The sequence below is a fragment of the Mustela erminea genome, chromosome 14 (genome assembly GCF_009829155.1).
Source record: "Mustela erminea isolate mMusErm1 chromosome 14, mMusErm1.Pri, whole genome shotgun sequence".
Classification (NCBI taxonomy): domain Eukaryota; kingdom Metazoa; phylum Chordata; class Mammalia; order Carnivora; family Mustelidae; genus Mustela; species Mustela erminea.
This window is the reverse complement of record NC_045627.1, coordinates 47,726,806-47,798,894: the sequence shown is the minus strand read 5'-3', so window position 1 is coordinate 47,798,894 and position 72,089 is coordinate 47,726,806. Positions and strand designations below refer to the sequence as shown.

At 40.3% G+C, this 72,089-nt stretch overlaps 1 long non-coding RNA gene across 1 annotated transcript; it reads right to left on the bottom strand.

The window, feature by feature from the left end:
- Positions 1 to 29,969: 29,969 nt before the first annotated feature.
- Positions 29,970 to 37,817, bottom strand: LOC116573348. Its single transcript, XR_004278722.1, has 3 exons — positions 37,758 to 37,817; positions 30,414 to 30,418; positions 29,970 to 29,980 (listed from the first exon to the last, which is right to left on the bottom strand). It is a non-coding gene; the product is annotated as an uncharacterized LOC116573348 (long non-coding RNA).
- Between the last annotated feature and the right edge of the window lie 34,272 nt (positions 37,818 to 72,089).

Here is a 72,089-nt window from a genome sequence, read left to right as displayed (position 1 = left end):
TGTTGTTGAGAGGTTCTCATCACTGGGAAGTTCATTAAAGAATTGGTCTATCCCTTCTTCCCATTGACATTGATTTGGAACACACAGGGACAAAGTAAGTAGAGACCATGCCCTGGAGGGATTTCCATGGATGCCTGAGTTTTCCAAAGTATACAGTGAGTGGATTTCAGACCCTGTTTCCTGGCCTTAGTCTGCCCTGTGCACTGGAGACTACATTCAGAGGGCTTACTTGGGGTGGGGTGGGGGGGCTCTGGGCCAAGGAGGACCCATCTTGCATTACATTATATTATAGAAAGTATTATAGAGGATGAGGGGAGTAGAGATATGTGCTTTTCTTACTGCGATATTTGTGGCTTCAGAATGAAATGGACCCCATGGGACATGCAGGACAGGCTCCCTTGCATATCTCTATCAGGCCAGACTCCCTCCTCCCTGGCTGTCAGCTTCCCCACTCCAGTTTTGTGTCTCTGGGACTGCACTGTAGTCTTGAGGCCAGGCAAGAACAGAGCATCCCTGTCTTCCTTTGGTTTCTTATATGACCCAAATACCATTGAGGAGTTTGAGATACCTAGGTTTGAATACCATCTCTATAAGTAACTGTGTAAACCTTGACCATCACTGAACTTCTCCAGATTTGTGTGTATTTCTCTGTAAACTTGGTTACTGTGAGGATTCCAAGAAATTGAGTTACCTGATGTATGCAAGCCACCGGGCGCCAGGCCCAGCACACAGAACTTCTCTCTAGGACTATGCTATGCTTGACCTTCAATGGATAGGCTACTGCCAAAGCACCTGGCCTATCCTGAGAATGTCTCCAGTTTCCCACTAAAAAACCATCAACCTGAGGAGATGAATCATCTACATCCTGTTGACTTGATGACGTGCCATCCAGGGCCAACCTGGCTGTTTCTTTCATGTAATGCCAGACTCCCTTCTCTCCTTCTTTTCAGACTGGTGTTTGATGCTTGCTGCCTGGGGAGAATAGAGTTGTTAAAACCAGTGACGTTTTTGCCAGCCTGGGCTTGTGACTTAGGGGTCAGGAACCTATAGATCCTATTTTTGTATATAAGACTAGGTGGGGCTGGAAGTTAATGGGACAAGAATCCAGTCATCTCTCTTTCAAAACTGCCCCCCCACACTGTGCTATCACACATACATGGGGCCACCTGAGTATTGGGTGGGGGTGGGGGGAGCTGGCTTTTCCCTGTTGTCTGAGATCAGAACAAGCCTGTCACCTATGGTGACATTCAGGGCTGGCAATTACCCAACACAATGCCCATCCACACTCAAATTTAATATAGAAATCAGGTGTGTTGTGAAAGGGCCTGAATTTTCTCACCCGTCTAAGGTTCCTTGCACAAAAGAACTGTCCATCATATATTTTGCTGAATACAACACTTAGCCCAGCTGTGCAATAATCCTAGACAGCACAACAATGGGCTCAATCAAGGCTCAGAATTTCTCCTCCCAGCTCCTCAGACCTGCTCTGGCATCCCTCTTTCTGGGAGAAAGAATGAGTCCATTGTTGGGGTTTTCTCTGATGCTTATCATTGGCTGATGGGAGGTATCCGCTAATGCTTGTGACCCACGAGGTGATGTTCCGTGACCTTGCAGCCCAGTTTTCTTGGCAGGGAGGTCAATAGGCTCTCACATTCTCCACTTTTGTTCTCCCTTCTGGCAACTGAAGCAGGAAAGCAGTTCCTTTGGAAAATCTGGAAATGTCTGCTTAAATTGCCAACTTGTGAGACTTTGAGGTACATTAAGTCTTTCCTCTGGTCTCAGAGCTGAGTACACTGGGGGTTGGCTCCACAGGTATGAATTGGAAATCTGAACTTAAGTACTCCACTTAGACAAATGGCCCACAGAGGAGGGCTTGCTTTGTAGTCAGATACAAGTAAATTAAGGAAGCACTGAGCTGATAGACATCTTTGACCTTCCTCACTGGTGGTAGGGGAGTCACAGAAGTGCTTAAAAGAGGTTTCACCATGGATCTGGGTGGGCAATGTTTGGTCTATTGTCAAAATGCTGCACTTCCTGCAAGAGTTATCACAACTTTGGTAGTTTATCTGCAAGGAAGCTGGGCCCACTGTGGAACTGGAGGAGGAAGATCCTGGGGTTTGGAGGACAGAGCTTCAGGGAAGTTCTGCAGAGTAGGATGACCAGTTGCTCACTGTACGGACATTCATTGTGGCATGGGGACTCTGATCTAGCTGTGGAAGCATCCAAGTCAGGTGGTGTGCCTGGTGCCTATAGAATGCCAGTCAGGAGATAAAGTGAGGCAGAGTCCAGCTCGGTGAGGTAAAGGGGGTGCCAATATCCTAGTCAAGTGTTGTGGTCCAAGACATGAGAGCTGTTGATCTAAGCTGGTGAGCTGGACAAGAGATCCAGTAGACTGAGCCCTCAGAGGTAGAGTAGCCCCGGGACACGGGACTCACAGAACCAAGCCCTCCCACCCCACTCCCACCCACAGTGCCTGTGAATTCTAGCTTCCAGAGGAGCTGATGTCTTGGGCAACATTTGCCTAAAAGGCTCTGTGAGACCTGGTGCTAGGCAGATTCTGGTGAAAGCAAGAGCTGTTTCTTTCATCTAGAAGAAAAAATATAAAAGACCAGTTGCGTTTTCCTTGAGAATAATCTCATGCTGTCATGAGTGAATGTAATACTAGCATTTTGTATGCGTTGCTGGCCCCTGGAACTGGGTTTGCAGCACAGACTAATAGTCTTTAGAAGCACATGTTGTTTCTTACCACTGATGTTCCCATTCACAATTCAGCCACATTCTCTAGTCCTGCTTAATTCTACTTCCTGTGCCAGCTCTGTATTAAACGTGTCTCTTCTTCTCCCCCATTTTACCTTTTCTATCTACTCTCTGTTCTATTTCTGCATAAGAAACACCTTCAAAATTTAGTGACTTAACATGACAACAATTTTTTGATTTGCTATTGGATATCGTCTGTCTGGACTTTAGAGAGGACATAGGCGGCCGGCATTGTCTCTGCTCTGTTATGTCTGGAGCCCCAGCTGGAAAGACTTACTGGGTTTGGGATGATTTGAATGGCTGGGGTTGGATTTATCTGGAACCTTCTTTACTCATATGTCTGCTGCCTGGGCTGGAATGGAAGGAAGGCTAGACTCCACTTGCGCTCATCTGGAGAAACCCACAGGAGGCCCATCTAGCATGGCAGCTCAGGACTGACTCCGGGACCAGGTGTTTGAACGTGGCCATGATGACCTAGCCTTGGAAGTCACGTAGCATTCTTTCTGCCATACTCTATTGGTCAAAGTGGCAACAAGCTTGCCAACTTCAAGGGAAATGAAAGGGTATTTTAGTGGTTTCAAACCACTGTGCTCTCTGGACTTTGTATTTGCTTAGTTGTTGCTGCCTCTAACACTTCACCTGCTTTCTGTCTTCTCCATTCAGAAGGCTGCCTCCCTATTCAGGCCACACATACACTCTCATACTCTCATTTGTCTGAATCTATGTGTTCCTTTTTTTTTTTTTTTTTTTTTTTTACAGTTCTTGCTGCATGGTTGTAGAGATGCAGAGATGGGGTTATTCTTGATCTGTCCCTCAGGAAAACCTGTCATTTGGCTGAGTTTGCAGCAGTGACACCAGAAAGATCATTCACAAGGAGGCATTATTCATGGTGTTTCTATGACACTTTTGGTTTCTTCCATTCTCCCTGTAGTTTTATCAAAGGTCACCCTTTTATAGGAGATAGAGACTACAGAATAAATCATTAAGTCTTAAGTATCTCAACTGTCCATGCTTTCCAGTAGCTATTCTCCATGCAAATCTACACAACTGAGATTTCTCTCATGTATGGCAACATATATATAGATACATATATATATGTGTGTGTGTGTATGCATACACATATGCATATATGATTATTTAAAATGTGTTGGTCTGGTCTCCTAGACTATATTTAAAATCTCTAGGGGTGGGAGAGCATATGTGTTAGGTTTGGACCCATCCCATCAATCCAAGGGTCAGCAAAGCAATCTGCTTAAAACTTAATAGAATTGATTAGAAAGGTCTTGCTCAAGTTTATTTTGGGGTGATTCAGATTTTTGCTTGCTTAATTGCCTTAAAAAAGTAAGTATACAACCCAGGTACAAATGAATGATAGCTAAAAGAATCCCAAAGTCTGTGTTCAAAAGGACATTCACATATCAGAGCAATGTGGCCTTATGATTTGTGGCTATATTTTGGAACAGCATCTTAGTCTTCTCTGCTGTTGAGGGGCAAGTAAAACATACTGGACGTGGGGTCAGAAGATGAGGGTTGAATCCCAACTCTGCTGCTAAATAGCACTATGACCTTGATAAATCATATCCTTGTTCTAAAACTTAGTCGTTTTAGCTATAAATAGAAGTGATAGCACATGTTATTTAGAATTAGGATTAAATAGTACCTTTTTTATGATGAGGATTAAATGAAATAATTTTTGGGAAAGTGTTTGTAAAATGTACTTATAAAGTTTGTGATTGTTCATTAATAGGCTAGGTCAGGGTTCTTAAGTCAAAGAGCCAGATGGGTGATTTAAATGACTGAGAAAGCAGGGCCTGAAAATAGGACAATTGGTACAAGTGTTGTGTCTGAAGAGGGATGCTTCTTTCCATCTTCAGCTGATTGTGGCCCAATTCAGGCCTGGGTGGCCACATTTAATTTTCTCAGAGAATCCAGAGCTGCAAAATTTTTTGTGCACATTTCTGATTTTTAATTGTTTGTGGTTAACTTTGGACACACACTAAACAAATAGCCTGGAATAAACAAAATACTTCTGCAACTTATCTTTGTCCTATATGCTGCTGATTTAATATTTGGTTCAGAAGGAAAGCTGAAGGCATAAAGATGGCACAACCATTTCTCTCTGTTCTGCTCTTCTCAGAATAGCTATAAGCCTTAGAAATGAGAGACAACCAAAACAGAAGTCTGAACTGAGGAAGATGGGATTGTTAGGGACACTGGGACAGAAGGAACAACATAGAGGACACATTAGCATTCTCCACCCACTGGCAGGAAGGGACACAGGCCAGGTGTCCCCGATCACCAACCTAACTACAGAAAGTATGACTTCAGTAGGTTCATTCCTCTCCTGAACTGGATAGAAGGTCCTGCTTGTAAGAGCAGTGGAGCTAAGAGGACTCCAATGGGATCTTTCTTGAGCAGCCAAGGGAAGGACTTTCCCTCCCTGTATTAGATCTGAAATTCCTTTTCCTCACCTTGGGACATCAGGTGAGCAGGCAGCATCTATAAATTGGGGTCAAGGGAAGTCCTGCCACAGCAAATGGTCTGGTCCAGAAAGTACTTTCCATCCCCGCTAGCTCTGAGATTTCCCTTCCTAACTTAGAACGATGGGGTGACCAGGAGATTTTGGCAGTAGATTCCTGCAAAAACAAACAGCTGACCCAAGAAGTCTCTGTGTCCTGCACCCCAGAGAATCATTTCCCCCAAAAGAGACTTGAAGCAGATAGTGGCTCAGGTACAGGGCATCCTGACAGAACAAGGATTTGGTCCAGGAAGCACTCTTTGTTCCCCCACCTGGGGGCATCAGGTAGCCCATTTGGAGAAGTTCCTTCTCCCTCAGGCAGCATTAGCAGGGAACAATGGAAATCTCAGCAGCATTGGGTAAGTATAATTTTTGTAAGATGCTACCACAGGGGAAATGGAGTAAAGGCGGAATATATTAGTATTATTTCTTATCAGCACAAACAAATCTATAATTATCTCAAATTAAAACAAACAAACAAACAAACAAAAAAAACCAAACCCTTGATGCTGGGTTGCAAGATGTCAAGCTGATCTCATTCGTTTTCCCACATTTCCAGGAGAACAGTCAGGCCTAGAATCAAACTTAGGTCTAGAAACTTAGAAAAGGCCATCAAATAAGAATGTTATCAGTTGCCTTTGAGGTGAGCTCCAACAGTGCCCTGTGATAAGGCTCAGGTTTTACAGGGAGTTAAATAATTTTTCCTGTGCTGCTGAAGATTGGAAAGGTTTTTTTTTCTCTTTTGATTTCTCACAAGTCAATTCGGTTATTCCTCCTTCAGAGCTCATGAGATGGGACTCTATTTCCGAAAAGCAAATTGTGTATTATCTGTCATTTCGAGATATCTTAGTTTGGACAAATTTTAAGAGTGAGTCCCCTTTCTATTTGAATTCTAGGATCAACTCAGTGGGGGAGGAGGAGTCACAAAGAAACTATTTCCTACAAAATTCTCATTAAAAAGGCTTTTCTATCATCTGTACCTATTGAACACAGTAGTAGGATTTCAGTTTGGAGACCTCTGTAGCTCAGTAGAGGCAAGAATTGAAAGCAATTCATGATTCATCTAAGCGACTGGATTGAGGCAGACCCAATCATTTGTGGTACCTACATGCTTTATTTCACCTACACATTATAGCAAATGCTACTCTATTAGCTCTCATACTTAAAAAAAAAAAAAAAAAAGTGCATGTCGTTCCATCTCTTGTCACAACTTCTCCCATAAAATAAACCTTTCTGAGGGTGTGAGCTGTGATGGGCGGGATGCATGAGTGTGGATAGTAACAGAAAACACCAACTTGTCTTTACATCATTTTATTTATTAGACTGACCCTATTTGGATCTGTTAAAAGCTTCAGGAAATTTTCAGTCCTGAACACCTACTATGTGTTTAAGTGTTGTGCTGGGTTTTTAAGGGGCCTGGAGACCAAGTCCCAGATTCTCAGGTGAAGTGATTTACAGACTGCAAAATGTTCTCAGCAGCAGCATCTCATCTGGTGCTCACAAAAAAAGTCTGTCGGGTAGAAATTATTACCTGCTGTCATTTTGTGGGAGAGGAAGAGGAATCTTGGTTAGGTTAAAAGCGTGCCCCATATTAAGGCTGTTGTCAAGCATAAAGCTTGATCTGTGCTTCTGATTCCAACCTGAAGCTAAGACTAGGTCAGATCTTTCTTATTACAGACTCCTGTGGAAGTGTGACTTTCACTCATAGCAATCGTGGGGTATGCAATTACATGTTTATTTACTTGATTAATTTTGATATCCTCAAATGGTAGATTGGAGTCCCTATCTGATTTGATTCATTTATCCCATAGTTCCAAGCAGTGCTTGCATTAAGCTATACTTAAAAAAAAAAAAAAATCCTGTTGTGGTATATTGATCGTACTTGATGCTCTCTTGTCCCCCTTTTCTGCGAGTTGTTTTCTCCCCTGTTGTCCTATATTTTTCTATATTTTATAAGTTTTGGGATTTTTTTTTCCCAACTGGCCAGAAGTTGTTTTTATGACTTATTTTTTATTTAAAACTTAGTTTCTTTACCAATGGCAAGATTGAAACAGTATTTGATTCTTCCATATTGTGACATGTTTTAGTATGTGTTTGCATTCTTTCTTTTTCCCAAGAGTATTCTTATTTTAAGATAGCCTTAGCTTTTAGATCCATGTTATGATACCATATATAATGTTCTTACACCATCTTTAGTGCAAGAATGCAGTCCCGGGGAAGCAGCATTGAGAAAGAACTGGAATGAGGCAGGGAAGGAGGGAGAGCAAATGTAAGGGAATGTGTGGCTGAGCTGCTCTCAGTTCATGTCACGTGGACTACTTTTTCTTTTCTTTTTTTTTTTTTTAATATTTTATTTATTTATTTGACAGAGAGAGATCACAAGTAGGCAGAGAGGCAGGCAGAGAGAGAGAGAGAGGAGGAAGCAGGCTCCCTGCTGAGCAGAGAGCCTGATGCGGGACTCGATCCCAGGACCCTGAGATCATGACCTGAGCCGAAGGCAGCGGCTTAACCCACTGAGCCACCCAGGCGTCCCTGGACTACTTTTTCTTATAAGACCTTTTCCCAGTAGCTGGAAGAAAAATCCTGCATTTCTAAACAATCCATTCGGAAGAAAGGGGGAGAAGGGTATCTTTTGACTCATATCCTATTAGTCAAAGTTTAAGTCAGCATCAATGCTGTCCTATTTGGGCTGTGTGTTTGTGGGTGCTGGCTGGGAGAAGACTGAAGCTGGTCAAATTTGAATTTGTTTCTAAATATTGACATAATTACAAAATATCATACAAACTAGAAATGAAGCCTTTAGAAGATATGAAATAAAAATGTTAAATATTTCCCAGACTTATTTTATGTAGCACCCCAAATTTTGCTAGAACCTGTGTGTGTGTGTGTGTGTGTGTGTGTGTGTGTGAGTTTATTAACTTATTAGAGAGGGAGAGCACTAGGGAGGAGGGAGAAAGAGAAGTGGACTCACTGATAAGCCCAACGTGGGGCTCAACCTCAGGACCCCGAGATCATGACCCAAGCCAAAGGCACACACTTAACCAACTGAGCCACCCAAGTGCCTTCAGTCTTCTCCATCATTTCTTTTATGTTGCATCTTAAATATAATTGAATTTTGGGGTGCCTGGGTGGCTCAGTGGGTTAAAGCCTCTGCCTTCGGCTCAGGTCATGATCCCAGGGTCCTGGGATTGAGCCCCACATTGAGCTCTCTGCTCAGCAGGGAGCCTACTTCCCCCTCTCTTTCTGCCTGCCTCTCTGCCTACTATGATCTCTGTCTGTCAAATAAATAAAATCTTTTAAAAAAATAAATATAATTGAATTTTTACGCAGTTTTGGAGGTTATAGGATTCTGGGTGCTTCTTTTTCAGGAAAGCTCTATGGGGTGCTATGTTTTCTGAGCCCTAGCAAGAGTAAGATTTTTCAGCTGGATTTATACATAAATAACATGGTGACTGGGTATAACATTTTGAGCAACCATGGGCGTGTTATCAAAATTCTAGTGTATTCTATTTCCAGCCATGACAATGGTATTGGATTTTACCTCTCACTGAAAATAACTATAAACCTAGACGAAATATATGAAGCCCTGGGCAACAGGCAGTGTAGGGTGCTGGTCTTTGAGAGAAATGGAACAGGGTGAGCCCCCTGATTGCTCTGGCTTTTTGTCTGGAGTCACTTACCTGATGTAAAGAAGAGCAGGTGGTCCCAAGTGGAGGTGCTGTCTCTCTAAGCTGAGAATTTAAAGATGAAGTCCAAGATGCTGAGGCTATTGTAATTTTCAGAGTGAGATAGCTGATGAGAAGCAATTGTATGGAAATGGGGAGAGGAAGCTCCTCTGTCATCTACATGAGGATACAGCATGGGCCTGTGGCCAGAGACTGAGTTGCACGTGTCCAGGAATGGCCCTTATAAGGCCTCATACAAATTTCCCCCAGTAGGTCAAGAGCTGAATGGTGATATCCGAGCACAGGACAGGAGATAGTGGAGTTCCAGAGTAGAGCGAGAAAATGTCTCTAGGTACCTTAGGCTTACAGCGGAAAACCCAGAAATACTAGGTCTTGGGAGTGAGGACTACGTATCCTAGGATTAAGGATAAAATCTTGATGGTTAAGAGCTAGCTCTTACTTAATAAAGCATAAGATCATGACTAACTTGAAGGTAAAACTGAAGAGAATCTCCCAAATACAGACAACATCAAACAAGCTAGCAAATGCTCCAGTGCCATAAGGAAGGAAGAGAATGGGTCAAAATGGTACTTGAAGAAATAAAGGCTGGAAAATTGCAAAATCTGGTGAAATACTCAATTTACAGATTCAACAAGTTTAGGCATGGTACAGTGAACACCAAGCTCAAGTCTAAACATGAATTCTGAGGGAATACGAGAGTCTATAAGCCTTGTAAACATAATTCCCTTTGGTTCACCCTTTTACCTCCTCCTCCAGCTGAACTGGGTCCTTGACATTTATTCCTATACAGTTGAATACAGGCTTTGCCAGCAATATTTTTTTTTTTTTTTTTTTTTTTTTTTTTTTTGCTTTTCCTTCATGCCTCATCCCGAGCAAAAATTCTCTTCTAGCTTATGTCACTCTTGTCCCATGATATCCTCCTCCATCTTCACCACTCCCACCGCCCTCCTCTTCCCTCACTTGAGATCTAGTCCAAGGTAAGCAATTATATGAAGAGCTTCTGGGAAAGTGCTCTTTGCAGCAGTAATTATAAGTGATACAACATTAAACCCTCAATGAAGGTGGGTTTTCTATGCAAATCCTACCAAAAAGCAAGTGATACCTTATCCCCTTTTTGAAGGCCTATAATGCACACTTGAATATTGAAAGTTTTGAGAAGTCTTGAAAAGTAACCTGTGATTTTTTCAGCGAGTGTTTTCTAAACTTGTTTCATTTTTAAAAAAAGGATTCCGCTATTCACTTCACATAAGACCTAGAGTGTGAATGTGACGGAAATTGTTTTGGAAGATGCTGAACTGGAAGGGGTCTCTCTTCCTGAAGTGCAGTTTATTCCTTTCTGTCTCTCTCTCTTTCCATCTCTCTTCCTCTCTCACTCTGTCTTTCTCCTCTCTCTGAGGACTTTATCTAATTTGCCTAATATATTTGTGATTCAGACCCATCATGAAGCCTGGGGTATTGCATTCCTATTTTCCCAAAGCTGGTAAAAATCACATCCCTACCACAAAATAGTCCTGACAAACTGGTTTTGAATGAACTCTGATCCCCCCAAAATTTTGATGGGAGAAGTAGAAAATTAAGGAAAAATATTCCATGTTGGAATCTAGAAATTTTGCTAGTGATGAAGAAACATTTAGTTACAATATAATTTCTCAGTCTAGCATTTTCTCTTCAAAGAACATATTGCTGAGGGAAGTGGTGTGGAGCTCAACATGGACAACTCTGATTTCTTCCTTAATGTCACCGATGTTTTTACATGCAAAGTGGAGAAAAGGAGGGCAGGCAGGAGGTTTTTGGTACCTGCTTAGCTTGTTTAGGTCTTAGTGACTAAACAGCCTTTTGTCAGATAGGATTTTCATCTCTGGATGCAGATGTTCAAAGGGCTTGGTTGTAACTAGTGTTTATTTAATATGAACATCGGGCCCTGATTCCTTCACCTGTCCGGGAGCATCTGTGTTATTCTGCCTTTCAAAATGGATTTAGCTCACCAACTATTTTATCACCTGCTTGCCTCTTGGGCCAAAGTGAGAAAAAGACAAAATGCTTTAGTGTATGTGTGAATTTGTTCCCTCTAATAAGAATGGGGACAGAATCCAGCCACCCCAGCCCCTTTTATCACTTTATTCACAGCTCTTCTGCCAGCTGTTAAAGGCACCTTTACAAGTACAACAAGAAGATTGTTATCCTTGGGTTTTATTCACTTCATGAATAAAAATGCCTCTGATTCACTCTGCAAGGTGGAAAGTGGGCTTGAACTTGTAAGACCGAGATGAAGTTTAGCCACCGCCTGTGTCATTTGCTAGAGTGGTTCATTTCACCTTGGGCTTTATGTCCCCAGTACAGCCCTTATTGCTCAGATACAGGACTCTGTACGAGGACTTCTCGTTCTCCAATTACTCCAAAGTGGCCGGTTTCCGCCTGGGATCTGGCCACTTCACCCGCCTCTTATCATAGCACCAATTACAGAGACTCAAACCAGTTTCTGTTTGGGGCCAGTTATTCTGGGAATGGCTTTTCCGGGTTGATGCTCTCAGTGTTTGAACACAGCTAAATAAACAGCCTTGTTTCATTTGGGAGCTCTCAACCAAAGAGTTTTCTTCCCTTACTCTCTAGTTCTTTCTTACTCATTTACTGTGCACCGGCTCCTTTTTATTCAGGATTTTCCTGTTCTTGTTGTTATTTATCTTTTCCCCTACATATTATTGTCATTTGGAGTTGCCTTAAATTCACCTTGTGAGGATCTGTTTACAACCAAACATGCCTCCTCCCTCTTTTCTGGATCTATATAGTCTTGCACGTCCATCAGGTCTCAGCTAAAACATTTCTTCAACAAAGCCTCCCTGCATAAGCCTAGGTTTTAATCTCTCACTGGTTCCATCTCCCCAGATTCCAGGACTCTGTAGCTATAGGAGTCAGCTGATTCTCCTCTTCCCACGAAACCTCACATACATACTCGAAGACCCTGCCATTGTTATGGCACTAGAAATGTTTTATCAAATCAGTATCATTTTAAAGGCAGAATTAAACTTGCAAGAAAGAATGGATAATTGGTGTATGCTGGAAATGAAAAGGTTTCCGGGAAACAGACTGGTAAGGGTGATTGCTTTGGGTAGTATAGACATTTTTACAAATCCGTGAGCATGGAATGCTTTTTCATATATTTGTATATTCTTTATTTTCTTTCATAAGTGTTCTGTAGTTTACAGAGTACAGATCTTTTACCTCTTTAGTTAGGTTTATTCCTAGGTATCTTACTGTTTTTGAGGCAATTGCAAATCCTTTGGTGGTAGGAGATGGCCTACCCAGCAAACCAGGGCTGTTTTTTGTTGTTGTTTGGTTTCTTTATTTTTTCTTTAAAAAAATTTTTTTTAAATTTATTTGACAGACAGAGATCACAAGTAGACAGAGAGGCAGGCAGAGAGAGAGAGAGAGAGAGAGGGAACAGGCTCCCTGTTGAGCAGAGAGCCCGATGCGGGACTCGATCCCAGGACCCTGAGATCATGACCAGAGCCAGAGGCAGCGGCTTAACCCACTGAGCCACCTAGGCACCCTTTATTTTTCCTTTAAATTTTAGTTAACATACAGGGCCATATTGATTTCAGTAGAAATCAGTGATTCATCACTTGTATACCATACCTAGTGCTCATCACAAGTATCCCCTTTAATGGCCATTACGCATTTAACCCACCTCCCTCCAGCAGCCCTCAGTTTGTTCTCTGTGGTTAAGAGTCTCTTGTGGTTTGTTTGTTTCCCTCTTTCCCTTTCCCCTCTTTCTCATATGGTCATATGTTTTGTTTCTTCAATTCCACATATGAGTGAAATCATATGGGATTTGTCTTTCTCTGATTGGCTTATTTCGCTTAGCATAATACATCTAGTTCCACCTACATTGTTGCAAATGACAAGATTTCATTCTTCTTGATGGCTGAGTGATACTCCATTGTGTATATACACCATATCTTCTTTATCCTTTCATCAGTCAATGGACATTTGGGCTTTCTCAATAATTTGACTATTGATAATGCTGCTGTAAATGTCAGGGTACATGTACCCCTTTGAATCTTCATTATTATATCCTTTGGGTAAATACCTAGTACTTCAATTGCTGGGTCATAGGGTAGCTCTATTTTTAGTTTCTTGAAGAACCTCCAAACTTTCCCTTAGAGTGGCTGGACCAGTTTGCATTCTCAGCAACAAAGCAAGAGGGTTCCCCTTTCTCCACATCTTTGCCAATACCTAGTGTTTCTTGTGTGGTTAAGTTTAGCCATTCTGACATGTGTGAGTTGGTATCTCATCATGGTTTTGACTTGTATTTCCCTGATGACGAGTGATGTTGAGCATCTTTTCATGTGTCTGTTAGCCATCTGGATGTCTTTGGAAATGTGTCTATTCATATCCTCCGTATATTTCTTAAATGAGTCATTTGTTTTTCTGGGTGTTGAGTTGGGTAAACTCTTTCTAGATTTGGGATACTAACTCTTTATCAGATATGTCTTTTTCAAATATCTTCTCCTATTCTGTAGGCTGCTTTTGAGTTTTGTTGATTGTTTCCTTCACTGTGCAGAACCTTTTTATTTTGAGGAAGTCCCAATAGTTCATTTTTGCTTTTGTTTCCCTTGCTTTCAGGGATGTGTTTTGTAAGAAGTTGCTATGGCCAATGTCAAAGAGGTTGATGCCTGCATTCTCCTCTAGGATTTTAGTGGGTTCCTGTCTCACATTTAGGTCTTTCACCTATTTTGAATTTATTTTTGTGTATGTTAGAAAGTGGTCCAGTTTCATTCTCCTGCATGGCACTTTTTAGTTTTCCCAACATAATTTTTTGAAGAGACTATCTTTTTTTATACTGGACATTCTTTCCTGCTTTGTCAAAGATTAGTTGACCATGTAGTTGTGGGTTCATTTCTGGATTTTCTGTTCTGGTTCATTGATCTGTGTCTGTTTTTGTGCCATTATTTTGTTTTTATTATTTGTGCTCTCAGTTTTTCCCCATTGAGGATGATATTAGCTGTGTGTCTTTTATATATGGCCTTTATGATGTTGAGGTATGTTCCATCTATCCCTAATTTGTTGAGGGTTTTTATCAAGAAAGATGCTGTATTTTGCCAGATGGTTTTTCTGCATCCATTGACAGGATCAAAAGGTACATGTCCTTTCTTTTATTAATGTGTTATATCACATTGATTTGTGAATATTGAACTACCCCTGTAGCCCAGGAATAAATCCCACTTGTTTGTGGTAGGTTAATTTCTTTAATGTACTGTTGAATTAAATTTGCTTTTATTTATTGAAAAATTTTCATCCATGTTCATCAGGGATATTGGTGTATAATTCTCCTTTTTAGCTAAGTCTTTGTCTGGTTTTGAAATCAAGGTAATGCGGGCTTTCTAAATTGAGTTTGGAAGTTTTCCTTCCATTTTTGTTTTTTGGAACAGATTGAGAAGAACAAGTATTAACTCTTCTTTAAATGTCTGGTAGAATTCCCTTGGGACTCCATCTGGCCCAGGACTTTTGTTTGGGGAGGTTTTAGATTATTGATTCAATTTCCTTGTTGATTATGGGTCTGTTCAAATTTTCTATTTCTTTCTGTTTCAGTTTTGGAAGTTTATGAGTTTCTAAGATTTTGTCCATTGCTTCCAGATTTCCCAATTTGTTGGCATATAACTTTTCATAGTGACTGTTATGACCTCCCCTCTTTCATTTATAATTTTATCTATTTGGGTTCTCTCTCTTTTTTTACTGATAAGTCTGGCAAGGGCTTTTTCAACTTTATTAATTCTTTTGAATAATGAGCTTTTAGTTTTTTGGTCTTCTCTGCAGTCTTTGTTTTTTGTTTTGTTTTGTTTCTGTATCATTCATTTCTATTCTAATCTTTATTTCCCACCCTCTGCTGGCTTTAGGCTTTATCTGCTGTCCTTTTTCTAGCTTCTTTAGGTATAAGGTTAGGTTGTGTATTTGAGACTTTTCTTGCTTCTCGAAGGAGGCCTGGATTGCTATATAATTCCCTCCTAGGACTGCTTTTGCTACATCCCAAAGGTTTGGCCTGTCATGTTTTCATTTACATTTGCTTTTGTGTATTTTTTTTATTGTTTAATTTCCTGGTTGGCCCATTCATTCTTTAGTGGGATGTTCTTTAACCTGCATGTACTTGAGGTCTTTCCAAACTTTTCTTGTGGCTGACTTCAAGTTTCATAACATTGTGGTCTGAAAATATGCATGGTATGAGCTCAGTCTTTTTGTACTTGTTGAGCATTGATTTGTCAACCAATATATGATCTATTCTGGAGACTGTTTCAGGTGCACTTGAAAATAATGTATTTTCTGCTGTTTTAGGATCATATATTCTGAATATATGTATTAAGCCCATTGGTCCAGTGTGTTATCCACAGCCCCTTGTTTCTTCTTGACTTTCTGTTTAGACAATCTGTTCATTGCTGTGAGGTGTTAAAGACCCCTACTATTACTGTGTTATTATAAATGAGTTTATTATTAATTGATTTATATATTTGGGTGATCCCAACTTGCGGACATAAATATTTATAATTGTTAGATCTTTCTCATGGATATACCCAGTAATTATGATCTAATGCCCTTCTTCATCTCTTGTTACAGTCTTTGTTTTAAAATATAGTTTGTCTGATATAAGTAAGGCTACTCTCACTTTCTTTTGATGTCCATTAGTATGATAGATAATTCTCCACCTCCTCACTTTCAATCTGCAGGTGTCTTTAGGTCTACAATGAATCTCTTGTAGGCAGCATGTAGACATATCTTGTTCTTTCATCCATTCTGATAGCCTATGTCTTTGAATAGGAGCATTTAGGCGATTTACATTCAGAGTGATTGTAATTATTATTTTTTAAAGATTTTATTCATTTATTTGACAGAGAGAATGGGGAGAGTGGCAGAGGGAGAGGGCAGAAAGCCCAATCTAGGGCTTCATCCCAAGACCCTGGGATCATGACCTGAGCTGAAGGCAGGCATCTCAATCCACTCACTGAGCCACCCAGGCACCCCAGAGTGATTATTGGAAGATATGAATTTAGTGCCATTGTGTTACCTGTAGAGTTGGTGTTTCTGGTGATGTTCTCTGGTCCTTTCTAGTCTTTTTGCTTCTGGTCTTTTTTTTTTTTTTTTTCCACTTGAAGAGTCACCCTTATAATATCCTGTGGGGCTGGTTTAGTAGTCACAAACTCTTCATTTTTTCTTCTTCTTCTTTTTTTGGTCTAGGAAACACTTTATTTCTACTATTCTGAATCACAGCCTTGCTGGATAAAATATTGTTGGCTACATATTTTTCCCATTTAGCATGTTGAATATATTCTGCCACTCTCCTCTGGTTTGTCAAGTTTCTGTGCAAAGATTTGCTGAGAACCTGATCTGTCTTCTCTTGTAGGTAAGGACTTTTTTCCCTTGCTGCTCTCAGGATTCATTACCTGTCCATATATTTTGTGAATTTGACTGTGATATGTCTTGGTGATGGTAGGCTTTTGTTGGATTTAATGGGAGTTCACTGGGCTTCTTGGATTATGATGTCTATCTTCTTCCCCAGATTAGGGAAGTTTTCATCTATATTTTGTTTGAATAAACCTTCTGCCCCCTTTTCTCTCTCTTCATGTTCTAGGACTCATGATATGAATGTTATTACAGTTTAAGTAAGTTGCTCAGTTCCCTAAGTCTACCTTTATAGTTCTTACCTTTCTTTTCATCTTCTTTTCAGCTTCATGATTTTCCATAATTTTATATTCTGTATCACAGATTTATTCCTTTGCTTTATCCATCCTCCTCATTTTTATTGCATCCATTTGGGTTTGCATCTCAGTTAAAGCATTTTTAATTTTGGCCTTGGTCAAATAACTCATGTTTTCAGTGGTGTCCTGTTACAAGGAGAGCAGATTCTTTTTGAACTTATGCAAATAATTAATATTGCTTTGAAGGAAAGAATACTCACTGAGAGTTCCTGAATTCTGGGGGATTTAGGTAGGGAGAAAAGATAAATTTCAATTTGTCCACAAAGGAATTTTTTTTTTTTCATATTTCTGTAAGTCCTAGATATCTTAAGAGGAAAAAGTTTCTTTAGATCTGGAAAAACAAGCATTAGAGAACCAGCAAAGTTTCAAATAAGAGTCATAAAAACTATAATCATCTTCCTTAATTCATTCAGTCCCATATTACTAATTCTTGTCTGAATACAGTTTTTCCCATTAGTTGGGGGAAATTCTTAGTTTAGTTTTATGATCTTAAAGATATGAGGAACCTGTGCTTGTCAAATTAATTTTCATGGATCTCTTTGAAGCTGAAACACCTTTACAAGGGCACTGAGGTAAAGCAGCAACTGTAAATTACAAAAGACTCAAAAAGGGCCATGGTTAAAAATGAGATTAGAGTTCATTATAATAAAGTTGACAAGGAAATTCAGCTATTTTTGTGACATATATTTTAATAATTAGAATTACATCTGATGATATAACACAACATATTAAAAGTTTAGGAATTTTATAAATTTCCAGAATAGTTATAGCACTTATCCACACAATATTACCTATGAAGACTTATCATTTGTTTGACAATGCTTCCCATGTAACTTAAAATACCAAATAAACAAACTTAAGTAGTCAAAAAGACTTCATTTAGAATTCAAGTTTTTCAGAAGTTTGTTAAAAACCTCAGATGGTTCTAAAGCACATACCTAAATAGGGTTATAGATTATTTTAAATCTTAATGGTATCCATTTAGCCAAGGTGGCAATAAGTTATTCTGTAGAAGGTCATATTGTTTTTGGCAAAATTTAGCTTCTTTAATATTGAGATATTTTAACTTTCTTTCTTTCTTTCTTCCTTTCTTTCTTTCTTTTTTTTTTTTTTTTAAGATTTTATTTATTTGACAGAGAGAGACACAGTGAGAGTGGGAACAGAAGCAGGGGCAGTGGGAGAGGGAGAAGCAGGCTTCCCGCCAAGCAGGGAACCCGATGTGGGGCCAGATGTTTTAACTTTCTTAAGTAATTAAAGATGTGGTAAAGACAAAACATTAAAACTTTATCTTCCTGGTCATAAAAAACGTTTATTTACAATTTATCAAGAGTAGACCAACAATCCAAGAAAACTTTGTCTTTTTAACAAGGGAAAAACCAAATTCCAAACTTAAACTTTGGTGTACTTTAAAAACTCATTCATTCCAGTCTTAGTCCTAACCATGCATAATTTTTTTTTTTTTCCTGAAGATTCCCCTTCACAAACTTTCTACAACTTTTTTTCATTCAGATTTTGTTCTAGGTTTTTCCTCGCTAAGCAGCCAATCTCCCTTCGGGACAAAAGTGCTTCCTTTTCCTTCAACAAAAATGTGTTCTCATTCCTTACACCTTTGCTACACATCTCTTGCTTTCCTTACATGCAGAGCTGTTTTCCTTATCATCTCTAGCAGTCTTAATTATATATTTTATTTATTATTTATGTATTTATTGAATGAGAGAGCAAGCAAGTGCTGGGGAGGGACAAAGGAAGAGGGAGAATGTTAAGGAGGTTTCATGCCCAGCTCGGAGCCTGACATGGGTCTTGATCTCACATCCCTGAGATGATGACCTGAGCTGAAATCAAGAAGGCTTAAATGACTGCACCACCCAGGCGCCCAGTCTTAATTATATTTAGGAGAATTTTAACCCTTAGAAACCTTAGTTTCCAAGGAAAACTAAGTAGTAACCAATTGTGAACTCTTCACCAGAATTCCTTAGATTGGCAAGTTCGTAAATACATTTTATAATTTCTTAGTTTTTTCATAGTACAACTTTCAACAAAATATAAAGCATGTTTATTAACAGACCCAACTATCTGTAGTTTTTCTATAATTAAAGCTTTGTTTATCTTATGTTTAGTGATTAATATTTCAGTATTTTAATGTATTTGGAAAAGACCTAGATATCCAATGAATTTAACTGAATATACCTTTTAACTTAGCAAAGTTTCAAGTTACCAATGATTTTGAAAGCTATTTAAAAGTTTACCTATAAAACTTTTTATTAACCTACTTGCTCTTAATAATTACCCATGAAGACTTCATGAGACAGATGTAATGAACCATCATTTTCAGTTGTCTTTTTGCTGATAAATTGCAACAGAGATAACATGAACTTATTTGACCTTTAATAAACCTTGGTAGCATAAAAGCTTTATGTTTGATGCAGATAACTCTAAAGACATGTTTATTTTAATTAAGCTAACCTTGAATTAGCTTTAATTCTAAATATGTTGCACCTGTGTCCACTAAACAATCCATCAGTTTGCTACTAACTGTCCATTTTACCTGGGGCTTCTGTGGGGAAATCTGAAATGGATGGCTTAAATCCAGGGGAGCCCCTGGGGCCCTTCATGCTGTATGATAGAAGCTTCTGTGTCAACTTCATGAGGAGGTGGTCCAACAGCTTGGGATGCTTTTTGTTCCTTGATAGTGAGGGTAAAAGGAGCAGGAGCAAATAGCGCCTGGAGTGGAACAGGAACGGGCTGTGTGGGCTATAGGCATAGTGGTGCAGGAACAGGGGGTGGTGGAGGCGGTGGCAATAGGGGTGCTGCTGGCAAAGACAGAGGCATATTCAAAATTTGGATTAATATTCCTGTATTTCCATCTTCTGTCTCTCCTTCATGCAGAGTAGGCTTTTTCTCTGGTTCCTTTTCAGCCTCCTGCACTCTTTATTCAAAATATGTGCTAATGCACTTCCTTTGGGGACAGGAGGGGCATTTCCCATCTTCTAGGCAAAAACTCAAAGCAGAACACAGATGAAACAGAACTATGATGGAACAGAGTTTGCTGTACCTCCGCCAGCATTCATGCCTCCCCGGAAGTAGGAGTTTCACCAACTGATCCAAATGGCTTCTTAGTTTCTGATCTTCCCCCATAGGTCAGCGCTTCATCACCTGAACCAGACAGCTTCCTAGACAAGTGAAGAGAACCAAACACTCTATTTGGAGGAAAGCTAAGAGTCACTAATATTTGTGAAGTGAACATTCAAAGCCTTTTACAAAGCAAATCTAATATGGCTGGTTCTGTCCAAAGATACCACGAGCTGTGGCAACAAACAAATCAAATGCGAATGAACTGGTCCACATACAAATTGGGTAGAAGTCTCACAACTATTTGCCTCTCCCAAAGGGCGCCCCTGACAAGGCAAACAAAGCGGCTTCTTTTGAAGGAAAAACCCAAACAAAGGGAAAGGGAGCTTCTGGTTCTAATGCTGGAAAGACTTAGCCTACTGTTGACTTGTAGAGGTTTGTCCATTCCTTGCCCCAACAGCCAGGTGCAGGGGTAGCTAGTCCCACTCCAGCAGGTCAAAGCAGCAACTCCCCCAACAAATTGTCTTGGCCACTGCTAGGGACTCACCTGAGAAATCCCTGCGGTAGGTCTGGTTGGCCACCTGGTTGGCAGTTGCTCATGGCTGACTTGCCAGATTATCAAGTCCTAGCTCTCTGTTACCACATGATAGACCAGTAAATTAAGAGGCAAGAGGTTGGGGCAAGGAAAGTGATTTCATCTGGAAAGCCAGCAAACTGAAGAGATGATGGAATATTGTCCTCAAGGACCATCTCTCTGAACATGAGATTTTGATTTTGATTTTTTTTTTTTAATGTTAGGAAGAGGGGGAAAGAGGAGGGGGTTGAAGTCAAAAGGTAATGATGTCTATAGGCATCAAGGAAGGTCATGTACCCTTGTCCTCAGTTGGTCTTTGCTTATTAGAATCTGGTCATTTTGTTCCTGTAAATCTCAAACATAGCATAGTCGTTTTTGTATGTACATATCTACTTGGGTGAGGCAGATTTTGGTTAAAAAGTATTTTTTTCAAATCTTAGCTAACCATGCTTACATGTGGGGCTAAGCAGAAGTTCTAAGCTATAGATCTCAGGGGCAAGGGAAATAGTAGCAAAATGGAGGCAGACATTCTAAGTTTCTACCTGTTATAACAACAGTTTTAGCCCAGTGAAACTATGGTATGAATATGCAAGTCACCTTCATTTAAACACTGTTCACAATAGCCCAAAAGGACCACTACTCAGGAAGAGAATGGATGCAAACACTGTGGTTTGTGTACCCAATGGAACACTACTCCATAGTGGTTTGAATTAATCACTTAGGTCTACGTGCATCAACATAGAGAATTTGGCTAAAGATTTTTTTTTTAAATTAAAGATTTATTTATTTCTTTATTTGACAGACAGAGATCACAAGCAGACAAAAAGGCAAGCAGAGAGAGAGGAAGGGAAGCAGGCTCCCTGCCTAGCAGCCCAATGCGGAGCTCGATCCCAGGACCCTGGGATCATGACCAGAGCCAAAGGCAGAGGCTTTAACCCATTGAGCCACCCAGGCACCCCTTGGCTAAAGATTTTAAATTGTATCTTTTGAAGAATAGAGGGTTGAGAGGACTTTAAATAGGAAACATATATACCTAAAACTTGTTTCTGGAGAGGAGTCTTTTTTTCCTTTTCTTTTTCTTTCTTTCTTTTTTTTTTCTGGTAGGTGTTTGGTAGAAAGAAGTATCCCAAGTTTTGGAATGTTAATAGGACAGGAAAACCCACTGGAAACCTAATTGTAATCAAATGAACAATCGTGTATGAAATAGGATCACACCTGAGAAGCTAGGGTGGAGCTCATCTACTGTCCATCTTTGTTTTGGAAATGCAAATGGGAGATAGGAGCTTGAACTACTAACTCAAGTAACTGTTGAGAAACATTCTGTAAACTGCAAAGTATTGTACACCTGCTGGGGGAGTTGGTCTGATTATGCAAATCAGCCAGAACGTCCTTTCCAGAGAGAGCAGAGCTTTGGCAAGACCCCCGCAGCTCCTGCCCAGCAGATCCTGTAGCAGAGCACCTTAGCTGAGCAGGTTAGACTCAATAATGCAATGTTGGCAGCTGTCTCTGGAGCCTAGCAAACAAGTTGTGTGTGTGTGTGTGTGTGTGTGTGTGTTTTATTTTTTTTTTTTTGCCGAATGCATTATTAATTGCCTGGGTAAAAGAACAAGGCCAATCTGAGTCTCCAGTTCTGCTGGGGAGCCTTGGGGCTTTGCATGAGAAGTGAGTGACACAGGCTCCCGTTTCAGGAGCTTGGAGCTGGCTCACTGCTTTACCATTTCTAACCTAAGGGAAATACCCCAAATCAGATTCATGCAGTTCTGGGAAAGCCCGAGGGTTGTTAATGATTCTACCCTTTGCATGGAAAAGGAAAATAAAAATCTAAAGAAACAATGCCGATTCTGAAGTAAAAGGATAAAGGGAAAAGAATCAGGCTAATTTTTTTTTTTCCTCTGGTTCCAAAGCAAGTGCATTTTGTGAGACATTTAAAAGGCCAGTTGCCAGCTTACCTTCATTTATCACTCCATTGGGGAACTGGGGAGTTTTTGTTTTTGATTCACTGCCTTTTCCAGAAGCAGCCTATAAACATCTTAGTCCTAGTTACCTTGGAAATAGAGGAGTTCCTGTGGCTGGAAATGACACAGTGTTCTTCCAAGTGACTGTCAAGATTAGAGAGACACTGATTGTGTCTTGGTGGAACAGTGGGCAGGGTACCCATGAGGAGGGGAGGGCTGTGCAGGGTAGGGGTCTTGCAGCTTCATTGCTGAAAGTCTGGTCCGATCTAGGCAGGTGGGTCTGGCCAGAAGAATAAATGCCCCAAACCAGAGCACTTTGTTTTAGGGCATGACTCTTCCTGTGAGAGAACTCACTCATTGCCTTTTTGCAGTTCTTTCTTCTCTCCTCCTAAGCATTAGAGCTCTGCATGCCATTCTCTCTGCGTGCTAGTCTCAGGACTGTTAAACTGGATTACAGAGACAGTGACGATCAGGGCCCCTAGTAGGATGTTGAATTCCCTAACCTCTTCTTTCCCAGAAAAGGTAACAGATACCATCTTTGGGGTCCAAGTAAAGGTATCTTTAGTTTCCTGGCATGGGCAGAATTGTGGGCAATGTTTGGACCCTCCAGCTGTTAGTTCTCATGTTATCCAAGTGTGCTCTAAGTGATGTTTGCTAAGTACTTTTACCTGAAGGTTTGCCTACTTTAAGAGTGAAGAACTCAGCCTTACTCCTCTGGCCAGTTCTTAATTGCTAGGAAATCAAACCACAAGTACATACTAATTCTGAGACATTTCATGTTAGATTTTGCAAGTCTGGTCAGAGCCTGGGTGGGAGGCCCCTGTGAGCTGGTGTTTAAATAGCCCAGATTCGCTGGTGCGACTCCTCTGCTCCAACAGCCTTCCTGAGCAGCAGCCACACTGGCCCTGAGGGGGATGTTTGGGTACTGAGGCCTTTGTAGCTGGTGGTGGAGTTTTTCTGAAACATGTGTGGTTCCCCATATAAGACTGGAAGATGAGGTTGTAGGTGAGCAGGCCTGGTCTGGTTTGGCCAACCAAGTGGGGAGATTTTTGCCAAAAATAAACTTTGAATTGTTTTCCCAGCAGTGAATCTGTGAGACCACCCTTCCCCCCAGCCTCTTCTTGTAACCAGTGCCTAGTACTGCTGCCTCCATTGGCCTCAGAATCTCAACCTTCCCCGACACTGGCAGCATATGAGGGCATTATAGTACAGTTAGGCTAGGAAGATCTTCAAATTTAAGGCACACATTCTTAGGGGATTTTCATTTTGTTTGGAGAGAGAGAGGGTGAAGGAAAGCATCCAGTGAAGGATGAAATGCCTGGTAATTTCGGAGCATTTACAATGTTCCAAGCACCAGGCATGCTGTTACATTGTCTCACTGGCCTCTGCAGGAACCCTGGTTTTGTTAGAGTAGCCATTCTGTAGAGTGGGAAACCGAGAGTGGGAAAGGGTGAGTGATATGCCCGGAATTACCCGGTTTGGAGGAAGGGCACAGCCAGCATTTGAGGTCCTGTTTGGGCCACCGTCTCACACTCACCTCTGAATAATCGGACGAGCGCCAGATCACCCAGGTCTTAGCAAGCAGGGCTGGAGGCTGGGTCCTGGCTGGGTCCACAGCGGGGTACGTACAGGGAGTTGTAGCCTGGGTGGAGGTGGGCCTTTTCTGGAGGCTGCCTGGGAGAAGGGAAGATGGATGTTGAGAAGTGAGTTTGAAGAGCCTGGCAAGGATGTGGAGGGCCGTCCGCGACAGTCAGCAGCATTTACACCTTCCCTTCTGAACGTCCTTAGTTTAGAAAACTGCAGGCGGGGCCTCATCACCCAAGGTGGCAGGAGAGGCAGGAAGATGGCGCATGGGGAGAGAGTGGGGCGGGGGAGGGGAAAGCGTGATGGGGACTGGGGTATGTGTCTAGAAGAGAGGAGGGAAGCGGGAGGGAGAGAAATGAAAGAGAAATGAAAGGGAAAAGAAATAACAGGAACCACAACAAACAGAAAACGGAAGGAAATAAAAAGAACTTGCTCAGGCTTCAATGATGACTGAGTACATCTCCCCCTGCTGGCCCGAGCTGTCCTTCTTTGCCCGTGAACTTGAAGGCCTGGCTTCTGTAACTGTGTGTGTAACCATGATCCTCATGACCAAAGGGATGAATACTATTTCCAGCAGGATCTAAACTCCCTCAAGGGAAATGTTAAGTGAGGTCCTGCGTCTGTTCTGGAAGGGCTGTGTCCGAGGAGCTTCTCCCTTGTAGGCTCAGCCCAGCCCACCCTCGTGCCCAGGCCAGGGCTCAGGAGCAGAGCACATTTAGTCCGGCTTTCCAGGACATGATGGTGCCTGCCTTTGCCTGAATCCCCAACACCTGGGGGCTGCTACACTTGGACTTTGCTGAGCTTGCTAGGCGTCTGGCTTGAGTGTCGATCCAGCCTGCTCGATGGATACACTGTAGGACGCCTGCCGGCCTGGCTTCCTGGCTGTGTTCCTGTCAGAAACTGTTCCTAGGAGCCAGGATTGAACTGCTGGGAGACACCTGTGGTTGTCCACCCCCTTTTCCTATCAATATTGCCTTTCATGCCAGCTCTGATGTCCAGGGACCCTGACACCTGCTGAAGTGGAGTCCTGAGCCACCCCCTTCCCTCTGGGCCGGCATTTGAGTGGGGATGCTACCTTTCCCATCTGACTAGCCTGACGGCTGAAGGAAAACCCAAACAGAAACAAAAACACTCTGTCTCCTCTTTCTTCTCCCCTCTTCCTCTCCAGGGGAAATGGAAACAGCTGGAAGAGCAGGTGGAGGTTACCTTGGGGGTAGGGAAGTATTGGGCTCTAACTGTAATAAAACACTATTCTATAAAGAATCAGGGGAATTAATGAAACATGATGAGGGAAGTGCCGTGATTGCATCGTGGTTCAGAACTCAGACAGCAAGCACGGTAGATGTGTGGGAGGAGGGAACAGAGGTGACAGATGGCGGGGGCCTGGAGAAAAGGCCCTGTCTCTGTCCATGTGGCAGTGGGCAGTGAGTGGGGCGTGAGACAAATGGTGGAGGTGAGCCCCCCACAAGGCAGGTGTAAGCTTTAAACTCTGCTCCCTCAGCCCTGTGTTTATGAGCTGGGGCAGAGGTTCTCAGTGCCACGCCAGTGAGTATCCAGCAGTTTCTCTAGAAGTAAAAAAAAAAAAAAAAACTGGTGTTGTCTGCATGGTGTAAAGTGCCCGGTGTGTTTTCTTGTTGCATAACCAAGTAACCCCAAGTAGCGTAAAACCCAGAACAGATACTATTTCATAGTTTGTAAGGGTCAGGAGCTGGGAGCAGATTGGCTGAGGGATTCTGGCTCAGAGTCTCTCATGAGGTTGAAGCTGAACTCCGGGCTGGGGCTGCAGTCCCCTCAAAGAATCAGCTTGGGGTATATATATTTCCAAGAACTCTCAGGTGCTTGTTGGAAGGAGGCCTCAGTTCCTCACTGTGTTTTGGCTGGATACCCCAGTTCTTGCCACGTGGGCCTCTTTATCGACTGTCCAAAGCTTCTCGTGATACGGCAGCTGGTTGCCCCCAGAGTGAGTATCATGTGTAATGTGTGTGAGAGAGACAGGGGAAACGTGCCAGGAGCTACAGTCTTTTACAACATAATCTGAGGAGTTGTACTCCAGCATGTCTGCTGGATTCTGTGGTACATTGTGTGTGTGTTTGTGTGGAACTGCACACACACATGAATACTAGGAGGCAGGAATCATAGGAGGCCATTTTGCAAGTCCTGGCCATGCAGAGACACTAATCATGAATCATGCGAGCTCCAGTCTTTATGTTCCATAGAAGGCCATTTTGGAGGCTGCCTGCACCCAGGGCTAGAGCGAAGACTAAGGACAGAGATTACTGTCCCTCTCTCCTGCCCAGTGGCAGGCAGTGGGCTAAATACTGATGAGATGAAGTCCACTCTTCATAAGGGAGGCTTTTTTTTTAAATTTTTTTAAATTTAATTTTATTTTTTCGGTGTTCCAAGATTCATTGTTTATGTACCATATCCATGCTTGATTGTTTATATTCAGTGCAAGCACACCAGGAAATGGAAGCTAGATGGACCCCTTGTGTTACCTGCTCTTAAAGGTTTACTGACCATTTTCTACTATGGAGGGATAAGGAAGGCATGGGAAAATGAGGAGTTAGTAGTACGTCCAAGGAGCTGACATCAAAGATACCAACTGCATGAGGAAAGTCAGGGGAAGCAGTTGGACAAAAGAAATGAGTGAGTTCGGGGTGCCTGGGTGGCTCTGTTGGTTAAGCATCCAGCTCTTGATCTCAGCTCAGTTCTTGATCTCAGGGTCATGAGTTCAAGCCCCATGTTGGGCTCCACGCTGGGCATGGAGCCTGCTTAAAAATAAAATAAAACAAAATCTTTTAAAGAAAATCTGTTAAAAAGAAATCAGTAAATTCAATTGGCACATCTGAACAAGATACTGAAGATTGCCTGGGGCAGTGGAGGTTTAAAGACACAGGTTATATAATGAGCTTGATTAACATTGCTCAGTGCTCCAACTGTAGGACTCAGCACATGCTCTTACTGTATATACTCAGCCACCCTGAAAAGAGTTCCCACTCTGTGCCAAGTCTTATATCAGGTGCAGAGGGTATGGACTAAAATCAGTGCCTGCCATGAGGGACTCTTGTCCCAGGGAGGGAGGCTCGCTTGTACACAAGTAGAGGCTGCATGCTGGAGCAGGTGTTGTGATAGGCATGTGAATAATGTCCTCTTGGAATTTGTGGGTGGGGGAGAGAATTACTTGGGGAATGAGGGAAGGTTTAGAGAGGCTCTGCCCCCTGAAAAGTGTATAGGGGGAGACCAGCTTAGTTTTCACTGCCGTCATTGAACTAGGCTTCTCTGGGACCTATCAGTGGCACCATAACCAAAGCCTACCCTGTGTGCTTTTGCTTTTCTGGCAGGGCATGGAGGATGAAAACCACAACCCAAAGAACCCCCTCAGGGATCCCCACAACATAATTGAGTGACTCAGGCTGGAGACATTCCCCTTCCTTTGACTTTGGAGCAGTTCCTTCATCATTGGTTTAGAATCACTGGGCCTTTGCGAATTATGAGTTCCTTCCATTTTCCCTTGACTCTTCTCTTCTTGAACTGCTTCATCTAATCCTGCCAAGAAGTTTCTTTTTTTCTTCCTTCCTTTAAGGCATTTGTATGTTAATGAAAACAATCTGTAAATGAGGATAGTTTTTTTTTTTTTTCCTCTTTTGTTTTAACAGATGATTATTTTTCTTGTCTGGGCTTGAACAGAGAAAAGCATCAGCAAGGCTCTTGTTGAAAAATTCATCTTTCTGCTGGTGGCAAGAACCACATTGCAAGCGGTAACAAGCCCAGCTGCGTCTGCTGTGTGGATCACAGTAGAGGCAGCAACCCTCCTTTTCCCAACTTGAGTTTTCGTTTCCTACCCTTTGGGCAGTCCTTCAAGAGGCTATGTGATTTATAGGTGTTAATGTGGACTTTTAACATCCCATAGGAACAAACTCCCCTTCCCCTTCAAGCATAGTGAAGGACCTTTCTCGCAGGTGTCATCAGAAGACAGTGTCCTGGTGCCTGATCTGGGCTCTGCTCGTCCTTGGGGATGCTGTTGGCTCTTTGGCACCTGACATGGTCATTTCTGCCTTGGATTCTTACTCCAGGCAACCTCTTACCATTTTTTCCCTCTTCAGCAGCTACATAGAGACCCATTAGGTTGCTGTCCGGCTCTCTCTGCCTATGATAAATCACTCCAGACTCGAAGTTGTCCTTCTCTCCTTCCTTTACCACATCTGGGGGATCTCTAGTGGAAATTGTTCTTCTCTTTAAGGTCCGACTCTTACAGCACCTCCTTGATGAAGTCTACCAGGTCATCAGCAAATAGGTTAACGTTGTCCTAAATGTGTCTGTGCGTTTCTTGATGAATACACTTATCACAATGTATTATCATTCTCTTTCAGTATATCTTTTAATGAAACCAGATCCACAGTCTTGGAACCAATTTAGAGAACCCATTTGCTTCATCCAGAGCCCCTGACCAAGCACCTGACAGTTTGTATTTATTAAATATATTTGGATGAATCAATGAGCTCTGAGCAATTCTGAACATAAACTTTTTTTTGTTGTTATTGGTTTTGTTTTATTTTGTTTTTGTTTTTACTCCATTCTCCTGGCCTTGGCTTGAGGCCCCACATGGATGGTGTAATCTTGACACCATTAATTTTCTGTCCTGGCAACAGAGTTTCCATTTGTGAAGTAGCTATGACTTTAGTACTAAGCCCCATGAGAAATGGTGCCTACAGAGGTCTGAGCCTGACTGTGGGTCCCCAGGCCACCACTGAGAAGAGAAAGGTTTAAGCTATTGTCTGTATTAGTGGATATTTGATTTTATGGCTCCTTTAATGATACTGAACTTGTGGTATCAGAGGGGTCATTTACAAAGCACAGCAGATCAATGAACAGGGGATCTACTTAGCTGTAGACATTTTAGTTGATGTCTGTGCACACAGAAAAAAAGAGCTATGTGTGCTTGTCCCCAGGTTATGAGGCAAGAATCCAATCAGCTAATTCAGTGTTGACATTTCCCCCCTTGGATGTCTCCTGGGCCTAGAGACAACATCCTTCTCAGCAAGACAGGCACTAGGGACACCGAGAGTGCTAGCACTTGGAAGGAAATGTGATTTGTTTTCTCCAGTTCAGTGGCTTTGAGGTTTAGAGCACTCATAAGACACATAAAATAATTCCTAGATGTTGGGAGTCAAAGAGTTTAACTGAGAAGTTGGGGAATTTAGCCTGAGCAGGATTAGCCAGAGTTCCCTTGAAGGACTCAGTCCCATGGGCTATTTGCTGAAAGGCAAGTAAATGATGTTCTTCATCTCAGAGACCAGAATCCATATTCTGATTGTCTCATATACTGGCTGTGAGACTTTTGGCAAAGGGACCTCACTTCTCTGAGCCTTGATTTCACTGTCTGCCAAAGAGGGATATAATATCTACTGCAGGAAGTTATTTTGAAGTTTCATTGAGATACTATATAAACTTAGCCCCTGATACATAGTAGGCTCAATAAAAGATGATGAGAAGAGCTGGACTCCTGTTCTTCCCAAGCTTGGAATCAGTTTCAGCTGGTAGATCAAATTCCCAATTTGTAATTGCCATTTCAATGCTTTCACTGTTTTCAAATTTGGAGGAACATTTATGGAATAATATCCAATTGACATCCATATGTGTATGGCCATGATATCACCCAATCTTCCCCACCCTCACAAGAAAATTTTTAATGTTCATCTTACATGGGGGACAGCTGAGGTTAAGAGAAGTCAAGGTTATATACAGTGTGGATGGGGCAGGAGTAAGTCTCATTCTTTGAGCTCAGATCTCCTCCTCAGGAAGTTTATTGCTCTTTGTCCATAAGGAAAGAGCTCATCTTGATTCATACTGTAATATAAATAACTGTTCTCTGCTAAAGGTGTTATCCTTCCTATTAAAATGATAGGTTCCAGGGAGACAAAGTTATGAACAAATGTGCCCTTTGGAAAACTTACCCCATTGGAACACTTACTAGTAAGGGCCCAGACACTTACATGAGCTATGATGCGATAAGACAGACTCACTTCTGATTGACAGCCAGGTAGGGGTAGTGGTGGTCACAGCTATTTGGAGAGGGTAGTGGGTCATAGAGTCTTGAAAACACCATGGGCCAATTTGCTGGACCTAGTTGTTGTGACTCCTAACAGAGCCATGGTGGAGAGGCATGAGGGATGGGCATCCAGCATCCTCGCTATGGGGCTAGGATGACTTCTGTTATGAACACTCCATGGGTGTCTATGCTCAGTGTGGCCCACATCTCTATGGGGGATTGAGCCACCCTGCTTGCAAGTCTGCTGGGCAGATTCAGGGAACTCTAGCCAACACATCTAACAGATTTTTTTTGCATGTGTGTAGACTATGGCTTTTCATGTTATATACAAACACATAATATACTGCATATTGCAGACCTGGCTTCTTTGGTCTCCTGTGGAAGGGGTATTTCACTACTTTTGGCATTTTCCGTGGATTTCTCCATTGTCTTCTACGGCCTCTTCCTTTCCGATCTCCTTGGCATCTTCATTGCACAGCTCCTTTGTGACCTTGAATTTCACAGGTTGTCTCTACTCTGACCTTGTTGTGATTGCTCCTTCTCCCCTGTGTGGCTGCTTTCCCCCTTCATCATCAGAGATCCCTGTGGGGAGTCCACCTGCTTCAGGTGCTAAAGCCACTTAAGTCCTGACTTTGGAATCAGGGGCTGCTCTCTCTCTGCACCAATCTATCTCCCGGTGGTTTGAGCTCATTTGTTATTTCTTGCAAACTAGATGGTCGCAGCATGGCCTCACTATATTTTCCACCCCCTGCTTATTAAGATGTTTCACAAAGAAATACAAAAAAGTAGTGATGCATTTTAGTTATTAAAAAAATGTGCTCAGCTGATCTATAATTCTTGTCCAGATGGAATTTCAGCCTCCATTTCTCTTTCTGACTCTTGCTGATGTCGGGGCTCTGTTCCTTACTAGTAAGCTGGCTTTGCCTATGAAAAATTACTTTCCATACATGCTGAGGGCCAACTTTGTAGAAATGTGAGCACAGCATTAAGCTGTGGAAAGGACAAATCTCAAGTAAATTGGGAAAAGAGTGTTGCATTTTTATTTCAGGCCAATGGCTTATTAGCCGTGTGATCTTCATCAACTTAATCAGCTTTCTTGAACCTTTGGCTATTAAGCAGAGATAGCAACTTGTTTGTTGGAGGACTCATTGTGATGGTGATTGAAATAGGTTTAGCTCTTTGTAAATGCTTGATAAGAGTCCCATCTTTTTTCTACCCCTTATGATAATGGTTACATATGTTTGGAAAGAAATGTCAAACAGTGGATGATGCCATGGGCTAATGAATTGTTTATAAAGCCCCAGAAGAACAATGAACAAGGACTCTACCTAGACAGACCTTGAGCATTCAGATCTGCAGTCACAGAAAGTTGGATAGCAGCATTAGAATCACACATGCCTGTTGTTTGGATGAGGATTCTACCAGCTGTTTCTGGGGTGATGACGAGGTCTTATAGTGGTATACAGAAAGCACCCACCATTGTATCTGCTGGTAAGGGATGCCCAGTGAAAATTCTTTTTATTCAGAGCTGGCAGACAATGGGGCCAACTAGACATGCAGGCATAAGCTAACTTCGAAGCCATCGGGCTGCACTGTGGGCACTTATTATCTGACTCTCTGGGCTACCGTACACTGTACAGCTGTGGTGTGAGGCTAGCTCCAGCAGATGTCTCTCTGATACAGGCATCCTCAGTCCAATACACAGACCCTCAGAATTGCCCGGTGGCTTCACGGAGCAGAAATGCAGACTGTGGCATTCAGACACACTGTCTAGCTAGAGGATGTTGATGGAGGCTGACCTGACCACTGTCTTGGGCCGGAGGATGACAGGCACTGGAGGTGGCATTGTATTAAAGGACAATGAATAAGAAAGAAAGAAAAGGGAAACGGGTATTTTCCCCCCTCAGGAAGAGGAGGAAATTCTTATCTCAGGAACAGAGTGGCTCAGAAACATTTTTAGATAAAGGAAAAGGACACACTTAATCTGGGTGAAGGTTTGGGAGCTGGAGGGATGTTCAAATACTGAGCTTGAATATGAACACTCTTCAATTCCTGTTGTAGCCTTCTTTGTTAATAGTCTTAGTCTTTTTATGTCACTGGAAATCCATGATATGTTTCAGTGCCTTTTCTTGGCTCCTTTAAAAAGAGATGAGTATAGCCATGCTTGAGCATTGCCTTTCTTTAAGAAGGTAAATCCTTCAGGTGGCTTTAGAATTTAGAGAGGCTGCAGGCAGTTGCAAGGTCGACTTAAATCTCAAGTAACTCTCCATGTGGAGTTTTCCATGGTGGTACCCACACAAACGTGTCCCTTGGGGTTTTCTATCCCTACATATCCCAAGCTTTCTTGTCGACTCCAAATTGTGGGAGTTGCAATGGGATCATTCAAAGCTCTAGACAACCATGAGTTGCTTCTGAGGTGTAAGGGACCAGAACTGCAACCATGGAGGTGAAAGTGGGGATTCTGGCTGCAGAGTTAATGAGAAACCTGTTATGCATCATCTCCAGGATGTCTTGATTGTGGATCTATGCACACAGCTTCAAAGCAACTTATCTTACCCACTGTCACAACCAACCAATTGACAACTCTTGATGAGCCTGTGTCCTAGACTCAGAGCTCTGCAAGTGACTGGGGACCACAAGGGTGGATCAGGGAGTGTTCTTTCCCATGCTTAAGGAGCTTATCTTTACTTTAGTGTCTCAAAATGACTAGTAAGTGTGTTAGCAAGTGGTTAAAAACCTACTGGGGAGATACATGCTCAGGCTAATCCTTGTCACGACAGGGAGATCCATTCCTATCAGTGGAAGGGAAATGAATCAAGTTACTATGTATACTACTTGATATTTTGAGTATCTTGGGGGAAGATTGGGGTACGCTTAGGACCCTAAATGCTCTAATTTCCAGTTTGGCCAATTTTGGACACCTGTTTAGCCTCCTCTTCCTGCTAAGTTAGAGCCCTTCCCCGGTTTCAGCCTACACCCCCAGCTTTAACACCTAAAGGACGAGTCCCATCCATATGCCCTCAGCTCTACCTCTGGCCTTACTCACAGTCATCCCCCAGAAGACCGAGGTCCTCTGGGAATAAGTTAGAACCAAGGAGGGCAGGAGCAGGGATGACAGGGATGGATTTGAAGCATCAGCTTGAACTGAGAGGGGAATTGCTCTGAGACAGCTGAAATCTTCTTACCTGGAGAGAGACCGTCTGCGTTCAGAAAAGGAGCATAGGTAATACCTCCCCGTGTTGCTCACTGATCCTAATTCATTTGTGGGTTACTGATAGGAGCACAGAGTGGAAGGAAACAGCAGAACAACCCACAGGCAGTGTAGCCAGAAGGAATGAAGAGGTCAGCTTGGGTTAAGCTTTTCAGAATTAGGACAGAGAAAGGCACGGGACTGCTTGACCGCCCCTCCCTCTGGTCATCACGCTTGGCCTAATAACCCCCTGCAGTCCTGCTTCAGCAGCCACAAGCTTTAACTCCTCTGAGAGCAAGATCTGTTGGTGGGAAAACCTGCTTCATCACCCGCTTAGACATGGTGCCGACCAGCAGGCCAACATGCTCCCCGGAAGATCCATTCAGCTCGGGCTCCTTCCCTCCCAGCTGCTCTGCTTCTGCGTGGATAAGCCTCTGAGGTCCCTACGTGCCTTGTAGTTAAACTTGTCCAGCTGGTACCCTGTTTCAGTCTCTTTCTGAACCTCCCAAACTCCCAGGGAAGGCTTGACAAGGGAGTATAGGTGCTACAGCAATGCCTTCCTGGCCGGGTCCGGGGCCTGGGCATCTGAAGACCTCGCAGAGGTGACTCCAACCATTATTTCTCATTTGCAGAGAGATCAAGGTCATCCAGAGGCACCAAAGCATCTCACAGCATTTTTAGGTTTGGCAGAGACATTAAAGTCTTCACATTAAAATCCACAGCCAGTGGATGCCAGGACTCCTGGGTGATTCTCCAGATCATTTAGCTGAATACGAAACATGAAGGATCAGGGCATTTCTGCTATTCATGGCATTATGTAATATTAATTTTGAAGTTAAAAAGTATTTTGTCTTGATGCATAGGTTCCTGAGGCTCTGGAACGGAATCGGACACAAAGGTGGGGGATGCTCCCTAGTGCAGGAGGAAGGGATAGACCTTGGCTGGGTGTATAATAGGAGCTCAGCTCCAAATTAGGCCTGTTGCATTGATTTGTCAATGATTTTCGCAGCTCTGTGGGCTAGAGGATAATGTCCCGGCTTTAAAACCCATCACCTCACTTCCTCATTAAGTGGTAGAGCTTGAATCTGAAGCCACATCTGTTAAACCAAACTTATGGTGGTTCCACTACATCAGGTTGCCTTGTATTTATTTATTTATGCATGGAGGCAATAAAATCAGAAAATATATTTCGTGGGTGCTGTCTCCCGGAGTTAAAAAATAACACCCAAATGTAACACTCTTCAAGCCCTGAGTTCTTGTCATCATTTATAAGCATCCCTCAATGCCAGCAAGTTACACCTGTCACCTTCCTGCCTTGAGGAGGGTGAAGATGAGAATTTCTGTGAAGAATTTACAGTCGGAGATCAAAGAGAGGCAGTCAGGGTAAAGTCCAAGCTCTAGTTCCCAAGTCCCAGTTTTTCCTCATAGGCCAATAAATTCAGCAGGCTCACCTGGTAGTCACCCTGCTTGGTCCTCAACAGCTTAGAAGAGCTTTCATGTGACTCCTCATGTCCTGTATTTTGTGTATCTTTCCTATAGTCTGGCTCTCTGATAGGCACTGGAGACTCAGGAAGGTGACATAAGTCATCACAGAGCTGTGTGGTGTGTGATTTAGAGCTGGTCACAAGGGGGAGGGAGTCACTAACTCTGTGTGACCGAAGCTCCCTGAGATGGGTGAAGTTTGGTGAGACAACACACATGTCTATTGGAGTGCTTAGAGGTGACACGTGGGACCTGATGTTCCAGGAACTGTGAGTCAAGGAGCTGGTCTTTCATCCTTCAGCCATGAAGAGACTTTTTTTTTTTTTTTAAGTGTTATTTATTTTAGGGAGAGCATGCATGCGAGAGAGTGGGGGTGCAGATAGGGGCAGAGGGAGAGGCAGAGAGATAATCTCAAGTAGACTCCTCACTGAGCAGGGAGCCCAACGTGGGACTCAGTCTCATGACCCTGAGATCAGGACCAGAGCCAAAATCAAGAATTGGATGCTCAAAGACTGAGTCATCCAGGCACCCCAAGGATGAAGAGGCATTTAAAGTGTGACTCTGTGTGCTCCTATATCCTCACATCTGATTCCCATCTGCTGGCTTAGCTACACTTCCATTCTCTGATCTGGGAGATTTGGCACTGAAGTGAAGCAGGAGCTTCTTAGAGCACTCTAGCACTCAATTTAACCTGACCAGGGGTCTCCGTTGTCTTCTTCCTTTGCTCTGATGTTCCTGCTCAGATCTGCTTGGGTCTGGGATGGACTGTCCATTCTCAGGGAATAGAGGCAGACCCCTAACACCCAGTGCAGTGTCTGGTCTTGTTATTGTTGTTCTCCTAGAGCTGAGTATCATTCAGTCTGAAGTCCTGGGCTCTACCTGATATGGGGGGGGGATACCCTGAAATATATCTTGGAACCTCTCCTCTGCCACCTTTTCTGACCAGCTCTTTGCCTGAACCGCAGGTAAGGGAGGAGGAGGGATATTCCCACTCTTCATGCTGGACTTGCATGCTTGCAGGTGGGTCAGCTCCCCAGATCTCCCCCTGCCCCAGAGGTAGACAGACAGCCTGAGCCACTAGTTTACTTCTTAGCTTCCTCTAGATGCTATTGTGAAAGGCAGTCCTGGCCCTCTGCCTTCTTTTAGGTCAGTCGGCAGGCCTGTTCAAAATCTAGTGTGCTTTTCAGAAGTAATAATTCTTGGGGTGGGTTTTCTGATTAATTTTTATTGTGCATATTTATATATTTATATTCATTGCGGAGATTCTTCCAGGAATTTTATTGAACACTAATATCCCAGCGCCATTTGGAATATCTTGGCCATTTAGAATGTTTTCAAAATTGCCTTTTCATAAATGTTACAGGAATGGCATGACTTCTGAGAACTGAAATACCTGAGATCATTTTTCCGTAGCATTCACATCTGAAAGAAAGTCTGTGTATAAATTTTAGGCTTTCAATTCTTAAAATTCTATAGATATTTGTCTGTCTTTCTTGCATGTAGAAGTCTGATTTTGGTTGTCCTATGGAGATTCTGGTTCTTCTTAATTCATCATTTGTTAGAGACACACTCATTGAATCCTATCAGGTTGAGTTATATGAAAATAGCTCCTTTTTTTTTTTTCCTTCTGTAGGCCCAAATATTTGAAAACAGCAATTTCATATGATTCACCTTAATATATACAAAGCTCTATGCTAGCATGGACAACCCAAAATTATCAAAAGTCCCTGCCCTCCAGGATCATGCAGCCTGGTGGGGAAGCAGAGGCATAAGCAGTTAGTAGAGAGTGACTAAGCTCTAGTAAAGGTATGAACAAAGCCGTGGAGAAGGGAAAAGTGGCAGAGTGGGGACACCAAAGAAGGCAGGCTTATATGCTTTTCTTAAACCTTGTCATGACGTTCTCTTTATGTCTGAACTGTGTGCTTGTCCATCTCTTTATTCTTGCTCACTGTGGGGAGAAGAAAGAAGGGTAAGAGCAGAAATAGCTTCCAGACTGCTTCCAAAAGCAGAGTCCTTGCGTCAGAAAGTTACCTTGTGTCAATTTATAGTGTCTTTGCATTTATTTTTTATTATTTTAATTTTTATGAAAAAGTTTTTTGAGTGCAGTCAACACACAATGTTATGTTGGCTTCAAGTGTGCAATATGGCGATTCAACATCCCTATAGGTTATGTCAGGCTCACCACAAGTGTAGCTACCATCTGTCACCAAACAGTGCTATTAGAATATCCGTGACTATATTCCCTATGCAGTGCCTTTTATTCTTCTGACTTATTCATTCCATAACTCATAGCTTGTACCTCTCACTCCTCTTCACCCATTTTTAAAATTTCTCCAAAATGCTACTCTCTGGCAACCATCAGATCTCTGTATTTATAGTCTGATTCTCCTCATTTGTTCATTTATTTTTTAGATTCCACATATGAATGAAATTATATGGTATTTGTCTTTCTCCATTTGACTTACCTCACTTAGCATAGTATCCAATAGATCCATCCATGTTGTCACAAATGGCAAGCTCTCCTCTTTTTTATGGCTGTGTAATATTCCATTGTGTATACGAGTGTGTGTGTGTGTGTGTGTGTGTGTGGGTGTGTGTATGTATGTATCTCTATATATACACATATAACTTACATCTTTTTTATCCATTCATATGTTGATGGACAATTAAGTTGCTTCTATATCTTGGCTATTATAGGTAATGCTATACAAAGAGTTACATACATATTTTTGGATTAGTATTTTCATTTTCAGAGGATAAATACCTAGTAGTGGAATTATAGGATCACATGGTATCTCCATTTTCAGTTTTTTGATGAACCTCCATACTGTTTTTCACAGTGGCTGTACCAATTTATATTCCCACTAACAGCACATGAGAATTCCTTTTTTCCACATCCTCACCAGAACTTGCTATGTCTTGCCTTTTTGATTTTAGTATTTCAGTCATTCTGACAGGTATAATGTGGTTTTGATTTGCATTTCCCTGATGATTAGTGATGTTGAGTGTCTTTTCATATCTCTGTTGACCATCTTCTTTGGAAAAATGTCTGTTCATGTCTTTTGGCTATTTTTTAATCTCAAGATCCTGATTTCAATTCCTTTGGATAAATACATAGACATGGGATTGTTGGATCATATAGTTATACTACTTTTAACTTTTTGAGAGGCCACCATATTGTTTTCCAGGCTGCTACACCAATTTGCATAACAAACCACCGGTGTGCAAGGGTTCCAATTTCTCCACATTCTAGCCAGCACTTGTTATCTTCTTTTTTTTCTTTTTAAATGAATATCCTAACAGATTTTAGTTGATATATCATTATGGTTTTGATCTTTATTTCTCTGGTGATTAGTGATATGGAGCATCTTTTCTTATACCTGTTGGTTATTTGTATGTTTTTTCTGAAGACATATCTGTTCAAGTCCTTTGCCCATGGTAGTTTGTGGTAGAAGAGAGGTCATAGTACCTATCACCAGGGAAACAGCCCAGAATATTTTCGTATGTTGTTATCAGTTTTTTACATTTACGTGACTTTCCTCTCTAGCAATTCACTGACTTTTAAGACCTGTTTTCAGTCCTTTTCTGATTTTTCATGTTTTTCTGAGCTTCTTCATAGATGTTTTGATGGGATGTTGGAGATGGCTGATTCATAGGCTCCTTTTCTGATGATCTTTTAAACCACAGCTGATGGACATTAGGACAAAGCAAGCCTAAATTCAAGGCACCTCTTTCAACACTAAATATTGGACTTTGAGCTACCTATTGGAGGGACACCCAGAGAGTTCAGTTAGTGCTTACAACCTTATTTTTACTTGCTTTTGGCTTATTCTTTTTGTCCCTGCAAAATATACTTGAGTTCTCTTGATTCCAGGAAACCTGCATAGGAGATGTCCATGTTATCTATCTATGTTTGTTTGTTTGTTTCTTTTTTTTTTTTTTTAACATAGATCCTCTCCAGTCCTTCCTGGCCTTAAGTCATCTTTGCCTTCTCTTGTTTCCATAAATACCTATTCTGTTTTTTTAGGGAAAATACCTTAAGAATGAATATTTAGTTATTTGTAGGATGTGTGACTTCTTTATCCAAATTGCCTTAGTAGGGTCTCTCAGCTTTTGGTATTGTTTCTCTTTAGGGTCTACAATTTTTGACAAGCAAGAATGTTATTGGCACACAGCCTCCTCATTAGGTGATGCCCAGTTATGTATTCACACCATCAAGGTGAGATCCTGGCAGGCCCCCTGCCTTTATTCTGGAGGAGCTGCCAGGACTAGGGTGTGTGTAATTGCTTCAGGTACTCAGAGCCAAATCTGTCATCTGCATGACTTCCTGATAACTGGTGATGTGTACCTGCCAACCAGTCAGTATCAGCAGGTGCAACCAGGCTGGATGCCAGAGCCAGGGCCCTACAAACCTGTAAAAAGCAGCATCTCTCTGTAGGATGTGTTTGAAATGATTTGGAGTACAACATGGAGAAAAAGGAGAATTCTTTTTTAAAACATTGCTGGGAAGTTTCACGAACTAATTTTTACTCCCATTACTTTAAATATCTTCTATATACTGATGACTTCTAGAGTTCTACCTTGAATCCAGACCTCTTTTTTGAAATCCAGACCTGTACATCTCTAATTCTCTCCTCTCAATTTCACTTAAATATGAAGAACAAATGTAGAATGTTTCCATCCCACCCACAAATATCTTCAGGCACTTCCTTCCCTATCTCCTTTACAGAAGCCCATTTCTCTTCTTGTTCCCTATAAATTCATTGTAGACACCTTGACTCTTCTTTGTTTCACACTTGACCTGGAAAAAAAAAAAAAAGGGAAACATCATTGACTCCATCTTCAAAATACATTCCTAGTACAACTACTTCTCACCATCTCTACTTTAACCATCATGGTCTGAGCATCTGTCATCACTTGTCTGGAGTATTAACAAGTTCCCTCCTTTTACCTTTGCCCTGCTTCAGGCTCTTTTTTCCCTAGCAACTAGATCAAGCCTTTAAAAATAAAAGTCATGGCATAAGCCCTTTGTTCAAAATCCTCCAAAATCTTCCACATGACAAAACCCCAAGCATCTGCAAGGCCCTATGTGATCTGATCTCCTATTGGCTCCTTCTAGTCCCTACCTGACTCCCTCTACTCCAGCTATGCTGGCATTTGTGATTCCGCAAACACTTGAGGCATACTTACTTCTTAAGGTCTTTTTGCTGGCTTTTTTTTTTTTTTTTTCTTTTTCCTGGAATGTTGTTTTGCCCAGTTATTCACATGGTTGATTTCTTCATCTCTTTGAAGTTTTGTTCAATTCTTCATGAGGGTATTCCTGGCCACCCAAAAATTGTAACCTGCTGTTCATGGCTGCTCTTCTTCCTCATCCATCTTTCTTGCTCTTTTAAAATATACCCAGAGTCATCGTTATCTTCTAAAATATAATCTAAAGCATTCATTTATCATATCATTTATTATCTGGGCCCCATCCCCTCCACTCAGTAACAACTGTACAAGGACTGGTATTTTTTTGTTTGTTTGTTTGTTTTTCTGATGTGTCAATTATGTGTCTGTACTAGGTGCATAGTAGGTGCTCAAAATATTTGTTGAATGAATAAATATTCATTAAATATTCTACTGCATTCCAAGAATGTGTCAACCTACAATTAGAGATATGAAGAGTGCATTATTGAGGAATTCTGAAATTTCTGATTTCATCAGTCTAAGAGCTTGATTATGCTGATGTCATCAGTCCTAGGTTTGTAAAAAGCCATCAGAATGAAAGAATGTAAATAAAATCCATAGTTAATTATACTGTTCACTCAGATAAACATTTTTCTTCCTTTTTTTTTTTTTGGTAGTATGGTTTTGATGTGATACTGAGTTTTTAAATTTTAATTCCAATATAGTTAACATACAGTGTTATATTAGTTTCAGGTGTACAATATAATGACTCATTAATTTTATACATGACTCAGTGCTCATCATGATAACTGTACTCTTAATCCCCATCACCTACTTAACCCATCCTCTACTTAACCCATTCCCTTCTACCTCCCCTCTGGTAACCATCAGTTTGTTCTCTATAGTGTAAGTTCCTCATCTCATCATAGATGAGTAATTTTATAGTCCTCATCTAGAAAAGCTTTGGCCAAGGTCACACTGGGAATCAATGTAAACATTTAACTAGATGCCAAATCTAAGTCTGGAAAAGCAAATCAGAAATCAAGTTATTGATAATCTTGGATTAATGGGATGCCAGACTACATGGGCCTGACGTATCTCCTGATTTCTCATTAAATACAAATGAGGGAGATTGGAAGGGGAGGTGAACCATGAGAGACTATGGACTCTGAAAAACAATCTGAGGGTTTGAAGGGGAGGTCGGGGTACCAGGTGGTGGGTATTATAGAGAGCACAGATTGCATGGAGCACTGGGTGTGGTGCAAAAATAATGAATACTGTTATGCTGAAAATAAATAAATAATAAATAAATAAATACAAATGACAATTTACAACAAGGCAAATATCAGTCATTGCTCTCTAAAACATAAGAAAGGTGATGTGTTAATATTGGGTTGTGCAAATGAATAAAGGACACCTTAAAATGGAGTCAGGAAGTTTTCATGTACCTCCACTTGCAACCATTCACAAATTCAACAGGAAGAATTATACCTTTTATTTTTGAATACAAAAAAAACTTACTTTACATATCCTATCAGGAAGAAGGAAGGTTTTCCTCCATGCCCATCAAAAAAACAACCTAGCCAATGAGACATTGACACATGCAGCCCATGAGAAATCGTTGCTACCCTGAACTCTGGTTCTCCTCCAGAGAGCTTTCATCCAAAATAGCCCCTCCTGGATGTCCCTTTCTTTTTCCTCGTAAAAGGAACACTCTTCTCCTTTGTTGTCTGGACTTGACCACGGTTCACCACAGTTTGCTTGTCTTGCATTGCAATTTCTTTGCTATTCCTGAATAAACTCATTTTGCTGGTTAGATAACTATTTTATTTTTTTAAGGTCAACAGGGTAGAACTTTTACTCACTAAATCATGGGGCAGTATGGGTTATGAAGACTGTATTTTTAGTATATGTTACATACTTCATCTTCTAAAGAAAAACAGGACAAACTACAAAGAATGAGTGAAATAAGTTGATTCACCTCTAGCTCTGGTGTTCAGGGGCATTACGTATCAGAACAAAGGATGTTAGTCCCTGGTTGCCTAGGAGATATTTTTAAAACCATCATCTTCTCTTTATTTGGGTCTGTGAGGGGTCAAAATTTTTAGGATCCAATAGAGCAGCAAACAATGTCACACACTAATTTCATAGCAGGTGGTAAAAGAAGGATAAACAGGAACAGAAGCATAAAATATTGCAGGAGGTAGCAGTGCTTTCGTGAGCTACAATATCTGAACAATAACTGATGTGTTTGGATGGTAAACCTGATCTTTGGAACAGGAGACCTTGGATCAGTGGCTGGTTGGGCATTCTGGTGAACCAGGAACTACTTGCTTCAAACTGTTCTTTAATTGGATATGAAAGTAAGATGTTTCAAGAACCTAAATGGACAGTAGGAATGATCTAGAAACACTATGCTTACTATTTTAGCAAATGTCATATCTACAGTAATATATCCCCATTTAAGGCTAATGGAAAAAGCAGTCATTATGGGAACATACATAGAGATCTGAAGAGAATGATGGTCTAAGATTCTACTAGACTGGATCTCTCCCAGAAAATAACTAAGAAGTATATGTCATTTAAAAAACAGCACCATGAGGCACTAGAGAGTGAACATCTGTAGACCAGGTGGCATGGAGTATACACTTAGAGGAGGGAAGTTTGATGAAATGTGTTCCTGTATTTATGGTTTTTAGCTTGGGCCCAACACCTTTAATGAGCCATACCAGCAGTGTCGTAAGGACGCTAGGGGGAAAATCTGCAGTATTTTGGCCTGGAGAATGAACAAAATTAAGCCAGGGATCCTGTGACCACTGAAAAGAGTGGGTGGATCCTGGAGGGAAAGATCCAGTATAGGAAATCCCCAAATCTTCTCTAAGACTCAAAGTGACTCAGATAAAGATAAATGGTCTGAACTGAGAGCGGAATACTACATAAGAAACAGACTTTGCAATTCAAGTTCACCCAAGATAATTTCTTATTATAACAGAAATAACACTCACCAGGGAAAAATAATGGAAACTAGATTCTCCACAACTTAACTTTCATAAAATCCAGAGCACAATCCTGTTTAGAAATGATGCATTATATTGTTAACCACAGGAAAATTGAAAGTAAATTGATAGAAAAAAGATGTAACATGCCAACTGAGCATTAAAAGATTAGAATGGCTTGGGACGCCTGGGTGGCTCAGTTGGTTAGGCAGCTGCCTTCGGCTCAGGTCGTGATCCCGGCGTCCTGGGATTGAGTCCTGCATCGGGCTCCTTGCTCGGTGGGGAGCCTGCTCCTCCCTCTGCCTCTGCCTGCCATTCTGTCTGCCTGTGCTCGCTCTCTCCCCCCCTCTCTCCCACTGATAAATAAATAAAATCTTTAAAAAAAAAAAAGATTAGAATGCTTATTTATATCAGAGAAAATAGTTTTAACACTAAAATATTGCTAAACATAAAGGGGAAATTTTAAAATTTACATTGGTCACCTCAGGAAGGCATGATAATCATAAACATGTATGCAACTAATGGCAGAGCTTCGAAATACCTGAAGCAAAAATTCCATAATAATAGAGGTTTTAAAATTCTTTTACCAATAATGGAATTGCTCTCTTCTCCTATTTAATATTATACTGGAAGTCCTAACCAGTGAAATAAGGGAAGAAAATAAAGTGAATAAGATTGAAGATGAAAAAGTAGCAGTCCTAATTTGCAGACTGCATACTTATGTACATTGAAAACTGTGAAGTATTTATAAGTAGGTTAGAGTGAATAAGTTTATCAAAGTTGAAGACACAAAAATCAATTATATTTCTATATACCAGCAATGAATAATCCAAACAAAATAATCCATCCAAAATAATATACTTAGGAATAAGTTAAAGATAACTAGGACATAGACACTAAAACTTCAAAATATTGCAAAATGCAGAGAAAATATAAAGGGAATATATTGTGTTTATGAATTAAAGCATCAATGGCTATCAATTCACTCCAAACATTTATGTTTGATTTCATTTTCATCAAAAATCTAGCAGCTTTTGCAGAAAGCAAGAAGTTTATTTTAAAAATTTAGTGGAAAAACCAAAGAATACCAAAGCTAAAATAGCGTAAATGATTTTGGAAAACAAAATACATTGAAGGATTTAATACCACCTGGTATAAATATTTAGACTAAGGGGACACAGTACCACAACAGTACCACACAGTACCACAACAGGGTGGTACTGTGGTAAAAGTAGACACAACGATCAGTGGAACTGAATAGAGAGGTTAGAAGTAAATATATGACCGATTGACTTGCACCTAAGGTGTTGAAATAATTTAATGGGGAAAAGATACTCTTTTCAAGAAAGGTCTTGGGAAAGCTGAATACTTGGATGGAAAAAACAGACTTTGACCCCGACATTACACCATGTAAAAAATTACTTGATATCAATCAAAACCTCAAATATGTGAGTCAAAACTATAAAACTTCTAGAACAAACAATAGGAGACATTTTCTGTGACTTTGTGTAAGGTTAAGACAAAAAAGCGTGAGGCATAAAAATGATAACATTGATTTTATAAAAATTAAAGACTTCACCTCCTTGAAAGATATAATTAAGAAAACGAAAAAGCAAGTCATGAACTTAGAGAACATAGTTGCAAAACAAATTCTTGCTTTGTATCCAAAATATAAAAAGTACTCTTCCATTCAATGGTCAAAAGGCAAAAGCAACAAAACAAAAACAAAAGGGCAGGGTGGGGGTTCCTAAGAGAAACTGTAGAAAAGATAGACCCATCCTAATAAGTACATGAAAATGTGGCCAACTTCACTAGTGATAGGAGAGATACAAATGAGATGTCATTATAAACCCACTCAAATAGATAAAATTTAAAAGCCTGAACACCAAACATTAGCAAGGTTGTGAAGCAGTTGGAATTCTCATACTTTACTGGTGGTGGTAACATAAAATGGTACAGCCACTTCAGAAAATAGGATGACAGCAAGGATTCTATAAAACTAAATATATACTTACTCCATCGACCAGAAACCCCATTCTCAGGTATTCACTCAACAGAAATGAGAATGTATGTCTACACAGTGTATGTGAAAGCTCATAGTCGCATTATTTGTAATACAAATAATACAAAACTGGAAACCCAACTGTTTATCAACTGTTTATCAACTTTATCAACTTGTGAATGGATGAAGAAAATGTGGAATTATAGACTAGTACTCAACAATAAAAGACACACACTATTAATACACAGAACAAAATGGATAATTCCCAGAAACGTTATATTGAGTGTTAGAAGTCAAACACATGAAAATATACCACATCATCCCATTGATAAGGAGGTCCAGGAAAGGCAAAACTAGAGGTGCAGAAATCAGTTCATAGTTTCCTGGAAACAAGGGATGGCAAAGAGGACTGCCAATTAAAGAGCAAGAGAAAACACTGTAGATAGTACAAATATTCTTTTTCCTGATTGTGGTGGAGGATTGCTGCTTGTATACAGTTACCAAAATTCATCACGTTCATGCTTACAATGGATGAATTTCATTATCTGTAAATGGTGCTTCAAAAAAGCTGAAAAAAAATCATAGGCTCTGTAAAAATATATTGTACTATAATATTAAAAAGAGTATGACCCTACAGATTGAAAGGAAGAAAGGATCTCTAAAAGTGATGAGTTTTCTTTTTCAACCAAGAAAACATTGAAAACAACTCTTGGTGTCGTCAATGAGTTTTAAGAGTTTGGTCTATAATAGAGATACCAGAAATCATGATACCAGAAATCATAATGCAATGAAAGACTACTATTGAGGTGTAGATGTAAAGGAAACTTGTTTAAATTAAAAAAAAAAAATAGTTCAAGAAGCCAAAATGCTACATGGAAATAAATCAACATTGGGATTCTTAGAGTGCTGAACTGACAATATACAAAATAGACTCAGCAATGTGAATAATGAACTAAAAAGAAAAAAACACCTTTCTCAGAATAGAGGAAAAGGAAAAGAGATAAAGAAAATGATAAGTACAGAAGGCAGGTATTGGAGATACAACCTTAGCTTTTAGTTGTTCCAAAGGAATAAATTTGAACTCTGTTAAGAGTAATAATTACCAAAGGCAACACAGAAGTTGTCCTTGAACTGAAAAAGTCTGACTCTATAATTCAGATGAACTTATTGAGTAGTGGATAAAATTAATGAAAGAGGCCAACTACTAGTCAGGACTGTCAAGGTTTTTCATTGTAAGGAGAAAGAAGCAGCATAGAATGGCAAAATAAATCAGTTTTATAAAGTGAACTGTAATCAGGCTTATTTTTCTCCCAAATGCTTGTCTTTTCAAATATTTCTTAAACACAAAAAGAATTCCATTCCAAGTCACATTGTTCCTTGTGTCAGAAGGCAACTATAAGATACTCTCCTTTATCTTAGAGGATAACCAACGACTATCAAACTGTTATAATACAAACAAGTAATTTAATGGTGTAATCCATGTTTTTCAATTTTTATAAGAATGACAACATATAACATGAAAGAAAAACATAGAGTATCTAATCTATGTATTAGGATTTTTTAAAAAACGTCATTACCTATTTGCATTATAAAAGCCTTAACTATTGCTTAACAAAGATGATTTTTATTCTAAATGTAATCATTGTATAGTAATAACCTAGGTCCACAGCTGGTGATATTTATAGCCAGTAATTGAGGAAAACTGAATGTTCAGAATGGACACCTGCCATTTGATATATGGAAGCCTGTGACCAAATATCAGCCCATTATATTATTCAGGAAAAAATTATTAACTGCTACAAATAGAGGGACAGAATGAATAGGAAAGATGTGTGCACAAAAATTCTTGCTGTGCTTGTGAGAATTTGGAAGTTGTAATTCATTCTTCATTATTAAATAGAAGTTTAATTATGTATTTATAGTATTCAGACTATTAATAACTAAAAGCATGATTTCTATCTCCCAAGCCCTATAGAATATAAAAATAGCATTCTATAACACCAAAGATGGAGCATAAAAGAAGTGACAAACATTAGCATACAGCTTGAAACAAAGTAGCAAAAATAAGAATGTACATATCAGTTATTATAACAGTTATGAAGGGATTAATTCAGTCTCCTACGAATAACTCAGATTCTACAATTTGGTTAAAGTTATAATCAAGATTTGTTACTTTGGTATAATATTAAAATGTTAAAAGTACATATCAACATTTACAAATCAAATGAACACAAAGAATGGAAGGGACTATTACATGGCAACCTGGTTTTATATTGATTAAAGTTGCAATTTATAATAAATTATAAGCAGCTTTTGATTTGTATGTATCATCGTAGCACAGCACAAATATAAAGATTATATAAAATATATTCAATCACAATGGTACCAATTACAGTTCTCTATCATCATGTAAATGAGGGAATGTAGATTATATTAGTAGTAAATAACCATATTTCATCTTTGATGATCTAAGATGAATTACGTTAGTCCAAGAACTATGGAAAAAAAGTTCAACCTCTCCAATAATAAAAAAAAATACGTTCAAGGTAGAAAGTACTTTCACCTCTTAAATTTGAAAGTAATTTAAAAATATATAATCCTCAGTTTTGACAGGGACAAGATGAATTGGGCACTCATAAGTAATTGGTGAGAGTGTAAATTGATAGTAACACTTCTAGAAACAATTTTGATAGTATCTGTCTGCACAGTAATTTCTCTTCTAGAAATGTTTTCTAAGAATATTAGCAGAGAGATGCACAGTAACTTTGTTAGCATGCTTATTACTTAATGAACTATAATAAATGAAAAATGCAAGCAAACTGGAAGTCTAACATTGGAAGAATGGTTTAACAACTATAAGAGCTGTACTAGGCTAAGTGTGCAAACATGTACCCCAAGTTCATTTCAGATATCATTGACAGGAAGCTCAGGGCAGCAATACCAGACTCCTGAGCCTTCTGATGCCAAGATATGGTAGCCTTGATTGCAAATGGCTTGGACACTGGGTAAGATCAAATGCATGATGAGAGGCATGAAATTTTGGTTGAGTGAGGCTGGGAAAAGCAAGGGCAGTTACCTGAATTCTGTTTAGAATTCTAGGCCGGACTGCTCACGAAGTTGTGGAGCGCTGTGATTCTCACTGGATTCAAGACTAAATCTGTTAAAATAATGGTCTTTTTTCATTTCTTGTTCTTTCTTCTTATGTGACTGAACTGGACGCCCATTGAATACCTACTCTCCATTTCCCCTTATTCCCAGCCTCTGCCAAACACCATTCTCTTTTTGCTTCTATGAATATGGCTACTTTAGATACTTCCTGTAAGTGGAATTATGCAATATTTTCCTTCTGTGGTTGACTCATTTTGCTTAGTATAATGTGCTCATGATTTATCCATGTTGTATCATATGATAGGATCTTTACTTAAAATTTTTTAAAAATTAACATATAATGTATTATTAGCCTTAGGGGTGATTGGATCTTTTAAAGGTAAAATAACACTCCATTGTTTGTATATACCACATTTTCTTTATCTACTAATGTGTTTATTCATTTATCTTTTGATGGGTATTTGGGTTGTTTCCACCTCTTGGCTGTTGTGAATAATGGTGCAATGAACATGAGTGTGCACATATCTCTTGAGATTCTGATTTCAATTCTTTTGGATGAATATTCAGAAGTGGGATTGCTATTTTTATGTTTAATTATAATTTTTATTTTTTTTAAGAAACTGCATACTGTTTTATGTACTGGCTGCATCATTTTACATTTTCACCAGTGGTGTACAAGGGTTCCAGTTTCTCCATATCCTCACTGACATTATTTTTCTGTTATTTTTATTATTTATTTTTCTGTTATTTTTATTATTTATTTTTTGATAATGGCTATCCTAACAGATGTGAGGTGATAACTCATTGTGCTTTGGGTTTGTATTGATGTTGAGTATCTTTTCAAACACCTACTGGTCATTTGTTATGTCTCCTATGTAAAAATATCTACTCAAGTCCTTTGCACATTTTTTTAATCTGGTTGTCTGTTGTTTTGCTATTGAGTTGTAGAAGTTCCTTATATATTTTGGATATGAAACCCTTATCAAATACAGAGTTTGCCAATCTTTTCTTCCATTCTGTAAGTTGCATTTTTTACTCTGCTAATTCTTTGACTTCCTTTGCTGTACAGGAAATGTTTAGTTTGATATAGTTCTACTTGTCTATTTTTGCTTTTGTTGCTTATGCTTTTGGTATCATTTCTAAGAGATCATTGCCTAGACCAGTGCTAAGAAGGTTTCTCCCTATGTTTTCCTCTAGAAGTTTTATAGTTTCAGGTCTTACATTCAAGGCTGAAATACTTCTATTTTTGTTTATGGTGTAAGATAAGCATACAATTTCCTTTTCTTCTTCTTTCTTTCTTTTTTTTTTTTTTTTCACACGTGGATAGCCAGTTTTCCCCAGCACCATTTGTTGACAGACTATCTTTTCCCCATTGTGTATCTTGGCACATTTATTGAAGATAATTTGACTGTGTATGAGTAGGTTTCTTTCTGGGCTCTCTATTCTGTTTCATTAGTCTCTATGTTGTAACGCCAGTACCATACTGTTTTGATTATTGTAGCTTTGTAATATGTTTTGAAGTCAATTGGTGTGAGACCTTGAGCCTTATTCTTTCTCAAGATGATTTTAACTATTTGGGGTCTTTTGTGGTTCCATATGAATGTTTGGACTGTTTTTCCTATTTCTACAAAATATGCTGTTGGGATGTCAATGTGGATAGCCTTGAATCTACAGATCACTTTGAGTAGTATGGATATTTAAAAAATATTCAGTCTTCCAATTCATGAACATCGGATGGCTTTCCATTTAATCGTTACTTCATCAATGACTTTCAGCAATGTTTTGTATTTTTTAGTCTAGGGTCTTTGGTCTCCTTGGTTAAGTTTACTCCTATTTTATTCTTTTTAAATGCTGCTGTGAATGGGATTGCTTTCTTAAGTTCCTTTTTGTATTTTTTGTTTATTGTTAGCATGTAGAAACCACAGATGATTTTCCTATGTTGATTTTGTAACTGCACTTTCCCGAATTTCTCAGTTCTGATATTTCCTCCATGAAATCTTTAGGATTTCCTATATGTGATTATGTCATCTGCTAAGAAGTCATTTTACATCTTCCTTTTCTATTTGGAAAATAGAAAACTCTGCCTAGGACTTCCAGTAGTATATTGAATTACAATTTATTTTATTACCCTGTTCTTGATCTTAGAAGAAGAGCATTCAAGTTTTCACCATTGAGTATAAAATTAGCTGTGGGACTTTTGTATGTGGCTTTCGTTATGGTTGAACTAAATTTCTGCTATACCTAGTTTGTTGATGTTTTTATCATGAAAAGGTGGTGAATGTTGACAAGTGTATTATCTGTATTGAAATAGTCATATGTTTTGATTCTTTGTCCTGTTAGTGTGGTGTAGCCCCTGGATTGAATTTTTTAAAAGATTTTATTTATTTATTTGACAGAGATCACAAGTAGGTAGAGAGAGAGGAGGAAGCAGGCTCCCCACTGAGCAGAGAGCCTGATATGGGGCTCGATCCCAGGACCCTGGGATCATAACCTGAGCCAAAGTCAGAGGCTTTAATCCACTGAGCCACCCAGGTGCCCCCTGGATTGATTTTTTTTTTTTTAAAGATTTTATTTATTTATTTGACAGAGAGAAATCACAAGTAGACAGAGAGGCAGGCAGAGAGAGAGAGAGAGAGGGAAGCAGGCTCCCTGCTGAGCAGAGAGCCCGATGCGGGACTCGATCCCAGGACCCTGAGATCATGACCTGAGCCGAAGGCAGCGGCTTAACCCACTGAGCCACCCAGGCGCCCTGGATTGATTTTTATATGTTGAATCATTCTTGTATCCTACTTGTATAACTCCTACTTGGTCATGGTGTATGATCTTGTTGAATCTGATTTGCTCAATGCATCAAGATTATTGGCCTGTAGTTTTTTTTTTTTTTTTTTCTGTCTTTAGGGTCTTTTTCTGTTTTTGGTATCATGATAATGCTGGCCTCATAAAATGAATTTGAAAATGTTCTCTCCTCTTCAATATTGTTGGAAACCTTGAGAAGAATTGGTGTTAATTATTCTTTAAATGTTTGGTAGGATTTGCCAGTGAAGCTGTCTGGTCTGGGGCTTCTCCTGTTGGGAGGTTTTTGATTACTCCTTCAATCTCTGTACTCATTTTTGGTATGTTCAGATTTTCTGTTTCTTCATGATTCAGTCTTTATAGGTTGTAGATGTCTAGAAGTTTACCCATTTCTTCTAGGTTGGCCCATTGGTTGGCATATAATTGTTCACAGTAGTTTCTTGCAATCCTATGTATTTCTGTGTTATCCGTTATAATGGCTCTTATTTCATTTTTTGTTTTATTTATTTGAATCTTCTCTGTTTTTCTTGGCTAATAGGTTTTTCAATTTTGTTGATATTTTCAAAAAATGAACTCTGTTCATTTTTTAATTATCTCATTTATTTCTGCTCTAATTTTTATTTTTTCTTTCCTTCTGCTAACTTTAGGCTTTGCTCTTCTTTTTCTAGTTCCTTAAGGTGGAAAGTGAAGTGGTAATTTGAGATCTTTCCTCTTTTTTAATCTAGATGTTTAGTGCTATAAACCTCCCTCTTAGTACTCCTTTTGAGACATCCCATAAGTTTTGATATGTCTGTTGTATGGTGTTTTCACTTTTGTCAAGATATTTTCTAATTCTTCTCCTGATTTCTTTGTTGACCTATTGGTTGTTCCAGAGTGTGTAATTAAATTTCACATATTTATGAATTTTCCAGTTTTCCTTCTGTAATTAATTTCTAGTTTCATTCCATGGTGATCAGACCAAATAGTGTGATTTCAGTCTTCTTATCTTTACTAGGACCTGTTTTGTTATCCAGCATGTGACCTGTCCCAGAGACCATTATAGGTGAGCTTGAGAAGAATATGAATCCTGTTGTTTTGGGTAGAGTGTTCTGTATATGTCAGGTCCATTTGCTTCCCCCCACCTTTTTTTCTCCTAGTGAGAAGAACTTCAGGTGGGGAAATTATGGGACCAGTTTGTAGAATATGGATGTAGATACAAGATACATAATGTAAGGACTATCAAAACAAGCTGCAGAGGACAGAATGATTTTTGCTGTTGTATGTTAGTGAACTAGAATAGGGAGTTAGAAGTACTCAGGCTTGCAGCCTTCTCCTATCCATAACCTGTTCTTGCTTCCTAAGCTTCAAGCCTTACATGGGGGCTCAGAGCCTTCGTAATAAAACAGGTCTCTGTGCACAGTTCAGAAGAAAACCCAAAGCCCCTTTCAGTTGGGCCATTTCATTCTTATATGCTATCTTAGGGCTCGAGTATCAGACAGACAGAAGAAGCTTCTTGAAAGAATCCCAAAACTCAAGTCACCTAATCTAGACAGATGAATCCTCCTAGGCAAGGCAGAAAAATAAGAAGTGTGTATAGCACATGGAGATAATCGGATTTATTTCTCTTTTCCACGGAGACAGTCGATGTTTTGGTCTGAAGCCTCCTCTACTCTGGGAATATCATAACTGTTCACTTTGCCTCCGGATTCATTAAGAGGATTTGCAGGAAGTTGGGGACCCTGGGTAGATTTTGCTGGAATCTCTGCAGAATATCAATAAAGATTCCCCTTCTGAAACCATATGCAAAACACTGGGGGGACCCCACAGGAGTTTCACGGAATTTCCATTTTTCAAAGCTGACAGTTCCCATGATTATTAGAGGATTTGCTTCTGAAAGCTAAACATCTTCTTCCTCTGATGTTTCTTCACTAACCAAATGTACAGGCAGCAGAGTGAATTTCTCTGGAGTGCTTGGGGTGGCTCAGAGGTATATGATTGTGAACATTTGCATTCACTTTGTGTATTTGGTAATAGATGTATCATTAGTGCCTTACTTAAACTTTAATCTCTTCAAAGGCAAGATGCCAGATTTGAGTGGGCTTTGGGTTTCTTTTCTGGCTGACTCCATGACGGGGGCAAGAAGTATAGGAAATGATTAGCAGTGAGCAAGAACTTGGAGTCAGGGACACCCTGTCACAGTACACTTTAATGAGGAATCCATAGGTCTCTTGGTTTACATCTGACTTATCACTTGGGAGAACAGCTCACAGTGGGAAGCCTCTGGATTTCTACTGGCAGCTTTTCTACAAAGTCCCTGAAGGAGCTGTTACCAATGGAAAGTTAGTCCTGTGGGCCAGCTTTTGTTCTGCAGTGACCTAAGATAGCTAAGCCTAGACTCTTTGCTCCCACCATGAGGGTCCTTGTTGTAGCAAATGAGAAGCAGCCCTTTTCTGAGCCAGTTCCACTAGACTACAGCCTCCAGCTTCTATCTCTGCTTCTCCTCCAGTACTTGGTGCCTTGGGTTCCCAGCAGTGCCTTCTCCAGGTTGGAACTTCTAGTTATGTCTCCACATGGCTCTTTTTATACATGCTTATGACCACTGCTAAATCTCAGAGATTGAGTGATTCAAGGTAAATAAGTTACAATGTGTTGAATCTTCAGCTCCCCATTCTACTGTCCCACTCTGGCATAGGATGGGATGAGATGGGGTGCTGCTATCAGGGTTCTCATTGGTAGTAAAATGTCCTTGATTACATCAGAACTGGGACATCTCCAGAGACTATAACACTACCTTCTTAGGTTTTCCTAATGTGACAATTTTCTCTTAATATTAAAACCTATCTACTTAGCCTCTCAGCATGCAGTGCTTGAATTACAAGTGTGAGGCCATCCTCACTCATAAGCCCAGATTCAGTTAGCTTGTGTTCTTGCTTCAGTGGCTTTTATACATTCTTGAACTTCATTGTGAATTCATGGAGAATATGGGAAAATATTTTTATCATGAGACAATCTGATGGAAAGGAATCCATTTAAATAAAATCAGCATCCAGCCTCTCCTTTGGCAGGAATAGTGGTGCTATCTGGTGGGCCGGGTGACTGGAGTCCTCCCAGACCACATGTTCACAGTCTCTGGCCTTGTCATTTATTCATCGGGTTGCAAGGGAAATTTGTTTGGACTCTCTGATCCTGCAATTCTGTATTTTTCTATTTGAAATTCTGATGTGTTTTCAACATTACAATAGTTTTTTACATGTCTGGCCTTTTGTAATTTGGCAAATTCTTTCATATAGGATACCTCAGGAATCATTAATATCTTTTTATAGGTGAATAGCTGAATTCAGAGAGGTCAGATGGCTTCCTCAAGGTCACACTGCCAAGAAATGAGAGCTGATTTTTTTTTTTTCACATCTATTGCTCTATTATAGCATTCATTTATGGACTTGAATCTTCCCAACAAAGCCTAGCTAGACCCCAAGGCAGAAATTGCACAGAGATGGTATGACTAGAGAATCATTTAAAACTGATAGGATTTTTTTTTTTTTTTTATTTTTGACTTAAGACCTTTTTCCAGCTGAGATGCTGTTCTCTGGAAGTTGGAGAACTTTCCTGTCTCACATGTACTTTCTATTGGAATATATTTTCTTGGTTAATTATGAATTCATTTGTTCATTTGGAAAACTATTAAACAAATACCATGTGCTTGGCCCTGTGCTAGAAGTCTGGGATAAAGAGGTGATCAAGACAGGCATGGTCCCTGGGTTTTGTAGAATGCATGGTTCAGTGGGGAGGCCAATATTAAACACAAGCTTCCATTGCAGTGAAGAGAAGTGCCTTGGAAATGTGACAGCAGGAACTAAGTTGTCTGGGGACACAGGAGAAGTATCCCTTAGGAAGTATTTTTGTTGAAAATCAGGTTAGAACACACAGACAGCAGTATGTGGGAAGGAGGCCCTTGGGGTCATCTTTGGGGACCTAGAAGAAGTTCAGTGTGGTGGAATAGTAGAGACAGATAGAGAAAGTAGTACTCCCATTCACAATGTAGGGAAAATCTGGAAAAGATGAAGCTTGCATGTAGGCTGTAGCTTGGCCAGTGCATAGTCACCCAGAGCATACTGAAGGTCATTTGCTTCCTGATTTAGGACAGCTGCACTGTTACAGAGTTTTCCTAGGGATGGGGAGTACTTCCTATCCCTATGACAGCATTTTGTAGGATTGGCTTGAACATTGTTATGGTTGAGTTGGCTAGCTGAAGAGTAGTGGAGCTCACTGGTGTGCATGGCTGGGGCCCTTCCTTCCTTTTGAAATGTCCCTATTGAGTTATACTCCTGCCTTTGACTTGAGGCAGTGTTGCTCCTTGGAAATATACTTCAGCAGGGAGACTATTTTGCTTTTTGCTGTAATTGTGATTTTAAAAACACCTACAATTTAAGCATTTTCCCCCTTCTTTAAATTTCTTAGGAATTTTCATAATGGGGGAAAAAACCCTCAAATCAACTGAAATCTTAACTTTTCTTAGAGTTCTTATCTCTCATCTCATTATTCCAGGTTAGATCATGTGACCTTTGGCATCCTTCAGTATGAGAGTTCATGGTCGAGGAATGTTCTTGGTAAAAGTGATTTGACCAGGGCGCCTGGGTGGCTCAGTGGGTTAAAGCCACTGCCTTCGGCTCAGGTCATGATCTCAGAGTCCTGGGATTCAGCCCTGCATCGGGCTCTCTACTCAGCGGGGAGCCTGCTTTTTCCTCTCTCTATGCTTGCCTCTCTGCCTGCTTGTGATCTCTCTCTGTCAAATAAATAAATAAAAAATCTTTAAAAAAAAAAAAGTGATTTGACCATGTGATTATGCATCTACTGTCAGAGGGAAAGGAAATACGAAAAATATTATTTGGTTCAGAGACACACATTCTGTTTTTGGTTGTTTTAGCAGAACTAGCCTGGTGCTGAGAATAGAGATGACCCATGTGCTGGTGATAGTTGAAGAGACAGAGTCAGTAATGATCTACTGATATGGCATAGTGTCTCATATTGTGGTATAGAGCTCTTGTGTCTGATTAGTTATGGGGGAATAACTGGAAATGAAATTAAGCACACTATTAGTCAAGAGAAGCATCTAGCTACTCTTGTCCACTTCCTTCTTCCCTTAAATGCTGTTTTTCTGAATGGGTCAGGTTCCGGGATATTGTACTAGGCCTCAATCCCAGGGTTGCAGTTCTCAGAGGAATGGAGACCTGTGTGGTTTTGAGATGGACTTTTGGACACTTTTTTCTCTGTTAACTGGGAGGAGACAGCCTTTTAGTTACTGATTCTCTGAGAGAAACCCCAGCAATCTGCATTTTTCTCTGTATAGCCTCATTCTGAAGAATCCCCCCCCCCCATAACTAATCAATATGTATGACTTTTGAATTGAAAAAGGCCAAGGGCCAGTTGACTGAGGCCTGCCACAAACACTCCGGGTCTTCACTGGGTCGCTTGCTTCTTGTTGGCCAATGTGTTTCCCTCCGTGTAGCAGTGAATCATGTAGCTCAGCTATGGAACTTGCAGCAAAAGTAGATGAAGCAAATCTTTCCAGGACCTGTGGGGTTCTTTAGCTTAGGCAGAAGGTGACCTTTCCTTTTTGTGGCCCGTGTCAGATAGGCTCCTCCCTTATGCCTCAGGACCTAAGCTCCAACAATTATCAAATATTCTTTGTGTTATTCTCTGATCAGAACATTTTGTCACAGATCTTAAAAAAGAGTGGACTAAGAGCAAGATTCAGAAGTTCCTAGATCCCTGACCTTATCTGAAATGTAATTGCTCACTCACTCCAATCTAGTTATGTTTATAGATGCAATGGCTTGATTTTTTTTTATGTATGAATTTTCTAGTAAATAATAGCTGACTTCTGCTAAATGGAACATGTAATATACAAAATAGTTTAGGGCAGGATCCTAACAAGTATTATTATTATTACACACACACACACACACACACACACACACACACACTCTTTTGAATCTGTACTTGGCTCTTTAATATTGGACAATATATTCTAAATCTTTCCTAGAGTCACAACCTTTCCAGCAATGCACTTTCATTGTTGTGGATATTTAGGTTGCAAAGAATTAGAGTGAACCCGTGGGCTCTCTTTGGTGACGAGTACCAAAGGTACAATCTCATAGATTTCTGTTTATGAACAAAGAATCAAAGGGAAGATGACTTTTTTGAGCAGGAAGAACCACAGAGCAGGGCCAGAAGGGAGCAAAGGTCCTTGTCGACTATTTCGTGGTGATGTGTTTTCATTTCAGGTGAATAAGTTGGATAAAAAAATTCAGAAAAATGTAAATCACCATAAAACGATAGTGGAAAAGTCAGGTATTTTTGGGATTTCATAAAACATCTTATGGGTATCACTTTCTCAGTCCAAGGGTAGATAACCTAGTTTGTTGCAGTAGGGTTGGAGTAGGCTGGAAGGGATCCAAACTTGGAGCCAGATCTGTTCCTTGGTGGAGGACCTCTGAAAACTGACCCACTTTTGGAACATGGAAAGGTGGCCAATCTAGGGGGTTGTCCAAAGGGAAAGAAATAGTCAAAGAATAGGCAGTCCAGTGATCTAATGAGCTTATGGGGAATCCAGACAAATATGTAAGTGGTAAAGTCAGGGATAACTGTATCTGAGCGTAAGTAGACAGTTAAAAATAGAGTTTTTTTCTAGCTAGCAGTAATATTTGCTTTGTTTTAAAGATGTTATTTATATATTTGGCAGAGGAGCACACACACACACACCACCTCTTCTTTATCCATTCATCAGTCAGGGGACACTTGGACTGTTTTCATAATTTGGCCATATAGATAGTGCTACTATAAACATTCAGGTGCATTTATCCCCCCCCTTAAAAAGATTTTATTTATTTATTTGACAGAAATCACAAGTAGGCAGAGAGGCAGGTAGAGAGAGAGAGTGGGGGAAGCAGGCTCCCTGATGAGCAGAGAGCCCAATGAGGGACTTGATTCCAGGACCCTGAGATCATGACCTGAGCTGAAGGCAGAGGCTTTAACCCACTGAGCCATGCAGGTGCCCCAACATTTATCCCTTTTAATTAGGATTTTTGTGTTCTTTAGTTAAATATCTAGTAGCGCAATTGTTGGGTCATAGGGTAGTTCAATTTTTAACTTAAAAAAAGATTTATTTATTTTGGAGAGTGTGAATGAACTTGAGAGGTAGAGGGAGAGAGAGAGAATCTCAAGCATCTCCATGCTGAGCACTGAGTCTGATGCAGAGCTCAATCTCATGATGCTGAGATCACGACCTGAGCTGAAAACCAAGAGTTGAATACTTAAATGACTGCACCACCAAGCACTCCTATTTTTAACTTTTTGAAGAACTCCATATTGGTTTCTAGAGTGGCTGTACCAGTTTGCATCTTTGGTCTCTTCTGTACAAGATCCTACCTGATTCTAGAGCCTAGGAATGGCTTGGGTTTGAAGGTGGGAATCACATGGGAACAGAGATGGTAAGGGGGTTGGGAAACAGGTGTAGCCTGAGAGGCACACAGGAAAATTTTTGCCTGATTAACCTCATATAGACAATCAATAAATGGGTCCATGATTAATGACCAAGTCCCCTCTCTGATATTATGCCTTTGTCTCAGATGTAAGGGGGCCTCATTTATCCTAGGACTTCTTTGTCTTAGAACCAGGGAAATGCCTCTGAGGAAGACTGATGGGGCATGGGTATTTATCTAGTGACTTTTCCTGGTTGAAGAGGAATATATTTCAGTCAAAAAATAGAAACTGGACTGGGAGAGAAAACAATGTGATTTTTTACATTATTAATAAAAGTAAACTTTAAAAAAGTTTGCAGTAACTAAAAACACTTAGCTTTCCATTAAGTTGGGAGTTCCTGAAAAATACCACTTTGTGGAATACTGAAACCAGTTTCTGCTGATTTTCTTTCCAAGTTCCTTTTAATGGAGGGCAGCTTATAGCAAAAATTAGGCTTTAGGACTCCGGAAATTGATGCTTCTCTCAGTATGCCAGCTCTTCCATTCCCCAGCGGACCATCCTCTGTGGTACAACCACATGCTTGACAGATTTTTCATTTCAGATTCTGGATGTGTTTTCTGAAGGAAAAAAGTATTATGACAAAAAAATGTTAGCAAGAGTGGTGCTCCAAGAATCTTCTTGAAAAGACGAGATAAGCCAGCCACATTATTTTCCTATTATATTCTCAGTGTTGACTTTTTAAAAAAATGTTCACTGCCATTTGGACCATCTTGATACCCATCCCCCACCCCACTATTGCATTTTGTTATCCTCTTTGGTGACTTTCAACATTTGACAAGCAAGAGAGTCATTCATCACCTCCAAATGTCATCAAGGGCATCAAAAATTGTATCAAATGTTACCTGCTGGGGCCTGGTATGGTATACATTGTCATCATTTGTACTTTTGTTGTTGGATTTGCTATGTTTTGATCTTTATATTTCAAACTAGAGGAGAGATTCCATTGGGACAGTCTAGAATTTTTCACTATGTCTCGTGTAGAACTTTGATGAAGTAGAGATTTAGTAAATATGGGTATTGAGAGGACTTGGAAGCAAAGGTAAGAAATGGGGAGCCTTAGGCCTGGGCATGACAGCAATTCTGCTACAAGCCACATCTGTGGGGCAGATGGGGATGGTGCTGTGTGGCTGGTTAGGAAGTCCATTTGGATAGGAACTTCATGTTTGTGAAGGAGTTCAGATTTAGACTTGACATCACGACTGTGATTACGCTTATAGTCACAGATACATAGAATAATACATGTATAGAATACAGAGTATGCAGTTTTTAGAGCTTGTATCTTACTGAGTCCATCCCATCTACAATGAATACTGAATTAAATTTTAAATAAAATTACACCTGTGTTCTGGTCAGTGTAATTATATTGCATTCTGTTGTTGGACATTTGGCTTGCTTCCAGGTTTTTAGCTATTTAAAAAAAAAAAAAAAAACTTCCATGAGTGTGTGTGTACCAACATTCATATGGACATATGCTTTCATTTATTTTGGGTAAACACATAGGAGTGGAATGGATAGATATACGGTAGGTATATGTTTAATTTTTTAAGAAACTACTAAATAATTATCCAAAGTCGTTGTACTATTATACATTCCCAGCTTCTCCACGTGCTAATCAATACCCAGTTCGTTTTTGCCATCCTAATATGTATGTAGTGATATCTCATTGGTAAAAATGTACATTCTCTCTCTCTCTCTTTTTAAAAGATTATTTATTTATTTGAGAGAGAGAGAGAGATCACAAGTAGGTAGAGAGGCAAGCAGAGGGGGAGAGAGAAGCGAGTTTCCTGCTGAGCAGAGAGCTGAATGCGGAGCTTGATCCCAGGACCCTGGATCATGACCTGAGCCGAAGGCAGAGGCTTAACCCACTGAGCCCCAAAAATGTGCGTTCTCTTAATGATATTAACAATCAGTAATATGTACCATCTTTTCATATACTTATTTATCATACATACACCTCTTTTCTGCTGAAATGTTTATTCATATATTTTCCTCATTTTTTTATAAAATTGATTTTTTTTCATTTATTATTGTTTTGAAAGTGCTTCATTTATTTTAGATAGTAGTATTTTTTACCAGATAAAGCCTTTGAAAATATTTTTTTCTCAGCTCTGGCTTACAAACCAACCTCATGTTTGATGATTCTGTAGGAAAACTGACAGGACACAGCCTGTAATTATACTCATGACTAAAACTTATAACAGCAACAGGATACAAAGCAGGATTAGCAAAGGGAAAGTATCTAAGATGCAGTCCAGAGGAAATTAGGTGTAAGTTTCCAAGAGTCTTTCTGTTGTGGACTCAGATGATGCACAATCTTCTAGCATCTAGTCATGACAACCTGAGCTGTTGTCTGCTGGGGAGCTCATTAGACTCAATGCCTATAGTATGATTGGGGGCTTGTTTATAGGCATCTTCTTCGTAGGATATATCAAAAATTTCAGACTCTCAGAAGGAAAGTATGTGTTCAGCATCAGCCATATTGTTTGTAGGCTTTATTTAGCCTACCATATAACTTCATACAGTAAATGGAGACAGTAAAAGAATTAGGGTGCAGTGTAATGTGTTTAGGTAAGTGCTATAAAGGGAAATAAATCATGGTAGCAACCTAGGGAATGATTGAGAGGGAGGAATTCTTATAGGGAGAGATTTGTCAGGGAAGACCTGTCTAGGGAGGTGACATTGGAGTATAGAGGCTCTAGAACTGGTGGGTACCTCAACTATTGCCCCATGGCTGAGGTCTCCTCATGAGCAACAGCTTCCTACCTGGAGAGAAGCCATTACACTGTCCAGAAATCCTATCATGGGCTACAGGCTCTTGATGGGCTTCCTTCTTCTGATCAGTTATGTATCACCAAGACAATTGTGTCCAGGGTCAAGCTCAATGCCAGTCCAAGAGACTGAGCGAACAAATGCTTAGGGTAAAGGAAGAATACCACCTCTGCCAGAAAAGGGGGAACAGTCAGTTTAAATAAATTAACCCATAGCTTTGTAATGAGAAAGTCTAGAAAAAAAGGCATTTTAATCCAGCTTATATATAAAGTTGATGTCATTTTGAAAAAATAATTTTCTTTTGGCATGCCTATGAGGCATTGGACCTCACCGTTCATTCTCCCAGAGTCTTATGTGGCTCTGGCCTGGGCTCAGCTTGGAGCCAACAGAAGTTCCCCAAGGTCCATCCTGCCAGAGAAGGATCTATTATCAGGAACTGTCCTCACTGCCCTCCCCTCTGCCCCCAGCATGTGCTCCTGCCTGAATCTTTACCTTTGTTATTTACTGGATGTTTTCCCTCTTCTTCCCACACTGCAATTAACATCTTGAAAGGCAGAGATCCCTACAAGTAAAGCTTTGAACCATCACCTGGAAATATACCCAGCTGTTTCCATACTGGGGTTTAAGAGCATTTAGCTAATTACCATCCTCAGGAAGAGAAAGCTTCCTAATGGAAGCAGCAAGATCTTTTCTGCCTTACCATGGGAGCCAGTCGCCAACAGATAAATAGGAGTTATGTCACACCCCTCCCCATTTATGCCCTCGCAGGGGAGGGTGTCGTAAAGTGCCGCCTCCGCAGGCCTAATACTATGATGTGTATTTTGACAAAGATGCTTTTTCAGGGCCATGAAAGTAAAAGCACCATAAAATCAGAAGGAAGCAGAGTGTAAATTGAATGTGAATGAGTCCCAGCTCAGTTTTGCTATTGCACCTTGGTGGAAATGGCCTGACTCCTCTGTCCCCTCCAGCTGTTTTGGTGGCTGGACTTCCAGGAGACTGAGGAGAGGACCATCAGCTGGGCTATATTGGTTGGGAGGGCCTGGGAGAGGAGGCGAGGGAGGGAGATGGGCCCTGTCCCAGTGATGTGTGTGCACGAGGTCCCTGGAAATAAGTGTGTGTGCATGTTCATGGATGTGTATGTTTGTGTGTCTGTCTGTCTGTCTCTTGGGGGTAAGGTGTTGATGCTTGACTGGAAGGTGGTTCCTGGCTCCTGTGTTCTCATAGGTGGTGTCCTTTTAATGAGGCATTGCTAGGAGCAGGTTTGCCTCCCTTAATCATAGTAATAGCAATAAGTAGAGCCGTTGAGCTCTCCCAAGGTTCCTGCGTATAAGGTTCCTTGGCTCTAGCAAAGCTGTGCTGGTTGGTGGAGTCAATGACAGGGAGTTGGAGCGGTGAGTCTGGGTCAAGGCTCATTTTCAGGTTCAGAGAGAGAATGACAAGGCCAGAACTGTCCAGGTTGTTCAATTCTGAGAGGCCATCCCCAGGCTTGCTCAAGGGTGAGTTCAGTATGCTGTTGCTGTGACTTCACCTCCCTGCTGCAGGGGTTGGCCGCATGGCTGCTGCCTGACCCCCATCCCAAAGGTTCAGCCACTAACTCTTCCTTGCCCTGGAGACCAAGGGGAGGATACGTTCCCAGATGCTGGCTCACATACTCTATCCTAAAAATGAGCACCCAATCCTTGTCAATGAACTGAAGTCAAGACTTGAAGTACTGTTGACCTCACAAGTTCAGACATCTTAAAAGTCAACTCCAAATCTGCTTATTACCAGGATGATTGTGATAGCCTCTCAGAGTGGGGTTTTCCTGGAAGCTCTCTCTTGCCTACCACCAAATCATCTTGCTGTTATACAACCTTCTTAAGCACCTGCCTCACCACGATGCCTCTGCTCAGGAGCCATTCATAATTCCCGGTCTTTGTCTGTGGGAAGCCAGCTCCCCTGCGGAGGAATCCTTGCTGGTTGGGCCCATTCAGCCTGTGTCCCTGCCTGCGGCCTCCATCCTCCCTAGCTGAGAGCTCCCAGGGGTTCGTTCTCACAGGTGCTGGGCTCTCTCCTTCCCTTTTGCTTTTTCTCCTGCTGTTCTGCTGATTTTGAAAGTTCTCTGTTTTTTCCTTCCCTTAAACAAATCCTGTTGATCCCTGGAGAGCAATTATGAGTTCTGTCTCCTTTGGGAAGTCTTCCCAGGGTGATCCCTGTCTGTATCAAGCAATCGTTCTTAGGTTTGCTGTAACACAACTTAAACTTTAATTTATACTGATTTGGTAGTTTCAGTAATTTCTTGTGTGCCCTATATTAGGTTTTTACTCTGCTTGTTTGGAAGTACCTAGAACAGACATCAAATGGTCAATTAATTACTCAGTGGGACAGTTTGGAGCATGGAGACAGCAGACATGGGCACAGGAAACCAAAGAGCCTTGTTCTGCCATTTCTTTCCTGAGAGAATTTTGGTGAAATTACTTATCCTGTCTGTTGGATTCCCTACTGTAAACATAAACACCCTACTTAATGTAGACACTGCCTTTTCTTAGCTCACATACTTCCCTCCAGGGCCCAATACTCACAGCTCAGACCTAGGGATATTCCTTGACCCTGCCTCTTTCTTTTTCAACTATGGTAATCATTAGGATTATGATAAATATTTAGCTCTTCCCTTCTGGGCATGATATAGGAACATGCTTCTTATTAGGTATGATTATGGGACGATTGTGTCGTCAATAAAATGTGTTACTTCCCAGAGAAAGTGTTAACTATAGCATGCATCAATTTCTCATGGCAATAGGAAAATACATTGCTCCAAATGGTATCCTCTGCCTCAGTTTGGATCCTCAAGTGAACATGCAACGATACAACCATAGACTCCATCCTGTCAAAGGAGGTCATGTGGTACAAGCAAGAAGTAAATCTTTGTTCTTTTGAGCCATTGAGATTTTTTTTTTTTCCTCACTAGCACAGTGTAGCTTAGTATGTCATGATATAGCATTTTCCTTAGTCTTTGTCCCTATTTCTCTTCCTCTTTTTCCTGATCTCCCATACCATAAGAAGTAACTTGTACCTGGGCAGCAAGGCCCCCATAAGCCATCCTAAGAGCATGAGAAACTATCAGAGAATGAGTACCTGATACTCTCAACAGTAGTGTCTCCATTGATTTCAGAGCCAGAGAATTCTCTCTGTTCTTTTGGTGGACAAACTTGGAAGTGTCAAAGAATATTTTGGGTTAAACTGAAGCTTAGACTTTGATTTTGTAGGTGGTTAGTCATTACTTCCCCAGTATATCCTTCTGATGTCCAAATCAAAGTGTTAAAGAAATATGTAGAATATTTAATATGTAGCAGATTTGAATTAGTAAGATCTGTAGAACTTTGTAATTTTTTTTTTTTTTAACATAGCACCTCACTTATTAAATCAGAATCTGGCAGGGTAAGTTGTGAGACAAAGAGCAGATAAAGCTGGTTTTGTTTTGTCTGCTTACTTTGTTGAGAGATGTGTGTAAAGACTTGCTCAGGATTTCTGAAATAGATGGCTGAGAGAGCTGTAGAAAGCAAACATCCTTGTAGAATTAGCTCACCTTTGGAACACTCTTACCCTTCACAGCCTCCAAACATGGCTGCCCCCACTGTCTGTAGTAGGGATCTCTAAGAGAAATTGCAAGAAGAAGGAGTAAGGAACATGACTTTGCATCTAGGTTGAGAAGATCAATACTATATAATTTTGTTTTTCAGTCTTGGTTAATTTAGACTTTTCTTTAATTAACTAACTTGGCTAATGTCATGTTGTTGTCTAACAGTATGTCTATGAACATTTGTTTTTCTCACTATGTGACAAGGCCCAGACGTGCTCAAATTGAGACTGAGTATGGAATCCAAAGCCCAAGACAGGACTCATGATTTTGTTAAAAATCCAGTGAACACAGCAAATATCATCCTCAATGGGAAAAAGCTTGCAGCCTTCCCGTTGAGATCAGGAACACGACAAGGATGGCCACTCTCACCACTCTTGTTCAACATAGTATTAGAAATCCTAGCAACAGCAATCAAACAACAAAGAGAAATAAAAGGTATCCAAATTGGCAGTGAAGAAGTCAAACTCTCTCTCCTCGCAGATGACATGATTCTTCATATGGAAAACCCAAAAGACTCCACCCCCAAACTACTAGAACTCATACAGCAATTCAGCCATGTGGCAGGATACAAAGTCAATGTACAGAAATCAGTGGCTTTCTTATACACTAACAATGAAAATACAGAAAATACAGAAATTAGAGAACCGATTCCATTTACTATAGCACCAAGAACCATAAGATACCTGGGAATAAACCTAACCAAAGAGGTAAAGGATTTGCATTCGAGGAACTACAGAACACTCATGAAAGAAATTGAAGAAGACACAAACAGATGGAAGACCATTCCATGCTCTTGGAACGGAAGAATAAACATTGTTAAAATGTCTATACTGCCTAGAGCAATCTATACTTTTAATGCCATTCCGATCAAAATTCCACCAGTATTCTTCAAAGAGCTGGAACAAATAATCCAAAAATTTGTATGGAACCAGAAGAGACCCTGAATCGCTAAGGAAATGTTGAAAAACAAAAATAAAACTGGGGGCATCACGCTACCTGATTTCAAGCTTTACTACAAAGCTATGATCACCAAGACAGCATGGTACTGGCATAAAAACAGACACATAGACCAGTGGAACAGAGTAGAGAGCCCAGATATGGATCCTCAACTCTATGGGCAAATAATCTTCGACAAAGCAGGAAAAAATATACAGTGGAAAAAAGACAGTCTCTTCAATAAATGGTGCTGGGAAAACTGGGCAGCTATATGTAGAAGAATGAAACTCGACCATTCTCTTACACCATACACAAAGATAAACTCAAAATGGATAAAAGGCCTCAATGTGAGACAGGAATCCATCAGAATCCTAGAGGAGAACATAGGCAGTAATCTCTTCGATATCAGCCACAGCAACTTCTTTCAAGATATGTCTCCAAAGGCAAAGGAAACAAAAGCGAAAATAAACTTTTGGGACTTCATCAAAATCAAAAGCTTCTGCACAGCAAAGGAAAGAGTCAAAAAAACAAAGAGGCAACCCACAGAATGGGAGAAGATATTTGTAAATGACAGTACAGACAGAAGGTTGATATCCAGGATCTATAATGAACTCCTCAAACTCAACACACACAAAACAGACAAGCATATCAAAAAATGGGCAGAAGATATGAACAGAGACTTCTCCAGTGAAGATATACAAATGGCGATCAGACACATGAAAAAATGTTCATCATCACTAGCCATCAGGGAGATTCAAATTAAAACCACATTGAGATATCACCTTACACCAGTTAGAATGGCCAAAATTAGCAAGACAGGAAACAACATGTGTTGGAGGGGATGTGGAGAAAGGGGAACCCTCTTCCACTGTTGGTGGGAATGCAAGTTGGTGCAGCCCCTTTGGAGAACAGTGTAGAGATTCCTCAAGAAATTAAAAATAGAACTTCCCTATGACACTGCAATTGCACTCCTGGGTATTTACCCCAAAGATACAGATGTTGTGAAAAGAAGGGCCATCTGTACCCCAATGTTTATAGCAGCAATGGCCATAGTCGCCAAACTGTGGAAAGAACCAAGATGCCCTTCAATGGACGAATGGATAAGGAAGATGTGGTCCATATACACTATGGAGTATTATGCTTCCATCAGAAAGGATGAATACCCAACTTTTGTAGCAACATGGATGGGACTGGAAGAGATTATGCTGAGTGAAATAAGTCAAGCAGAGAGAGTCAATTATCATATGGTTTCACTTATTTGTGGAGCATAACAAATAGCATGGAGGACATGGGGAGTTAGAGAGGAGAAGGGAGTTGGGCGAAATTGGAAGGGGAGGTGAACCATGAGAAACTATGGACTCTAAAAAACAATCTGAGGGGTTTGAATTGGCGGGTGGGTGGGAGGTCAGGGTACCAGGTGGTGGATATTATAGAGGTCACGGATTGCATGAAGCACTGGGTGTGGTGAAAAAATAATGAATACTGTTATGCCAAAAATAAATTAAAAAATAAAATCCAGTGAACAAGGCAAGAGCCAAGGAAAGAAATTCAGATGTTCCCAGTCACATTGCTTGGTTGGAGATGCAGGGAGGGAGCAGCTGGATGAACGGCTCTGGAGCCACTTCTGTCCCTGGAAGGCCAGTCATAGAAAAGCAAGGCTACAGGATGGTACAGCTGTTTCTATAATAGCGTTCTGGGCAAGTATGGATTTTAGAAATATTTTTCCCTATAGGAAACAAAACCCCACAGAATGTAAACATTTCCAGTGAACTGGCTTATTTTGTGGCAGCAGTTGAATGATGGAAATTATCTATCCCCTTCTCCTTTTGGATGCTGGATATGAAAATAAAAGTTAAGATGCAATTTTTTTAATTGAAAGATCCCTGGAGACAGTTATGAGATAGCTGATGGAGAGATGGGAGGGCTTAAATAGCCATGACCTATGAGAATTACAGAAATGTGACACATCAAAAGAGGCCCTTTTCTCTCCAATTCAGCATAAATGAGGACACTAAATACACAGATGATTCAGTTTTACAGGAAAATCATAATGATGCATGAATACTGAGGAGTGTAACAAGCTTTGGAAGACTGGAAAATTCTTTAAAGCAGGGTGCTTGCTGATAAAACTATTTAGGAAAACCTAAGGTGGTAAGACGAAGTGAATGATTCTTCACCTTTCAAATGATAAAGCAGGGTCAGTTGACTTCCTATTTACACATTTCCCAGGGTGAAGAAGTAGGAAAACTGGGATGGGAAGCAGGAGACACTGGACAACCCCAGCTCTGTCACCTTTAGTTGTCTTACATTAGGCAGATACGTTCTCTGAGTCCCAGTCTCTAGATCAGTGAAACTACTTACAGAAGGTCGTTTTGGTCAACAAATAATATAATTCATTTGAAAATGCTATGTAATTTGTGAAGAACATCAGAAATAGGAGAAGTTAATATAAGTGTCATTACTGTTGCTCTTAACTTTCTACTTTTGATGTGTGTGAAATCAGTACTAACAGAAACCAATCTAAAGCAAGTCTTTCCTTAGAGGAAGGAAGTAGGTGGTCTTTGTACATGGAGGAAGTAAATGAGTTATTCTGCTGCTCTCATTGCGATGGCTAATTTTATGTGTCAATCCGACTGGGTGAAGGGATGACCAAGTTGCTGCTAAAACATATTTTCTGAGTGTGTCTGTGAGGATGTCTCCAGAGATTAGCCTTTGAATCAGTAGACTGAGTAAAAAAGGTTGTCCTCACAAAGTGGGTGAGCATAATCCAATCTGTAGAGGGTCAGAATTGAAACAAAAAGGTGGGAAATGGGCAAAGTTTCTGTCCTTGCTTCAGATGAGACATTCATCTTCTCCTGCTCTTGGAGACTGGCACTCCTGGTTCTCAGGTTTTTGAACTCAGATGAATTACACCACTGACTTTCCCGATTCTTCAATTTGTACCTGGCAGATTGTGGGACTTGTTGGCCTCCATGATTGTATGAGTCAAATTCTACAATAAATTTCTTATTGTGTAAATCTCTATCCTAATGCATTTGTTTCTTTGGAAGACCCTGATTAATACATTTATGTGACAAATGATCATGGACAGCTCAAGAATGTAGTTAGGCAGCCTCAAAGATCCACTAATCTCCGGGCAGTATTACAAAATGTATTGGAAACCCAGCAAAAACCCTTTCCCCATGGCTCTTCTCTATGTGCTACACTGGTTTCTGTATCTGAAGAAAGAAAGATTGCAGTGAGTTGTAGAAAGCTGAGAGAGACAGAAATTGGGGTGGTGGAGATTGAGAGAGAGTACATAAGCTACAGGAACCAGAGGATGGAGACACTTGTGTGAGAAATCAAACCATACAGAATAGGACTTTGGTCTAGGTTAAGGGAGCAGAGGAGCCCAATACATGTGACTGAAGTCTACAAAAACAATGAGTAGTATGAATTTTGTTCTCCTAGCTCCATGAAAATATAGGGACAATTTTTTTAAAGAGTTTGAGAAAACTTTAAAGCAAATCCTTAAAATACATATGCTCACAAAGAATGGTCAGCTTGCAGACTCAGAGACTTATCCTGTCTTATCTATTACTTGACCTCCCTGCCAATTAGTTCTTACCGATCAATCCACCCTTCATACTGTTGCCCCAGCTACACCTTCAAAATGTACATCTGATCGCAACAATCCCATCTTCAAACTACATTTTTGTGTAAGCTACTAAAATTTTATATTTTGCTTTCTCAAACTATTTACAAGGAGGTGATAGAAGAAGCTGAAACAAAGTTTTATCTCTACCTTATGAACATAAGATTATACGAATATCTTGCTTTAACCATGAACATAGCCAATAGTTATCCTAAAATCTAACCTTCACTGTGGTCCTTGATGTTTGAGAAAAGTCTTGAGCTTCTCCTGGAAGGATCACTATTTTCTTTCTTTTTCTTCTTGTTAATGTAATGGACCTCAGAGCCCATTCTGTAGTCATCCTGAGGGTATGGCTAATTGCTGTAGAGAAAGAGCCTGGGTGCCAGAGAATTCCAGCTGTTTCTGTCATTCTTACCCCTGTTTCTTTGTTACTTTCCACTTGGGAGGGAGGACTGTGTGGTTCAGCTTCTTAAGACAATTACAAGTCTGTCTAATTGTTACTCTGGAAACATCTGACATAGATCTCTTCAGGACAACATATAACTACAAGGCCACAGGTATATCAGACTGAGATGCAGCCATGATTCTGTCTCTCATTGAAAATTAGATGCAGCCTCTTCATAAACAAGCTCATTAGAGACTTGAACAATGGGTACCAGATGATGTCATCCAAATAATAAACTGTCAGCCATATTAAACGCCTGGAATTTGCTTGACACTTTAAGATTATTCGATCCCCTACTCCATGTAAAAATTATTTATTTGTCTGAGAGAAATTAAAGTCTAATTGAATAAGTCACACCTCCTGAGAGAAAATACTTTCTTAAGGCACAAAAGTGTCTTCTCTCTTCACATTTCTGTTGTTCCAAAGATTGGACCCTTAGGTTCTTGGTGAGAGCTGGTGTGATTTCTGCCGTTTATTCCTTTCCCTGAACTTGTTCTTTCCTCAGCTCTCCTGCTTTACAAGGTCTGAGGAAGTTTTGTTACTCCACTGTAGCCAAAAGTCTCTGCAAGCAATATTTGTGACAACACTTTCTCCCTCTAGGTCCTCTTTTTATTCTTCTCTGTCAAGAGCTTTCTTCTTTCAAGTAAGTTAAGCCCACAAGTCAAGACTGCTGCACAGATTAAATTTTTCCCTCCTCTCCTGTATGTAGGGCCAATAGTTATATTTATTGGGTTGGATGGTCTTTTTTCTCTTTCCCATAGGGTTTGTACACAAAGCAAAGCCTTCCTTTTTCTTTAAATTATGTGTTTTCTTTATTGAGTTTCTGATATCTTCAGTTCCAAAGCCCAAGTGATAGTTAACCATTTAGTCTACATCTTGAAAACTCTAACTTTATTTCTGAGATTTTTTCAGCCCTACTCACAACACGTTTCCATTGACAATTTGTTCTTTCACTGTGATTAAGCCTGCATTTTGAGTCTCTGTGATCCACAGCCATCATTCAGTGTTTATACATTGTTCGCTGAATCAGTTTGAACATACATGGTGCAGAGGTCCACAGAGAGACTATACTAACCTGTAGAAATTTCTAGGTCAATCTTGCCTCAGGTCTTTCCCTGAAACTAAATGAAGGATTCTAAGTATGTAAAGAAGAAAAAAGAATATAGGGCTGCAAATTCATTCAAACTTTCTTGCCAATTTTAGCATTAAAAATCCCTGAAAGCCAGTAAGTATCATGTAATTGGAATCTGTTATTTCGAGACAGAAAGGTGAAAGATACATTTCACAGCAGTTGTTCCTTAGTGGTTTCAAGGAATTGTGAAAGTTTCTAACAGCCCTGGAGACATTGCAGTTATGGAAAAGGTGTTGTAGGTGTTTTTGATTTTAATGTGGGACTGTCAGGAGTCTGAGTGTCACATGCAGATTTTTAACTGGGCAGCTATAGAAAATGATCCTGGATCCCTTTGATGGACAGACCCCTATCCTTCTATGACTTCTCAAAATAGTGCCTGTCCCAGCTTTCCCACCAGGTGACCTTGGAAATATCTGCAGTACAACTGAACACAGAGACCCATGTGTCTATTTGCAGCATTCAACAGAGCATTGTTACTATAGGTGGTGTTAAATTGGTCAAATTTTCTAGAAGAATAATCACCTGGGCACTGCCACACATGGGACACTAGAATCCAGGCTTTAGCAAGAAGAGTCTGCATAGTAGTCTTGGGGGTTAGAAGTGTCAGCATATTAAAAGTCAACTATCCAATAAAGTTGGTCATCTGTGCTGAAATGAATTAAATTTAACAATTATTTTGTCTGCTCTAGGTTGCAGATGGGCTAGACGTAAGGTATTCATTTAGAAGGTTAGTAGAACAATGGTTCAGTGGAGGAGTATTAGTATTAGTATTACCTCACAGAAGGAGGAAAACAGAAGAAAGAGATCCTTGAAAGTATTTGGCTTTAGGATTACCTGGTGTTCTAACCTCAGAATAACCAATGCCTTTCTAGCCTAGACAGAAGTGGGTCCAGGAAGTCAGTCAGTTCTAAGAGGTGGGTCCTATAATACTTGTCTTCTCAGAATGTAAACAGCTTAAATATTTATATATCTGGTAGAGGGGAAACCTGAAAAGGTAGTGGAAAGAATATGGCTAAGGCTGATTTAAGGAAAATTGGGGAAGTGTGTTATAAAATCAAAAATGGAGAGTGTTTTGAGGAGGATACGATGTGTAGAGGGATTTTGAGAGATTGAAAATGTTTTAAAATGTCAATAAGATCTGGCAACATGTACTTTTTTGGTGATTTTGATGGCAGCATTTCTGTTTAATGATAAAAACAAAACCCAGAATGACGTAGGAGGAGGTATCAAATGTGAGGTAAGTACCTAAAGGTAGTAGAAAACAGAACAATTAGATGGGGCCATCAAAGGAATCAGAGAAATGGGACAGTGACTGAAAAATACAGGAGAGTTATTTTTAACTCTAAAATGAAAAGT